Here is a 68,179-nt window from a genome sequence, read left to right as displayed (position 1 = left end):
TTGGATGGCTGTCTGGGCTCCTTGAAATGGTCTTCCTTTCAGCTGTAGCCAGGACTGCTTTTCGATGTAATCTCTCCCAGGTGTTGTTTGGTGAATGTTCTGGACATTCTTGGGAAATGGTTGCTGATCGCCCAGGAAGGACTCATTCACTCGTTAATGGTCATGATTTTATCTGGGTGAGTCCGGGAAATCTTTTGGAAATGAAAAGCCCTGCTTCTGGCCATGGGGGTCAGATGCATGGTTGGATCTTTATAATTTTTATACAATTCCAAAGCATGAATTATCTACATCATATACTACATGTAAGATAACAACCTAAGTTTTCATTACTAAAATTTTTTGGCTATGAGTATCAGGAAACATCAGAGCAAAACAATACATGTAGTGAAGAAGTAACTGACAGCAATTAAGAATTAATCAGATAATACAATCAGTAACACATGTGAAATTATAGAATTACTAAGCACTATAACACTGAACTGTCATCCCAGAGTCTGCAGCAGCTTATAAACCTCAGATCAGAAGAGAATTGGAAAATCGCGTCCAGATAACGATTCTCCAAGCTCACTTTAAAAGTAGGTTCAGCTGTCATATTGATAAGGTCAAATTCCCAAGCCAAAACTTCTTGAATCTAGTTTTGATGCAGAAAACATCTGGGTTTGTTGGCAAATTTCCCACCCAGGTAGTGCTAGGGCCTGGCCACAGCCCAAACTAATTTGTGGATGTCACTTAATACATTTTAAAACAAAGCTCTGAAGAATAGCAGTTATGAGTAAAACCCTTAGGGTTAAAGACTAATGAAACCATCTAGTAATTGCATCCCTCTGAAGTTTCCTTCAGGATAGAGATGCTTGAAACACAGCAAACCTCTTCTTCAAAGATCTGAAAGTGGTCACAGATAGGTTTGTGAGTCTGTATCTGGACACTGAAAGTGTTAAGGTGGAGGAAATAAAGCTGAATGAGAGACTGATTACCCAGTATGAAACCCAGAAAAAGAAGTTAATGTTGCAGCTGGACTCCCTGCTGGAGTGCTTCTGTATTAATAACTGAGGGAAACTACAAGACTAGCAGTCTGGAGAAGGCTTTCACCGCAGCTCAAATATCTTTTCTTAGAACTCTGAATAATACTTAAAGTTATGGGACAGCATTGGGTCAAACCATAGAGTTAGTGCAGAAACTAGACAAAGAGCTAACCTGGTCTAAGAGATACATAAGCAGCTAGAGAACAAGAAAAAAAAGTAGGATCCTGAAACGACACGTGTCTAATAGGTGATCACACAAAGAGATGGTAAAGCATCTGAAAGCCAGCTGTAAACACTATAACAATACCTTATAAATAATGCTTATTGCAAAAATCAGTGAATTCACACTACACAATCAATACATCAGCAGCGTCTGAGGAAGTTAAGACAACATTTTTTAAACACTCATGTAATATTAATAACAGTCACTATTCATTTGTGTTACCTATAGAAAACAGAAATAACAGCAGTTATAAGCTCAATATTAGTAACCCCTAGAACTGTGAATCATTGGGGAAACAGCTGATTATTTTGCTAGTGGGATCTGGTAAAGTTCCCCAAGTGTTCTGTCTTCAGAGAAATTTTGGATGGTAAATAACTTCTACCATTACTTATATCTTCACACGGTGGTTTTACTCACTGGGAAACACTTTTCCTGGTAAAAGATTTCCCTCTACGTCATATTTAGAATGGCACTGATTTGTATAGTCTCTTCCCTTTTTACATCTAGGACATCTATTAGGTTACTTAATTTTTTTTTTTTTTTTCTCTGAGCAATATTTGTTTATATGTCCAGGCTTCCCGCATCTGAAGCATGTTTTAAAGGCTTCTGCTCACATTGCGGCAATGGCTTGTGTGAGGTGGTCTATGGATTAAATGAATGGCTCAGACATCCCTTGTCTTATTTCTGTATCTGTGCCTTCTGGGCTTCCTGCTGGTTGGGTTTGCAGGACTACTTTATCTGAGTAATCACTTGATTGAAAATTCAAAAAGTCTCTGGTATCTGGAGGAAATAAATTTGTTTCTTGCTTCGGATATAGTTGAGCTGCATCCTGTAGATTTGTTTCTTCTGCCTGTGTTTCTGTATAACTATAATTCTTTTTAATCCTCCCTTTTCCTTGCAATAATAGAAGCGGCCAAACGTGGCACTGTAGTGGGAGATCGGCAGTCTTGGTGGTCACAAAATGGCATCTGCGGCACTGCGCATGCTCGGCACCGGGGGCCACCATCTTCCTATTGGGCGCCGCCATTTATTTTTGGTTTTTGTATGGAAACTCCCTGTAAGGGGCTGCCATTTTGTTCCAAGGGAGCATGCTCAGTAGTGATGTAACAGATCTTGGCAGAGCCGTCCGGTTTTGAAACCGGGACACCCGGGTTTTTACTCTGATTTTTGGTTAAAAGTTCAGGGAAGCTGTTGCCTGATTCAGGACTGTTATTCCCGACGCGATTATATTCGCACATAAGGTCGAGGGAGTTACCCGTGGGCTCCATATCACTGGTTACGAGTACACTGGAGCTAGCCTTCCCCTGCCTCCTCCGGTATAATATTACAAGGTGGTCTGAGCTTGGCAGTGGGGGTCAAAGTTGGCAGCCACTATTGCACAGGAGAAATTCCAGAGATAAAACTGCTAGGTATGCAGTTTGACATAGTCTCCTTAATTACACGACAGGTCCGATGGAAAACAGCTGCAACCCTATCTCTAGTAGCAGCAATATCAAAAAGCCGAACACCAACAGAGTCCCAGAGGTCAGAAAAGTTCTTAATTCCCAGAGTAGTTAATCTTCGAATTGAGAATTTAATTTTGTCAGAGTCTTTAGTTTAGTATAAACATCCCTTTGTTCTGACTCATCTCAGCCCGTGTTGTGTTTAGTCATCCAGTGCGGGCTGCCTCTCTCTCCAGCAGCACTCTCCTCCTCAAAGTGGCACAAGCTTTTTTTGCATCTGAATAGCCGCGCTCTGCATGGTAATACCCGTGCTGACTAGGCAGCGGCAAGTCAGGTGGCAAGACGGGTGGTAACGTGGAAATATGCGCCCCCCTTGTGAAAAATGCGTATTTTATGATTGGCTTCTCTCAAATATTGAAATGAATATTATATGTGTTGTGTTAGAAAGTAACGCTGTATTAATTCTCTTCAGTAGTGTGTTAAATATAGTTTTAGGTTATAACAATTGTTAAAATAGAAACTATGCTATGTAGGATACTTTTTTTTAAAGAAAGGATTTGCAGCGAGATAGCAGCCACAGGACACCTAAATCTTTCAGAGAAAAAGAATTTATTGCTCCCTTATCAGAAGAAACCAACTTCTTCCCGCCTTGAAGGCGCTGTTAGCATTAGGAGGAAGAAGTTGTCGATGACCAGGCCGAATCCTGTGTTTGAATGGAATTTATGCATCATGCATGAAGTGTATGAATATGCAACAGGCTGTTGTTTTTAAGGGTTAATCCTTTGTTAACGGGTGTCCTTTTTCGGGCTTGTGCTGCCCAGAAAAAGGTACCCGGACATCCGTAACTCTTTGTTTTTATTGTCTCATATTGTCTTAATTCAAATTGTCTAAATTAATATTACTCTAATTGTATTACTATTTTTATAACCATTTTATTACTATTAAATATTTAAAAATTTAAAAAACAAGTGATTGGTGTTTTTCACACCCTGATGCTATTGTTAACTCTTCTGGGGATACCACGGGGCACCCCGTGGGTAGTCCTGGTGCCGGAGGGGGGAGCAGCACATCCACCTCCATTCTCTCCGGTTCCGGTGCAGGCTGTGGAGCCAGTGCTGGCTGTAGGACCGCGTTGATACTGTCTGAGACTGCCTGTTGAGCCTACAGCTCCAGCTCCGTGGGTGCAGAAGGTAGGGGTATAACTGGGTCCACCCCCATGTAAAACTCTCACCCAAACGCCCTGAAGGCCGCTGCGGGGTCGTCTGGCTCTAGGGCAGCTGCTGCCCCTGCAGGGGCTGTTTTTTCTGCTTTTAACTGCTTCAACACTGTTATCATAAGTTTCCAAGTTGTGCTAAGCCCCTTGGTTTCTTTTAACCTGTCACTGACGGCATCCCAGAGCGCATTTCCTAGTTTTTCCCACTCAGGGGTATCGAATATGCTTTTGGGGCTGGCAAAAAATTCTCTCTCCTAACCCCGCCTTAATAACTGTTTCAGGACCTCTGGGTCATATTTAATTTCTCTATTAAAGAGAATATGCTGGAGGACTCTTAGAGTGGCCTGCTCTTCTTTTGACAGTCCCTTCCCCATCCTCCAGCCCCTGACCGCTCACCTTTTCCGGTGTTCCGCTGCAGCGTAAGTATATTTTTCCCGGAGCCGTCTTCTGACTTCCGACTCAAGTGGAGCCGTCCTCCGACCCCTCCCCCACCGCGGTTATTCCATGGGGGTCTCTTACCGGGCTTCCCACTTTTTCACTCAGTAGATGCTTCTTCAGAGTCCAAAGGGTACCGTCTACTTCACTAGCACGTTTGTTTATCACGTCGTGGTTCACCAATAATGCGGGAAACAGGACTCCTGTACAACTAACCAATATGATTAGGCAGAAGTCATTTATTGTTTACATTATGCACTTATTTATACATTCTAATACTACTGCACACGCTAGTCACGCATTTCTTGAGTGGTACCTCTATCTTGTCCATGCGTTCTGCACACACTCTTCAGGGTATGTGATTGGTTACAGCCCAGGTGGTTCACAGCCCTCTGTTATCTAGCTCTTGCAGTCTTGGTATTCTGTTTCTCAGCCTCTTTCTTAATTTAGCCCAATTTATGTCTTAGTAACCTTGATGAATTCCAGAGGGTGCTGATAATAATAACTAGAGATAGTTTGGTGGGGCACACTGTGGCCTAAGTTGTTCAGATACATTGCTACAGCTCTCTGTGTACACTCTGTTCTTATAAGGAAAAGAATTTTCCTCTATGTATAATTTTGCCAAAAAGGTTTATGTAAAGTTGTGTACAGTGATTTCCATCAAATTTAAGAGTGTTTAAGTTTCCATTAAATCTCTATAAACAGGGGTATCTACAATGGCTGTGACCCACTGCTGTTCTAGCCCACATTCCCTAGAAACTACATCCATCAAAACAGGATGCTAGGCTAAGTGCTAAATCTCTCTGTGATTGTAATACTTCATAGACCATGCAGTTCCCTTGTGTCAAACATATAAGACAGTGCTATGTACTATATCTTCAATTTAACCTCTCAGTAGAGAGGTCCCTTTCAGGTACTACTAACCACTGAATTGGCTGTGTGAACCGCAGAGTGGGAGTGGACTCATGTCAACAGAATTCAAAGCCCAGTGAAAGAACCCAAAGAATAGACTGTAACATCCAGACCGAGTGAGAGAGAACCAAAGAAGCTTGAAGATGTCCAAAATGTAGAGTTGAGCTTTCACCAGCCGTGTTGAAGATTGTTTAACTAACACTTTGGGTGGGGAGTTTGAACTGTATCGTTTATTGATGTAATTATCCTATTTTAATAGGTAAGAATTACAAGCATCTGTTAAAGGGAGGTACACAGAGATTTGTAAGAAGTATTGGGACTGTTTCCTTAAGAACCAACAAGTAAGGTAAAACAAGGAATAGAGGGCAAGACTGGGTTGGCCTCTGTGTTTGACATTGAGAATATTATAGCCCTGCTGTGGGTGGCAACCCTGTAGGCATGGTAAGGTGGGGACAAGAAAGCCATACCAGACCTCTATCATTCCTCAGTTGTCTCTTAATCCAACAGAGACTAAAAAAGCAAGACTAAATTTGCCTCTGTATCCCAATTTGTCCATTTCCAAATAAGATTTTTTTCTTGCTCCCACTGTCCTCGCCCACATCAACAGATGCTAGTAAAAATTGTTTTTATTTCTTTTTTGAGAAGTGAGGGTAGATTATCAGAATCAAAAATAAGAGTTAATTGTTCGAGCCAAATGACTTATAGAGAAGGAAAAGGGGGGGGGGTTTGTTATAGATGAGTAATGTAATAGTTGATGTATAGTAATATTATTGTAATATGTCCGTGCCCCCCCCCATAGACCCCTTTTCCTTCCCCCTTGTAATAGCCTTAGTAGTCAAGACATTTAGAGAAGGCCAGCTTGTTACCAGGAGGCGCAGCACAACAACACCTGACCTCCAATCAAGATGTAAGAAAGTAATCTCCACCAATAGATGGAAGAGAAAGAGAGAAAGAGTTGACTGACAAAACTTTAGGAGGCACTAAGGATATAAAAGGCAGAGCATCCATTTTGTAGACAAGTATGTTACTAGTAGTCATGGGAGCTCCCAGCACTGAAAACTTTTTCTGTATTTAGTCCTTTGTTGTAATTTTTTGTTAAGGTTTAATAAACCTTTGAAATTTTGAAAGTGAGCAGTTGTTTCTCACATTAGCATTATAGCATCATGCCTGAAGTAGGCCCTTGATGACAGGCATGGAAAGCAACTTTGTTGCTCTTCAGCAAGTATAAGTAAAGCTAGCAGTCAGATTTTTTCATATCCCTCCACTTCAAAATGAGGACGTTTTATCATGGTTTGTTTCTTTCTTTAAAACTCAATAGATGCAAATGGTTGGTTGAAGTGCTGTCTTACAGGAATCAGTTTGAATAGCTTAAGTTTTTTTCCCCCCTCACTAGTGCGATTTAATTTGTGTTAGCAGCGGGGTGAGTTGTGGTTCTGTTTTGTGGCTTTAAATGTTCTCAATTAAGTGTGTTCTAGTGCAGAAGATGATCAAGCTACCACCCACAGACACACATTCTTACCAGTTGACAGCCAGGTGAATTGTGCTGGCAGTGATAGGCTTGGACTTAGATATTATCTTTTGGGTTTTTATTGTCTTGGATTTTGCTATCATCTTTAAGGTTGTTTCTTTTTAAATGCTTGCAACGCAAGTGTACATAATTTAAAAGTATTTTGTTTGTGTGGTGTCGTAATTCCAATGTTTTCTCCCGTGATATCTCTAAAGTATGCTAGTGTTTAACCTAATGAGGAATTTGATTAAAGTGTCAGCTTGGTTCCTTTGTAAAATTATTTTAGAAAACCAAATGTTTCTATGCTTTTGAATAGTCATGAAATAAATGTTTAACTTTAAATATTATTTTATTTGAATATGTTAAGTATAGTGTGAAATTGATGTACTGGTGGAATAATCCAGTGGCTCAAGAGTATGCTCAGGTCACTGATTATGTATGACTTGTACAAAGTGATATAATTAGTGACAAATTCAGAGTTTTCCTGTGGGAATTTTACTGCTGTTATTTTAACAGTATAAGATGGTCTGCGTGGATTTATATTATGTGTGACAACACACCTTTGATTTTCCAGTTACTTTTAAAAACATTTTATTTAATCAGTTGTTAGGTTGTATTTTGTATATAGATGGTCCAAATCACAGCATTAAATGTAGCTTGCAAACACTTCCTTACAGATACTTTTCCCACCTATTCTTTTAATGAAAAAAAATAAAAGCAGGGGAACAAAACAGAGTTTATATTTGCTTTGAAGAAATGCGTACTCAAAATAAAAAAATTGAGGGGTGACACACTGCTGATCTAAAAAGACTTAAAACAATTTGGTGTATGTGTATATGCAAAAATATGTTGTGTTTCTTAAAATTAAATAAGTATTTGGGTGGGTGAGAAATAGTCTTGTTTTACTCCTCCAAATTAATGATAGATGTACTTTTTTCTCCACTCTCCCTCCTTTGCCACTTCCTCTTTCTGCCCCAGCACCCGATGCTTCTTTTAAGGTTTAGTGAAAGGTTTCTGATTAAACTGAATTTTCATTCCTGATTTATTTAATCCAGTGCATTCATTTGTATGCTATCTGTGTGTGGGCTAAGCTGACAATTTATAGGTGAAGCTAAAGGTTTTTTATGTGACTTTAAAAAAATCCTATTTAATTAGCCATTGTGTAATATCTTGTTAACTTCTAATTGCAGCCAGTCAGATGATGATTCTGGGTCAGCATCAGCTTCTGAATCTGGTTCAAGCTCTGGAAGCAGTAGTGCTGGAAGTAGCAGTCAATCTGGTAGCAGTGACTCTGAGTCTGGTTCAGAGTCTGACACATCTAGAGAGAAGAAACAAGTTCAAGCTAAACTACCACAAAAACTTGATGGATCTGAGGTAAAACAAAACAAATTAACCCTCTTTGGGAAAAAAATACTCTGTGCAGCATAGTTGCTAAAGTAGTTTTTATTTAAACAAACAAAACCTCCATAATTTTTACGTAGAATGTTGATTGGGTTAATGAATTTACATACTCAGCTCTCATAACAAACAAGGCTGCTAAGTTCCATTTCTGTAAATACCTACAGTTAGATAATTACTTAAATTTTATAATGCAGAAGACCTATTAACATATTGTATATTTTTGAGGACAAAGCCACAGATAATGTTCCTATTTCAAAATTTTTTAAAAACTTGTCTTTCTAATGCTGAGTTTCTTCATATCAATAAATGTGCAACAATTTCAGGGTTAGGTACATCTTGTTTTCTGTATGGGGAAAAAGTCTGCCAAATATAGAAAAAAAGAGTGGTGTCTAGAAATCTCGTCAATGCAATGGATGAGCTCTCATCTGTTTCTCTATGTAATATGGCCTTAATTTGGATGATATGATATACATGAAGGGTAGTAAAATATTTCCTACTGTAAGATTCAGAGGCTGTTAAGGATACTTTTTTGCGTTTGTGGTTTTGGGTTTTGTTGTTGTTCATATTCATGGTTTTGATACTGTTTCTCACAGTATCCTTCTGGATACAATGTTCAGCATACAGCTAGACAAGTCCATAAAATGATGGATGAATAATTGGCTGTTGGGTTGGACTCACAGTTGTAGTAAATGGAATTACATCAGGCTGGTGACTAGTCATTAGTAGGGTTATTCAGGGCTCAATATTAGGGCCCTTTCTCTTCAGTGTTTTTATAAATTATCTGGGCACAGGAATTGAATGTACATTAAGTAAGTTTGCCAACAATACTAAACCAGGAGGAGCTGTTGACTCCCTCAGGGGTAGAGAGGCTTTATAGAGAGATTTGGATTGACTAGAAAACTGGGCAATCACCAACTGTGTGAAATTTAATAAGACTAAATGCCAGATTCTGCACCCAGGACAGAGTAATCCTGGGTATACATGCAAATTGGCAAACACAGCTGGAGAGCAATGCTGTAGAAAGAGATCTGGGGATTTAGGTTGATGGCAAGTTGAATATGAGTCAACAGTATGCCCTAGGAGCCAACTGTGCCCTGTGGTGCATTGCTAGCCAGTCGAGAGAGGTGATTGTCCTGCTATGCACTGCATTGGTGCGGCCCCACCACCTGTACTGTGTGCAGTTTTGGGCACCTCAGTGTATGAAGGACATCAAACTATTAGAATCACAAAATATTCTGAGTTGGAACGGACCCGCAAGGATCGAGTCCAACTCTTAAGAGAATGGCCTGTATAGGGCTTGAACCTTGGGGTTATTAGCACCATGCTCTAACCAACTGAGTGTCCAAAGGATGATGAACAAGATGGTGAAAGGTCTCAAGGGCAAGACTTACAAGGAGTGGCTGAGGTCACTTGGCTTGTTCAGCTTGGAGAAGTGAAGGTTGAGGGGTGACTTCATGGCAGTCTGCAACATCCTCACAAGGGGTAGTGGAAGGGGAGGTGCTGATGTCCTCTCTCTGGTGACCAGGTCAAGACAATAGAATGAAGCTGCATCAGGGGAAGTTCAGATTGGACATTAGGAAAAAGTTCTTCACTGAGAGGGTGATTGGTCATGGGAACAGGCTCTCCAGGGAAGTGGTCTTGGCACCAAACCTGTCAGAGTTCAAGGAGTATCTGGATGACACTCTTATTCATATGATTTAGTTTTAGGTAGTCCTGCGAGGAGCAGGGAGTTGGACTCAATCCTTATGGTTATCGATGCAGGACGACCCCCAGCCAGGGAATGACGTGCAATGACTCCATGATTCAGAAGGCTGAACAAATGCTTTATTAAGCTATACTATATTATACTATACTATACTCTATACTAAACTATACTAAAGAAAAACCTGTGACCCTTTCCAACAGTCATGACACAGCTTTGACCTTATTGGTCAATCAATCAAAACAACCATCACCAGTGGCCAATTAAGAAATTACTTTTGGTAAACAATCTCTATAACACATTCACCATGTGCCAAGCAACAGGCACAGCAAATAGAGATAAGAATTCTTTTCTCTTTCTCTGAGCTTTCTTACTGCCTTCCCCAGGAGAAATCCTGGGAAGGTTGTGCCTGCTGCTCTCTGTGAAGAGAGCTGCAGCCACATATGGTTCCCTTCCAACTTGAGATATTCTGATTGTGTGTACTTCAGTATTGCCATAGGAAGCAAAAATAGATGAGCTAAGTGGCCTGGAAGGAGTTATCTAGATCAGTTAACAAATTTACTTTAAAAAAAAGGAGTTATCTTAATAATAGAAGCCTGTACAACTATTGTTATACTTGATGTACAAATTGTGCCAACAATTCTTGTATAACATTCCTTTCTACAGAGGTCTCACTTATTTAAAATGCTATCCAGTATTATTAATGCATGCAGTATTTTGCAGTGAGTTTTTTATTAATAATGAAATTGAGATTCATCTTAGTAGTGATGATGCTCAGCTTAAGAAAAGTATGTATGTGGTAAAGTTTAAAGTTTCAGTAGGTTTAAATTACTCTTGTATCTGAATTCCAATTCAGTTTTGGAAGTCCAGTCCAACTATACTTGCTGTGCAGAGATCAGCAGTGCTCAAGAAGCAACAGCATCAGAAGGCAGCTTCATCAGACAGTGGTTCAGAAGAGGTGAATAATATATAAGTTAGTAAATAAAATGTAGAAATGCATTTCTCATTACCCCATATGTTAGAATAAAATTATTTAGAGCCAAGTTCTGTTCTCTCTGTGTTTAACAAGTCTGGTTTTAGTCTATAAAAGTAATGTTCAAATAACTGACACGTTTATGAGGAAACATGGGGGGAATACTTAGTTGCATGTTTTCAGGTGAGTTGTGTCAAAATGATAGCAGTTTGGATTGATATCTTTAGCTAGATATTCTGTGATGTATGGACAAATTTTTCAAGTCACATTATATTAAATTTCATTGTATTTCTTCCTTCTGAGTTCCATAAACACAGTTAAAAATACTATAAAATTTTACACTATTGTTTCCATATAAAGGTAGCTGCTGAAGTTTTCAAAAACACTATGGAGTAGAAAGATAGATTTTTGCAACTTTTGTAACAGTTATAAAAGTATTCTTGTCTTTTAAGAACTATACTTCAATTTTAGAGATTTTTAAAACCTAAACCATAGGCTCAACAAAAGTTGACTTTGTGCAATATGAATATATTTTAAGGGCACTAATGACTATGAATTAGAATTTATTTGAAAGCAGACTTTCATATTTCCTTCATTATTAAAAAAAAAGCATTGTAATTGCAAGTCATCATTACTCTGTGTGTCTCTTTTTTAGTCAGATCTAGCTGCTCATCATTAAAACTGAACCCAGGAGTTAATTATATATACTTAAAATATTAGTTTATAGCTCTTGCTAAATACTCTTTTCCTGAAGACTCTTTTTCAGGGTAAAAATGATTTAAATTTAATCTCCTTGAGATTGGTTTTAGGAAAATAATTTTAAGAGGGTTCATAGATTTATAATTTTTTTGTTTAGGAGTGGCAAGAAAAGAAACATACATGCTATTCTAACAATTTTCTTAGTGGTATTTAAATGTGAGAGTATATGAAGGTGAGACAGCTCTTAAATGGCAAGAGGTTTTATTAGGCTTTTGAGAGAACCTTCATCTTGATTTATTAGCTTGCAGCAGTCTGAACTGACTGTATGTAGGCACAATGAATATATTTCAAAACAATTTTTTGCAGTGGTTTCTAGAGTTCTGCTGACATGGTATGTTTTAGATTGAGAAATATGAAATCAATAGCAATCCTGATCTTATTCAGTGTCAGTGGGTAAACTGAGGGGCGTGAAGAGGATAAGACATGAAGAATAGGATTTCAGTTTGAAAGTGGGAGCTGAATTATCTTTTTAATACTAAAAATACTTCATTCTTTTTGCGGTAATAAATTGTGTATATTCTTTTCTTCATCTGCAGGATTCATCTAACAGTGAAGATTCTGTAGATGACTCTTCCAGTGAAGCCAAGAAGAAAAAACATAGAGAGTAAGATGTTTTTCATAAATAATATAATTTTTTGTTATGGCAACGTAATGCTTATAATTAGCCTGTCTTAATTTCTCTGCACTTGAAATACAGTCTTGTACTTCTCAATTTTGATTAACATTTTGAAACATTTTGAAATACTCTGAAAGCAATATATATATATCTTAAAGGTCTTTTCCAACATAAATTATTCTATAATTCTATGATATCACTATTCATTTCTGAGCAAGAGACTGTATTACCTACAGTGTTATTGGAAAACATTCATCACCACTTTTTATTTTTAAAATAGTCTTATTTGTGGCATGTTTTTGAGCTGAAGGTCCTCTTTGAAAATTATTGAAGAAATAGGAAATTACTTCATTAGCTTGTCTCAGATAAAATTTGAATTAGAATCCTATAGTTAATGCCAAATTTTTCAATGCTTTAGAGGCAACCTTCCCCCCCCAATTATTACAGGTTTGACAGTAATAAACCATCTTGGCTAGTCAATAAATCTAAGTTGAAATTGAGCTGGTTTTAAGCTGTAAATGAAATAGTTTGTGAAAAAGATTATACCTTTTCATTGGTAGCGACCTTGTGTGTGTGGGAGGGGTGGTTTTGTTTTTGTTTTGTTTGTAATTTTGTGAGTTTTGTTTGGTTGTTGTTGTGTTGTTTTGTATTTTTTTAATGAATGGTGTATAGAAATTGAATTGTTTTCTCATTCCTCTTCTCCAGTTAAATGAATCATCTCAGTATTCAGGATTGTCAATATAATATCTTCAAGAAAGGGGGGGCAAAAAGAGGCTGTTATGCAAAATAGTATTTTCGAGTGAATTGTCATTCTGTCTTTTGTTACTTAAGAATGTGATTAAACCTAATAACATAATCTGTTACAGGAAAGATAGCTTAGAAACTAGTAACCAAATAACCCCATATATCCAATGCTTCAATTTTGATTTCTACCTATTTTGAAACAAGTATGTTTGTAGCTGTTATCTGACATGCAGAGTTGATTGCTATATATAAACTTACTACAGGCTCCAAGCCGTACAGAGTGTGGTGTTCTATATGTTGTCTATATCTCCAAATAAATACAAGTTGTGTATTTGCATAGGGTGGGGGAATTGGTTTGGGGTGGGTTTTTTCTGTTTTTATTCGAGGGAGAGGTTGTTGTTTGGGTGTTTTTTTAATTTACAGCTTACAGAAAAAAATCTTTTAAGGAGACAGATGATTCTGTAGCATTTCCAAGACACACAGAGGTATTGACCACAATGAAAATGTAATTTGAGGACCACTTCATATCTAATTGAAAGAAGTGTCAAAGCCCTGTTTCTTAGGTTTCCTCATCTGAAATGGAATGTAAAGGTCTTTGAGTAATATTTCACTTTTGAAGGACATTAGTACTATTTGATCATCTTGGTCAAAGACCCCCTAAGACTGGTAATAGATAGTAGTATAAAGATTTAGCAACCTTTCAAAAATGCATGCCAGATTTTTCTTCCACCCACACCCAAGCAATTAAGATTAAATTTCTCTGTACAAACAGAGTCTGAGTTAAGATACTGTTGATCAGTGGGTACATCTTTCCTCTTGCAAAGTAGAATATCTCAGCTAAGCAGGAGAACAGAGATACGGCCACTAGGAGTCACAAGTGGCTTACTCATAATATCTTGCATGAGTGTTAAACACTGAATTGGAAGCTCAGTTGGGGCTTTTGGGAGCCAGTGCCTCTGATTGCCATGGTTGAAGTCTTTCTGTGTGTTTCTCAGTCTGATTCTCTATTATTTTTTGTTCCTGTGCTGAAGTTGCTATTTATTCATGAGGCACAGGGGATATAGCTATTAGAGAATTTTGGATTCTGCAAAATGTAATGTTATGGTTTTTATGACGATCATAGGTAAGTTCCAGTAAATATGTATCTTTCCAACTAAATTTATTAAGGATATCGGGTTTATTCATGTCAAAATAACTCAATTATTAAAGCTGTATTTTATACAGAAATCCATATTTTTGGTTTATTTTGTTCTTTACATCTGTCTCTTGATAACAGAATTCTATTCCTTTTAAAGCCACTTCTTAATTTTACCTGATATCCATCCATTATAATTTTCTGTCATTCCAGCTGAAATAACTATTATAACATTTTTATTTCTGTAAAGAATGTTGAAATTAAAGCAGCAAGCCTGTGGTGAATGCTTGATTTTAAAAACAAAACAAACCCCCCAAAAACTAATGCGAGTTACTATTTTGTTTCTCAATATGTACAGTGAAGACTGGCAAATGTCTGGGTCAGAGTCAGTATCAGGAACTAGTTCTGATTCTGAATCAGAGGAAGATAAAGAGAAAAGCAGTTGTGAAGACAGTGAATCTGACTATGAGCCAGAAAACAAAGTCAAAAGCTGGAAACCTCCAAGCAGGTAAGAAGGTCTTGCATTTTAGCTACTCTGGTACTATTTCTAATTTGTAATCAAGTACTGTACTACTATACAGGCAAATGAAAACATAAATATTTATTACAGAACTTGAAGACTTTTTTTAATCTACAAAAGATGTTATCATACCAGTGGTTTGTGTTGAATACCTCTTTCCTGTCTGCTCCAACTGAAATTGGCGTAACTGAATAGTCATGAAAAACATGTATTCAGAAACAAATATAGATGGCTTATAGTTGTCCATGTTGAAACTCCACTGTTGTATTGTATCTTATTGCCTTCAAGAATTGAGCCAAAAAGTGGCAAAAAGATTGCAGGACAGAAAAAGAGGCAGCTTGATTCGTCAGACAATGATGACTATGACAAGAGAGGATCTCGTCGCCAGGCAACAGTCAATGTTAGCTACAAAGAAGCTGAAGAAACCAAGACAGATTCTGATGACTTGTTGGAAGTTTGTGGAGAAGATGTCCCACAGCCTGAAGAAGATGAATTTGAAACTATAGAGAAGTTTATGGATAGTCGAATTGGCCGAAAAGGAGGTAATTTTGTTATCAGTGTTCTTAAGATGCTGCTCTGCATTGTGGTGCGATGTCAACAGTAATTATTCTCAGCTGTAGGTAACCTGTGATGTTTGTAAAGAAGTTTTAAAGTACCAGAAAGTAATCTTATTTTGTTTTTCATACTCATAAGGATGTTTCTTTTGTAAGCCTTATAAAATCAAACATAGCAGAACTTAAGTAACTAGAGAAGTGGTCACAGAGCTAAGCCTGACAGCGCTCAAGAAGTGTTTGGACAATACTCTCAGGCACATGGTGTGACTCTTGGGGATGGGCCAGGAGTTGGACTCGATGATTCTTGTGGGTCCCTTCCAACTCAGCATCTTCTGTGGTTCTGTGAAAGAGAAAAAATGAAGTGGAATATTGCTTAAATTCATAGCATACTGTTACATCACTATTTGTACAGTTTATTGATATTTGATAGATATAAACTCTATACAGGAGGGTGAAGAGAAAATGGAACGAATACGAGAGCTAACCAGTAGCCTGAATGATGAAGGATGATGTTAGGAAGGCTGAACCATTGAGATTGTGATTTCAGTTATTTATTTTCAAATAGTCCCAATACAGTGCAATGGATGGTGGAATATAAAATTTCAGTGGTATGATTGCATGTGCATTTCTAGAACTAATTTTATGGATGATGGTAGGGGTTTCATATTTCCAGCATTTGATGAGGTGCAGTGTCCTGCTTGTGTGTTGCTTCTTTTTATTCCAGTGTATTCTTACTCTAGCCCCTTACTCTAATGCACAGTGTCATCGCTGTTTAAAAGCCTTTTGGACTAAACTTCTTATATTTTACATGCCTTTTACTATTGCAGTGTTCTGTTTCTATATCTGTCCCCTGCATCTGGTTGGGTCCACTTCCTTATTTGGCTCTTCTCACAGAAATGAGCCTGTTTCTTTCTGTTAGTGTGCTTCAGCTGTAATACCAACTGTATTGAATTAAAAATTACCTCACATAAGATTCTGAAGGTTGAGGGGAGGGAAGTAGTAAAACGAGTTTAGGGAGAAATAGTTCAAGAGCAGCCCATCCCAAAGACCATGAAGACAGGCAAAATTGCCAGTAGGCTTGCAGAGATAAACAATGAGCTCTTGGCAAAACTCAAAAACAAAGAGGAGGTATAGGGAAGGTGGAACACAGAGACACAATCCAAGCATGCAGAGACACAGTTAGGAAAGCTAAAGTCCACTTGGAATTGAATCTAGCAAGGGTTGTCAAGGACAGCAACAAAGGCCTCTCTATAGGTGACAAAAGGAAGACTAAGGAAAATATAGGCATACTACTCAATGACAAGATAACACAGGACATGGAAAAGGCTGAGGTGCTGAATGCTTTATTCATCTCAGTCTTTACTATCAAGACCAGTCTTCAGGAATCCCTGGTCCCCGATATCAGGCAGGGAAATCTGGAGCGAAGAATATGTACCCTTGGTGGAAGATGATCAGGCCAGGGAATACTTAGGCAAACTGGACATACATAAGTCAATGGGCCCTGATGGAATGTACCCATGAGTACTGGGGGAGCTGGCAGATGTCACTGCAAGGCCACTCTCAATAATTTTTGATCATGGCAACTGGGAGAAGTGCCTGAGGACTGGAGGAAAGCAAATGTCATAGAATCATAGAATGGTTTGGGTTGGAAAAGGCCTTCAAAGTTCATCTACTCCCATCCCCCTGCAATGAGTAGGAACATCTTCAACTAGATCAGATTGCTCAGAGCTCTGTTCAACCTGACCTTAAATGTTTCCAGGGATGGGGCATCTACCACCTCTTTCGGCAACCCGTGCCAGTGTTTCACCACCCTTGTCATAAAAAATGTCTTCCTTATATCTAGTCTAAATCTTCCTTCTTTTAGTTTAAAACCATTACCCCTTGTCCTATGGCAACAGGCCCTATGCAACTAAGCCCCACACAGCTGCTCACTCATTTTCCCCTGTGGGATGGGAAAAATAAAAAGGTGAGAAAATTCATGGGTTGAGATAAAGGCAGATAAATAGGGAAAGCAAAAACTGCACACATCAGCAAAGCAAAACAAGCAATTCACTCACTACTTTCCATTGTCAGGCAGGTGTTCAGCCATAGCCAGGAAAGCAGGGGCCCATCATGCATAATGATTACTTGGGAAAACAAACCATCTCTCCCAACTTCTTGTGCACCCACAGCCTACTCCCTGGTGAGGTGGTATGAGAAGCAGCAAAGGCTTTGGCTCTGTGTAAGCCCTGCTCAGCAATAACGAAAACATCCCTGATATATCAACACTGTTTTTATCACAAATTCAAAACATAGCCCCATACTGGCTACTATAAAGAAAATTAATTCTATCCCAGTCAAAAGCAGAATGCCCTACTAAAAAGGTTGTCCCTATCTTCATTTTTATGTCCCCTTTAAGTATTGAAAGACCACAATAAGGTGGAGTCTTATCCATGCTGAACAACCCCAACTCTCTCAGCCTGTTGTCATAGGAGAGGTGCTCCAGCCCTCTGATCGTTTTCATGACTCTCTTCTGGACATGCTCCAACAGGTCCATGTATTTCTTGTTCTGAGGACTCCAGAACTGGATGCAGTACTCCAGGTGGGGTATCACCAGTGAGGAGTAGAGGGGCAGAATCACCTCCCTTGACCTGTTAGCCACTCTTCTTTTGATGCAGCCCAGAATATGGTTGGGTTTTTGGGTTCTGATAGCACATTGCTGTCTCATGTCCAGCCTTTTATCTACCAGTACTCTCAAGTCCTTCTCCACAGGGCTGTTCTCAATCCCTTAATCCCCCAGCCTGTATTGATACCAGGGATTGCCTCAACCCAGGTGTCAGACCTTGCACTTGGCTTTATTGAACCTCATGAGGTTCCCATGGGCCCACTTCTTGAGCTTGTCCAGGTCCCTCTGGATGGCATCCCATCCTTCAGGTGTGTCAACAGCACCACTCAGCTTAGTGTTGTCTGCAAACTTGCTGAGGGTGCACTCAATCACTTCATCTATGTAATTGATGAAGATATTAAATAACATTGGTCCCAATATGGACCCCTGAGGGACACCACTCATCACTGATCTCCATCCGGACATGGAGCCAATTCTTTATCCATGAAATAGTCCACCAATTTAGAGAAGGATGTTGTGGGAGACCGTGTCTAAGGCTTTACAGAAGTCCAGATAAATGACATCTGTAGCCCTTCCCTTGTCCACTGATGGAGTCACTTCATCATCTAAGGCCACTAGGTTGGTCAGGCAGGACTTGCCCTTTGTGAAGCTGCGCTGGTTGTCCCAAATCATGTCCCTGTCCTCCATGTGCCTTAGCACAGCTTCTAGGAGAATCTGTTCCATGATCTTCTAGGGCACAGAGGTGAGGCTGATGGTTAGTAGTTTCCAGGGTCCTCCTTTCTACCCTTTTTAAAGATGGGTGCAATGTTTCGCTTTTTCCAGTTACCTGGGACTTCACCTGGCTGCCGTGATTTTTTGAATATCATGGAGAGTGGCTTGGCAACTACATCAGCCAATTCCCTCAGGACTCTGGGGTACATCTCATCAGGTCCCAAAAACTTATTTATGTTCAGATTCCTCAGGTGGTCTCAAACCTGATCTTCACTTGCAGCAGGACAGACTTTGCCTCCTCAGTTCCTGCCTTGACCGAGGAAAAAATGTTGTTGAGTACCTTATCCTTCTACTCATCTGTTGTTACCAGTTTGCATGTTGGAGTTGTCCAGAGAGGTGGTGGAGTTTCCCTCCTTGGAGATATTCAGAAGCTATCTGGACATGGTCTTGGGCAACTGGTTCTAGGTGACCTTGTTTGAGCATAGAGGTTGGACCAATGACCTCCAGAAGTCCCATCCAATCTCAACCACTCTTTGATTCTGTAAATTTTATTTATGGCATCCATAGTAATAATTGAATAGTAGGCTATTGAAGTCTCAAGGCTGATTAAGCACAATTCTCAATATCTGTTATATTCTTAGAGATGAGAAGCACATAGCAAAGATGACAGCAAGCATTTATTGGAGCATTCTCTCAGGATCATTAGAAAGACTAGGAATGCTAAGAAAATTCTCATGAGACTATAGGTTAGGTGCAGTGTTTTTTGGTTGCTTTTTTTGAATCTTGTTGGTATACTTCTGCATGGGTTAATATAGCTACATCATAATTCTTCAAATAAGAAGACTGACATAAGCATTGTAGATATAATTAATCAAGTTGCATCTTCATATAAGAGCATCACAAATTGCTTTCTGCAGTGTGTTTTTTTTGCTGGTTAATTTATGGCAGTGCATCAAGCCTTATGGTGTGGTTTCTTTATTAGCCACTGGTGCTGCAACCACCATCTATGCAGTTGAGGCAGATGGTGACCCAAATACTGGGTTTGAAAAATCAAAGGAGCCAGGAGAAATACAGTATCTTATTAAATGGAAAGGCTGGTCACACATCCATAATACATGGGAAACTGAGGAAACACTGAAGCAACAAAATGTTAAAGGAATGAAGAAACTGGACAACTACAAAAAAAAGGATCAGGAAACAAAACGCTGGTGAGTATTTTTATAACAATTTCCATGTTGCATATTTTTGTAACAATATAGATGTTTTTAAGTGCCTGTACAGCAGGAAGACAAAAGCTCTAAATTTGAAGCTTTCCTAACCCCTTATGTTCTTGTAAGATTCTGAGCACACCAGCTTTACTTGAGCATGTGACAATACTCACACATCTTGTAAAATCAGGGCTTTAAGGAAGCAGCTTCTGCACCTTGATTTTAATATGTGTGTTATAAATGACGTTTTAACAAGATGAGTGGTGGGTTTTCTGGCTTTGTTTTAAATCTTAACTTTTACTAATTTTGTCATTGATTGTATTTTGATCAGAGTTCTTTGGGAATTGCTGCAGAGATTCAAAAAAATCAGAAATGGCTAAAGCACTCAAAACATTACAGCATTTAGTTTTCTTGGCTCAAACTTCTGTTAAAGCCTCACAACCAAGGAATTAAAAAAATTCCTTGCATTTTAGTGCTATGTTATGGTATTCCAGTTTATTAGTATGTTTAATATACTCTATGAACAGTGGTGGAATTTTTAGTGACTCATAAGATAGATTTTTATAGTGAGCCATCTGTGCTCTTCTGTGAAAATGCTGTGTAAAGTATATTAACTCTATTGAGAACAGAAATTATAAATTATCTGCATGACTAGTATAAGATGTAGCTGATAGTAATTTCTCTTTATAAGCTTCCTCAGTCATCAGTAATAACGTACCTAGGCCAGATGCAACACTTTTATAACAGGAATTCCAGAGTTGTAGCTTTTCCAAAGAAGTTCTCGAAGCAGCATTCCTGTGGTGCTTACATTCAGAGCTTTAAAATTGCCAGATTTTCTTAATTTTAGAACTGCACAATATAGTAAGTGCTGCAAATGAATTCCCGTTTCAGGCTGAAAAATGCATCTCCAGAAGATGTGGAATATTATAACTGCCAGCAGGAACTTACAGATGATCTACATAAACAGTATCAAATAGTGGAGAGGATAATTGGTACGTGACAAACTTCCAGATAGAGAACAGTCTTGAGAATATTACAAGTTTATTGCTTGCATGTTGAATTTATAGTTAAGAAATTTAGGTTATTAATATCCCTAGCAGCTTAAGGCAAAACCAAATTTTTGATGAAAAGTTTTGTCTTTTCGCCTAAAATGAGTGCTTTCTTAAAATACAGAAAGAAAATACTGATCTAGTATCTCTAATGCGTTTCTGCAGCTCATTCAAATCAGAAATCAGCAGCTGGTTATCCAGATTACTATTGCAAATGGCAAGGTCTGCCTTACTCAGAATGTAGCTGGGAAGACGGTGCTCTCATTGCCAAAAAATTTCAGACACGTATTGATGAGTATTTTAGCAGAAACCAATCCAAGACTACTCCATTTAAGGACTGCAAGGTGAGTGTGTAATTTCAATGGATTTATACATTTGCAATAATTTTTTTAAAACCTGATCTATTTTATGCATTCAGTAATGCATATTATAAAATATTTTTGAATGCTGTCTATAACAGTGATAGCTATATTTATAAATGTAGGAAGTATTACTATTAAGAATACACTTTGGTGTCCATGCCCATGGCAGGGGGGTTGGAACTAGATGTTCTTTAAGGTCCCTTCCAACCCAACCCATTCCGTGTTTCTATATTTGCTCCTACTTATTTTATTGTCATTCAAAGATGAAATTGTTTGTTACTTTAATTTGTTTTAAAAGTAACCTTTATGAATGAGTTCTTGTCATTTCTGTTGTGGAATTCAGATCAGCAAACTAATTTTAGCTTGCAAATGGGTGGATACTGTTATATGGCTTAGATGTTTGTCATGAATAAAGACTAGACTTGGTGACCAAACAGAATCGTACAGTCTCTTTGTTTCTATAAGAAGATATATTGGTAACTTCACTTAGTAGTAGGACTGATGCTTAATTTGCTTTTGACAGATTCTAAAACAGAGGCCGAGGTTTGTTGCACTGAAGAAGCAACCATCTTATATTGGAGGACATGACAGTTTAGAGTTAAGAGATTATCAGTTAAATGGACTGAACTGGCTTGCCCACTCATGGTGCAAGTAAGTAGTCTTAAATTAGTCTTGCTGGTTTTAACTTGAAAGCATTTATAAATTTTGTTTGTTTGTTTGTTTGTTTTTAGAGGAAATAGTTGTATTCTTGCAGATGAAATGGGTCTGGGTAAAACAATACAAACAATTTCTTTTCTGAACTACCTGTTTCACGAACATCAACTGTATGGGCCTTTCTTGCTAGTCGTGCCACTTTCTACCTTGACATCTTGGCAAAGAGAGATTCAAACTTGGGCTCCTCAGATGAATGCTGTGGTTTACTTAGGAGATATAACTAGCAGAAATATGGTGAGTATTTTCTTTGTATCATTGGAAAGATTAGTGGTAATAAGACTCACTTCATGTTCCTTTCTTATACTAATATCCAATATTTTGATTCGGAATGAGCAAATAATTATTTGAAACATTGCATGTGGTTAAAATGCAAATTAAAAGTATAAATTTTGATCTGATATGAATATTTAAAAATTCATTCTTGCTTAATAATCAAAAGGATTAAAAATGCAACCTTGGATTTGAAAATAAATTGTCTTTTGTCATGCAATTATTTAGGTGCATAAAATAAATATTTAAGCCAAACAGACATAATCTTAATTTGTTTCCTGAAAGGAAGACTATAAGGAACCTTATCCATTAAAGTTTGCAAACAAAAAGAAACCCAAACAAAAAACCCAAAACACACAAAGAAATCCACAAAAAACCCCAACCAAACAAAAGCTAACAAACACCCCACCACCACTGTTTAAGAACTTTAGGAAAAAAAGCTTCTTCGCTTGTTATGTTCCTTGATCGTGATCAGATTCTTGTATGTCACTTAACATCTATATTGCTATAGTACCTGAAGTCATCCTGATCAACAAGACCATTTTTCTCTAGCTTATAGTTTGCTTGATTCTTCTTCTAGATAAGAACTCATGAATGGATGCATCCACAGACCAAGCGATTAAAATTTAATATACTTCTAACAACTTATGAAATTTTGTTGAAGGATAAGGTAATGACCCTTACTTCTTCAGGGAGATACAAATAATTTTTACAATGTAAAATTCCCGTAGAGTTGGCACATATTTAGGTTCTGGGCTGTTAAATGGATTGGGGAGTATGACAGCTTTACTCTTGGAAGTATGAACGTTGTTTTCTTTAAGCACTTTTAGATTTTATGTATGTGCGGTTAGACTTTCTGCCCCCTCCGTTAGCCCACATATCAAGTGGGTAAAACTTTTTTTTTTCAATTTGCTTGTGCTTCACATTGTTACCAAAATCTGTAAAAATAAAACTACATAACAGCAATGTAGCATGAAGAAGCAGACATTCTTTATTTGGCTGAATGCATGAGGGGATATCTCCTCTGAAATACATGCTTAGTACAGGAAATTTCCTGTTTATATGCTATATTTTACATACATATTCATAGGTTTTCCCAGAAGAAACATACATATGATAATCATTTCCCTGAAGTCATTAACATATGTTCCCTCCCCTTTATGCATGTGTTCTGTTTTGGGGCTCTCTGTCCTACCTGACCGCCTGGTGAACTAGTAAAAGTTGGCACAACTGGGCTGGTTGCTTTCCAGCTCTTCTTCCTACAGAATAAGCATTGTGTGGTTCCATAGGCCAAGTTTTTTGAAGAATTAGGATTGTATTAACCCACCAGCTGCAAGCAATTCTTCATCTGGCAACAACATTGCTGTAGTAATTTCTTTGCATCTCAAAATCTCTACTTTCCTGTTAGTCATCCAGGAATTGAAAAAACAAACCAAGCCATAGCTCCAAACACCTGTGATTCACAACTCTGAAATTTCATGGGTTTTTTTTTTTGTATTTGTGTGTGCAGTATTACATATATTTATATTACTACTCTCTTCCTGATGGTAGCATATAAAATTATTGTTAATCCTAACAGCATATGATAATTATAATAAAAAATTCTGCTTGCTGACTTTCTATTTAATTTGTACATGCTGAAAAGAAGAGAGTCAGTAGTGGATTTATGCTGGGATTTTTTGTCAGTTGAAAATGTTAAGATCAGCTTTTTGTCTTCTTCCTCATCCTAAGTATAAACTTGGTTTATACTTTCTTTTTAATGTTGGGATGCCTGCATAGCCTTTTGTTGATCTAGCAAACATAAAACCCCTAAATAATATCAAAAACATATAGGTGTCCTTTCTATTAAAAGGAATGATGGTGTATATATAACCTCATGTAAAATGTCAGACATTGCATAATATATTAACTTGTATAATGTCTTTCCCTCTCCCCAATTTCTTGAAGTCATTCCTTGGTGGTCTGAATTGGGTATTTATAGGAGTTGATGAAGCTCATCGTTTAAAAAATGATGATTCCCTTCTGTACAAGACTTTAATAGACTTTAAGTCTAATCATCGTCTTCTTATTACTGGAACCCCTCTGCAAAACTCCCTTAAAGAGCTTTGGTCTTTGCTGCACTTCATCATGCCAGAAAAGTAAGAAATGTGATGGGGGGGTTTTGTTGGTCTTGGGGGGTATTGTAGTGATTGGAGAATCAATAAAGAATTGCATTGTGAAATAGTTTTAATATTTTTTATAAAATAGATGCACATATTTTTCTTGCTGCTCTGGATAAATTGTTTGGTAGCAGCTGTCACTTTTTCTGTTTTGGCAGTTCAGAAAAAGGATGGATTGATGTATGGCTCAAAACCTTGAAAACCTGCTTCATCTTAATTTAAAAGGAAAATCATATGGATTTGCTGTAGGGAAATAGAATGGAGCTGAGGATGTCATCTTTTCTGTGTTAGTACCATGAATGTAAACCTCAATGGCCAATATCCAGTAATTTATTCAGGCACATAGTGTGATTCTTGGGGTAGTCCTGTGCAAGGCCAGGAGTTGGACTTTGATTATCTTTGTGGGTCTCTTCCAACTCAGGACATTCCATGATTCTATGATTCAGGCAGCCAATTTCCCCTTACAATTTGCATAGAATAGGTTGACATTATTCTATACTGACCTCTGTTTATATTTGGAATAAATAAGAGCACATCTTCCATTCAAATATCTTGTAAATACAAAGCATTGTAGCTCCAATTAATTTTGGTGCTATGCATTGCATTGACTTCTTCAGAACCTTACAAACAAAGCCACTAAGTTTGTTGTCTGGCACCTATTCTTCATTTGATCACAAAGTGCATTCTCTTAGTCTGTTAGCACATACCAGAGGATAATCACATTTCAGCTAGTCCATACAAGCTGCATAAGGTATGTGGTCTACTCTCTTGCACTTCCTCCAGCTATACAACTAATTTTCATGCTGCTCGTGAGAAATAAAATTGAATTTCTATATCCTTTTACCTGTGTTTCCATGCAGAAAAGTAAAATGTTGTGTTTTCACTGAAGAAATTAAAATTCAGGACTTTGTTTTGAATTTTCATTCTGCAAAAGTTTGTTAATTTCCATTCTCCTATTTGCTGACAAAATATTTGGAATTTCTTGTGAGATGCAAATTCAGAAACTTATTAAATAAAACAGAGGGCAGTAGTGAAGAAGTCTATTTGTGTTTGTGCACATGGTATATTTATGGTCTTTGTGTGTCTGTGTTCATGGTATGTCATCATTTTACCTTTATTCTTTCTATGTTGAAGGTTTTCTTCCTGGGAAGATTTTGAAGAGGAGCATGGCAAAGGGAGAGAGTTCGGTTATGCAAGTCTTCACAAAGAACTTGAACCATTTTTACTCAGAAGAGTTAAAAAAGATGTAGAAAAGTCTTTACCTGCTAAGGTTGAACAAATTTTGAGGATGGAAATGAGTGCATTGCAGAAGCAATATTACAAGTAAGTAATGACACTTTTTAATTCCTGCTATTTTAATGATATCTCTATATAAAAATTACTGAAGTGTAATAGTTTTCATAATGCAGTTTTGACTGATATTTTGAGACCTTACATCCTTCATATTTCCACAAATTTTTTGAAATTACTTCCATTGTGCACATTCTGTATCATAGGTGGATTTTAACCAGGAATTATAAAGCCCTCAGTAAAGGTTCAAAAGGCAGTACCTCGGGCTTTTTGAACATTATGATGGAACTCAAGAAGTGCTGTAACCATTGCTACCTCATTAAACCACCAGATGATAATGAATTCTATAATAAACAGGAAGCCTTACAGGTAATACCTTTAAAAAAAAAAAGTTAAGTAATTTTATATCTCTAATATGCATGCAATGATTGTATAATGTTCTGTCAATTTATTTGTTCCTATTAAATTATGTTAAGAAAGACCGAGTTCTCTATCAAATGTGCATCCTGGGTTTTACAGGTAAGTGAATTGATTACCTTTCTGTTTGTTTCTTAACTGGAACTGAATAATTGAGAGATCAATACTAAATAGAATATCCTTGGCTTGAATTATGATCAAAATAAAAAGGAAATAATTTGAAATAGTCTGCATTTTCAGACTAAATAAACTGAAGACCTATTTTAAACCCAGAATAAAATAAAACAGTTAAATAAACAGGTAAATTGAATATAAATGCAAATGTATATGACTGGCATTGGTACACCAACAATCCATGTGAAAGCAGAAAGTAATCTGCTGAATCTCTTTAAGCTTAGTCTACTTGTTTGTTGTTAGAAATGAAAGCAGTTGTAGCATCACTACCAAAGATGGTCTGTGATTACGTTGTGGGTTTATAGTTTGGGTTTTTTGTTAAGGTTAACTAATCTGTGTACTAAAACTGTTGAGAACCACAGCAACAAATAAAAGGACTGTTATAATTGATGCAGTTTATAACACCATAAATGTTTCGAAAGATCAAGGTTTTTTTTCTGTAAACTTTGAAGTTTGTAATGTAAAAACTTTCCCAAAACTACTTGATTGAAATCACAAGTTGTCACTGCACAAGCTATTTTATATTATAAAATGCTTTTCAAAGCTAAAGGATGTTTGCAACTTGGCATACTCTAACTACTCAAATTTATAATTAATCTCATCAGAAATGTTCAGCCATTATTGCTAGTAATTGCCTACTTGCAACAATGATTTCCTTGGCTCATCTGATTAAACTTTGTTAGCTCTAATTATGAATGATACATCCTTCTCATTTCTGGCATAAAGAATAAAAGCACCTAACTCCCAATTTTTTATTTCCCAAAATTCTATCCTGAGCCTCTTCAGCTAGAGGCCTAATGATTTCAACATTAAATTCAGCATGCCACCTGAGTTTCTGTTCTAATTGTTTCAACTGCAGCTGAGAAGGTTGAACATCATAACCCAGCTGAAGCATGTTGACTTCTATTAACAGGATTCCTCTCACTTTTATCTAGTCAGAAAAGCTTGACTGATTAGGCATTGTTTAAAAATACTTAGAGGATCAAGTAGCAATGCTTAGGTCTATTCAAAAGACAGAAGGTGAGGAGCAAGTAGTGCTAAGGTAGTCAGGTAATCTTGTTGTTTATTTGGTGGAAGAGAATTTGAGTCTGCAGGGTAACTGCTCTAACTCATAGCACAGTATATTTGCCTAACATTTTAATGAAATGTTAAGATGCTGTTTTATGAGCCAGAGCTGAGAAATACATTTATTTGAAAAACATGCTAGTCAGTAGCCCTGTTGATTTCAGTTAGAGCACTTAAAGCTTTTATAATGAGTTTTTACAAGATCAGGACTGACTAAATGCTTATACAACTTTCATGTTCAGTTAATGAGTGTCTAACCATCTGCAGTGTATGTTACCGTTGAGGTGAACTTACTTTGCGATACATGCTTTCTTGTCTTGTAGCATTTGATACGTAGCAGTGGAAAACTAATCCTTCTTGACAAGCTACTGATTCGCCTACGAGAACGTGGCAACAGAGTACTGATTTTCTCTCAGATGGTGAGGATGCTAGACATCCTAGCAGAGTATTTGAAGTATCGTCAGTTTCCCTTTCAGGTAAGAATTTTGCTGGTAGTAGTCAAGAAGCCTTGATTTTTACCATTTTATATTTTTTAAAGTGTCCTTTTTTGTAAAAAGATTTATGAAAGTTTAATTTTTCTGTACAGTAAAAGACTAGCAATTCCTATATGCCTAATAGTATTTTGAAATTAAACTGATTATTGGAAGTGTTACATTATTCTTATATCCCCCCACTCAATTGGTTTGGCAATTGAGAATTCAAGTTGCTCCGGATAGACTATACTAGGAATTCCTTTTTAACTGTATCATTCAATCTCTTTAGAGACTTGATGGATCAATAAAAGGGGAATTGAGGAAACAAGCCTTGGATCATTTTAATGCAGAAGGCTCAGAGGTATGGTATAAGTGGGTGGTTGTTGTTTTTTTTAATCTACTCAGTTTTTTTTTTCTTCTAGGAAATATAACAATTGTCGCACAAAAACTGAAGATACTATAAAGTGAGGGATGTATTAGGTTGAAATTCCATTGCTGTTGCAGAGACTATAAGGTTTACAACCCATGCAACAAGAAAAAAAATAAAAACAAACCCCAAATTCAACCACCTAAAAAACAAACAAACAAAAAAACTTTAAAAAGCTAAGAGGAGGTTCAATAGGAAACACAGAATTTATGAAAATGGTGTTTATAACTAATATAACTACATAGTTATATTTTTAGGTTTTTGTCAGTGCTCTTTAGCAAAGTAATTTTAAGTGCTATTTAGAAACTGAAGAATTTAATTTGTTGTGTAGGACTTAATCCTTCAATTTTTATCGAAGCACTGAACTTTACCACAGGTTTTTGACATCGAATACCTACTTAAGCAATGGGCAGAATTAAGTTGTGTATATCCTTGCATAAAGAAAAAAATATTTTGAATAGCTTTAAATCTGGCTTCTGTTATCTTCATTTGTTGCCTCTTATATTCTTGCCGTGGAAGAAACTGAAGAACTGATTTCTAACCATTGTTTGTGTACCACTTAAGATTCCTGGTTCATTTAGGTTTCCTATTATGGAAGCTATTCCATACCTTTGATAATCTTAGGTCTTTTGTCCTATACTGACAGGGTTTTTCAGTAAGAGAAGCATAGCATTTGTCAGTTGCTGCTGAACTTATGTTTCTGTTATGGTTGAGGAGGAAGGACTTCATTTCATGACATAAACTTCAGATATTTTTTAAATACAGAAGTTAGTTCTGTTTTAAATTTCTAGTACAGACATATTTGCCTTTTTCTGGAATCCTTGTAGTTGTACTGTACAGTTTTTAAGATGAAGGGGGATCCAAATTTCTCATGGTATTCAAGAATGAAGACAAACTATGGAGTTGTGCAGCAATAAAATTGTTACCTGTTTTATTCTCTATTTCTTTCCTAATAATAAATTTCATGCTTTTTCTCTTTTTTTCTTTTTTTTTTTTTTTTTTTTTTTGCTAATACTGAGTTAAAGTATTCATGGAAATATTTACAACTCCAAGGACTCATTCCTTAGCAGAAATGGCTTCTATTAGCTTTGACTGTACTTAAAACTCAAATTCATTTCCTATTTATCTTTAGTTTCATATGGTTTTTATTGCCTTTCTCATAAGATCCTTCTGTAGTCCCTTGTAGTTGACCCTGAATAACTCCATATCATCTGCAAACTTTGTCACCTCATTACTCATCTTATTTTCATATTCTTTATGAATATGTTGAAGAGCATTGACCCCAGCAGAACACTTCAGTGTTCTTTACAAAAAAACAGATTAACTTGGGCACACATGAGGCTTTAACAATAAGGGGTGGTGGTGTATTTTTTGGCAGTGTTTTGCTTGGGTTTTTTCTCCCCAAGTGGCTTTTGTTCATCTTCTAGAGTGCTGCTTCCTTTAAACCATGGAGAAGCCGATACCTGTTTACAAGAGAAGTTGATATCAGTTTGCTTTCTACTTATACAAGTTCTGGCTGGACTGGAGTTAATTGTCTTCATAGCAGCTCATATGGTGCTGTGTTTTAGATTTGTGATGTAAACAATGCTAATAACACACCAGTGTGTTAGCTGTTGCTGAACATTGCTTACATAGTATCAAGGCCTTCTCTGTTTCTCGCTCTGCTCTTCCAGTGAATAGATTGGGTGGTGCACAAGAGGTTGGGAGGGGACATAACCAGGCATATGGCCTGAACTAACTAGAGAGATTCCATGCCTTATAACATCATGCTCAGCAATAAAAAAAGGTAGAGGAAGGGGTTTAAGGAGATTAGCCATCTTTTGCTTGGGAATTGGCCAGGCATCAGTCCTGCCTAAGGGAAGGTGGCGAGAGATTACATTTGCATCACTTGTTCTGTTTTGTTTTCTTTCTCTCTTTTTCCACTTCTCCTTTGATTATTAAACAATTTTTATCTTGACCCCCAAGTTTCCCTGCTTTCAGTCTTCCTTTCTTCTTCCCCGTCCCACTGGGGGTGTGGGCAAGAAGTGATTGTGTGGCTGCGTGGTGCTTAACTGCCTATAAAAAATATTAGTTGGTCTAAAGAAAACAGTGGACTGATACTTGTTGAAGATGAAGGCCATTGATACTGTCCCTCACAGCATCCTTCTGGACAAGTTGTCCAACTGTGGGATGAGCAGGTTCATGGTGTGCTGGGTGAAGAACTGATGGAAGGGCAGCGCTCAAAGGTTTGTAGTGAATGGAGCTACATCTGCCTGGTGACTATTCACTAGTGGTATCCCTCAGGGTTCAATTTTAAAGCCAGTCAGTCCTGTTCAATATTTTTATCAATGATCTGGATGCAGGAGTTGAATGCACCATTAGCAAGTTTGCTGATGATACCAAACTGAGAGGGGCTGTTGGCTCTCTTGAGGGACAATAGGCCTTGCAGAGGGATCTAGATAGGTTGGAGCATTGGGCAACCATCAGTGGCATGAAATTTAACAAGTCCAAGTGCCAGATCCTGTACCTGGGATAGAGTCATGCTGGGCACAAGTATTGATTGGGAGAGGAGTGTGTGAAAAGCAGCCCTGCAGAAAGGGATCTGGGGGTGCTGGTCAGCAGCAGGCTCAGTATAAGTCAACAGTGAACCCTGGCAGCCAAGAGAGCAAACCCCATCCTGAGGGGCATCAAACACAGTAGAACCAGTTCATCAAAAGAGGCGATGATCCTGCTGTATTCACTGCTGATGTGGCCTCACCTTGAGTACTGTGTGCAGTTGTGGGCCCCACAACTTAAGAAGGATGAGAAAGTCCTTGAATGTATCCAGAGAAGGGCAACCAAGCTGGTGAAAGGGCTGGAAGGAATGTCCTGTGAGGAGCAGCTAAGGACACTGGGTTTGTCTAGTTTGGAGAAAAAGAAGCTGAGGGGTGACCTCATGGCTCTCTAGAGCTTCCTGGGGAGGGGAAGTGGAGAGGGAGGTGCTGAGCTCTTCTCCCTAAAATCCAGTGACAGGATGCATGGGAGTGGTTCAAAGCTGGGGCAGGGGAGGTTCAGAGTTGACAATAGGAAGCATTTCTTTACTGAGGGGGTGGTCAGACACTGGAACAGGCTTCCTAGAGAGGTGGTTGATGCCCCAAGCCTGTCAGTCTTCAAGAGGCATTTGGACACTGCCCTTAATAACATGCTTTAACTTTTGGTCAGCCCTGAAGTGGTCAGGCAGTTGGACTGGATCGTGGTTGTCAGTCTCTTCCAACCAAAATAGTCCAGTCTATTCTATTCAAATAGCAATCCACTGGCTAGACATGACAAACAACTTCTTGTATTACAAGTCTAACAAATGTTTATGATAAAGAAATATATGAGTTCATAGTCTGCTCCACAGAGCATATAAAGAAGTGTCATATTGGTTCTTTAAAGGAATATAATAGCTAATATATATAAAGGTATTTTTTCTTTTATAATTTCAGGACTTCTGCTTTTTGCTGTCTACCAGAGCTGGAGGATTAGGTATAAACTTAGCATCTGCTGACACTGTAGTTATATTTGATTCTGATTGGAATCCACAGAATGATCTGCAGGCACAGGCTAGAGCTCATAGGATTGGACAGAAGAAACAGGTACATGCGCTTCTCTTTTAGGTACCAAACCTGAAGGAAGAATGCAGTATGTTAGCCATAAGCTGTCTGTCTGGCCCATCACAGTCCTCATGTATTTTGAGAATAACTAATACTTGCTGAAAATATCTAAAAATGTTAATATTAATGATTTACCTTTTAAATATTTTTTTTAATCTCCCTATACAGAGAGATAGCACAGCAGCTGTAGTATATGAATGGGTAGGAGAAGTTGCGGACTTGTCTCATGTTCATTGGCATTCTATCATTCTAGAAAGTAACTGCTGTACTTAAGGCACATCCATTTTGCTTTGTTTAATACTTTATACTTCTCTTTGGGTTTCTTGCAGAATACTTCAAGTAGTAATCAGACATAACACATTTCCTTGTGGCCATGCTTGTGCTTAATCATAGAAACTTAGAGGAGAGGTCTAAGATTTTTTTAAAAATATAATTTCTATAGAGACTGTGATAACATGATTGACTGGTTTCATATATGCAATACTAGTTTAATAAGATTTAGATTTGTAATCATGGCTTCTATTTCTCCCTGTTGTTGCTCAAGGGTTTTTTGTTAACTTCATCTGTGTATTTTTTCATGGGTAATTTGTGAGTGGGCAAATAAAACCTTTTTTGTAATATACATAGGTTAATATTTATCGGCTAGTCACAAAAGCATCAGTAGAAGAAGACATTCTTGAAAGAGCTAAGAAAAAGATGGTGTTAGATCACTTAGTAATTCAGAGAATGGACACTACAGGGAAAACTGTACTACATACAGGCTCTACTCCCTCCAGGTATATTTGTTTATTCTTTCATATTACCTTATGCTTAAGTATACTTGACTTTTTGAGTAAAAATTCAAGTCATTTCACTTGGTTAATAAAAGGCAAAAATTATGTGGTAAGGAGTTATGTAAGTAAAGACTGAAAAGTATATTGTCCATGTATTTTTTTTTTTTTTTTGCATATTAAAACTAGTTTTTATTAAGGACAAAAGGAAATTTGACTCGTGGTTATAGTAAATTGAAACTGTTCACTAAGATAAAGTGTTTATGTGAAACTTTCTGTATTTCAGCTCAACACCTTTTAATAAGGAAGAGTTATCAGCAATTTTGAAGTTCGGTGCTGAGGAACTTTTTAAAGAACCTGAAGGGGAAGAAGAGGAGCCTCAGGTAAATGGAACAGTGCATCTACACTTGGTAGACAGAGAAACATATGAATTGTTTTGTTGTAAAGAGAAACTTCTGTTTCAGGAAATGGATATAGATGAAATCCTGAAGAGGGCTGAAACTCGAGAAAATGAACCAGGTCCACTGACTGTAGGAGATGAGTTGCTTTCACAGTTCAAGGTATTGCTCTGTTCCCTCCCTCTTTCCTTAATTATACTTTCCTTTATTAATGCTATGTTTTGTTCTTCTTTACCTATTTATCATTCCTTCATGCTTACATCATTCACACATCATGTGATGGGTGAGCAACTGGCTCATGGGTTGGGCAAAAAGGGTTATAGTGAATGGGGTGACATCAGATTGGCAACCTGCCACTAGTGGGGTTCCACAGGGCTCCATCTTAGGCCCTGTGCTGTTCAACATCTTCATAAATTACTTGAATACAGGACTTGAAGGGATACAAAGTAAATTTGCAGATGATACAAAATTGGGAGGAGATGTTGACCCCCTCAAAGGCAGAGAGGCCCTGCAGAGAGACCTCAAGAAATTAGAGAAATGGGCAATCATCAACCATATGAAGTTTAACAAGGGCAAGTGCCAGATTCTGCACTTGGGATGGAGCAACCCTGGATGTATGGACAGACTGAGGAATGAGAGGCTGGAAAGCAGCACCATGGAAAGGGACCTGGCTGTCCTGGTTGACAGCAAGTTGAATATGAGTCAACAGTGCCCTGGCAGCCAGGAGGGCCAACTGTGTCCTGGGGGGAATCAGGCCCAGCATCGCCAGCCTGGCAAAGGAGGTGATTTTCCCTCTCTGCTCTGCACTGCTGCGGCCTCACCTTGAGTATTGTGTGCAATTTTGGGTGCCACAATATAAAAAAGACATTAAGCTGTTAGAGAGCATCCAAAGGAGGGCCACAAGGATGGTGAAGGGCCTTGAGGGGAAACCTTATGAGGAGCGGCTGAGGTCACTTGGCTTGTTCAGCCTGGAAAAGAGGACACTGATGGGAGACCCCATTGAAGTCTACAACATCCTCATGAAGGGACGTGGAGGGGCAGGCACTGATCTCTTCTCCCTGGTGACCAGTGACAGGACTTGAGGAAACAGCATGGAGCTAAGTCAGAGGAGGTTTAGGTTGGGTATAAGAAAAAGGTTTTTTGCCCAGAGGGTGGTTGGGCACTGGAACAGGCTCCCCAGGGAAGTGGTCACAGCACCATGCCTGTCTGAGTTCAAATGTTTGGACAATGCTCTCAGGCACATGGTATGACTCTTGGGGGTGTCCTGTGCAGAGCCAGGAGTTGGACTTTGGTCCCTGTGGGTCCCTTCTAACTCAGCATATTCTGTGATTCTGTGAAATATGTGAAACACTAAGTTAGCTCTTTGGCATGCAATGTCTATTCACCTATACAGGTGTTGTGGTTTGACACTGGCCCAGTGCCAGGCACCCACAAGGGTTGCTTGCTCACCCTTCCCTGCTACAGCTGGGTAGAGGAGAGAAAAAAAAATTAACGAAGGGTTCATGAGTTGCGCTAAGGACCGGGAGAAAACACTTCAAGGGCAAAACAGGCTCAAGGTTGCAAAGTAAATTTATTACTAACAGAATCAGAGGAGGATAATGAGAAGTAAAATAAGCCCTTAAAACACCTTTTTCCCCTCAGCCCCTTCTTCCTTCCCACTGACAGCGCAGAGAGACAGGGCATGGGGGATTTGGTCAGTTCATCACCTGAAATTTTCTTCCACTACTCTGGGAGAGGAGTCCTTCCCTGTGAGACTATGGGGTCCCTCCACAGGAGACAGTTCTCTGTTAACTTCTCTGGCATGGGTCCACTCTCACAAGCAGCAGTCCTACCACACTTGCTGCAATGTGAATTCCCCCCCACGGGCACACAGTCCTCCCAAAACTGCCATGACGTGGGTCACTCTTCCACAGGGTGCAGTCCTCCAAGGACAGGCTGCTCCAGCCTGGAAGCAGGGGCCCTCTCTCTCTCCACTGGGTCTTCCACTGGATCACAGCCACCTCCATGCATCTACCCATTCCAGCGTGAGCACCTCCCCCACAGGCTGTGGGTGGATCTCTGCATTCCCCCGTGGACCCATGGGCTGCAGGGGGACAGCCTGCTTCACCATGGTAATCACCACAGGCTGCTGAGGGATCTTGGCTTTGGCGCCTGGAGCACCTCCTCCCCCTCCATCTCCACTGACTTTGGTGTCACCATGTTGTTTTCCCTCACACGTTCTCACCTCCTCCTCTTCTCTGACTGGATGGAAAAACTGTGTGCCCTTTGTTTTGATCTTTGTCTTAAATATGTTATCCCAGAGGTGTTACCAACCTTTCTAATTGCCCCAGCTTTGGCCAGCAGCATGTCCATATTCAGAGCCATCAGGGATTGACTCTGCCAGACATGATGGAAGCTTCCAGCAGCTTCTCACAGAAGCCACCTCTGTGGCCCCCTCCCCCCCCCAAAAAAAACCCCAGGCTGTGCAAAACCAATACAACAGGGTAATTACTTCCAGTGCAAGCATGTAAAATACATAATATAGTTTGCTAACAAAATAAGGAAGATATTTACAAAAACATTAGTCCTTGATTTAATTGTTAGCATACTGGGGAGAGCGGTTTTTAATTTAATGCTTTATGCTGTTAAGCACCTGTAGTACTTCTGAAAACAAACAATGAAATTTGGATTTCTTAGCTAATGACTTTTAGAGACTTCTTTCAGCCCCCATGTAAATATAAATGCCAGATATGCTTAACTGGATAATACTTATAATATTGAGTGAGTCCAATTGTGGATGGTGATGTATTTTTGTTGGTTGGGGCATTTTTTCCTTTGTTTTTGTGGGTCTTTTTGTTGTTTAAGTTTGGTGGGATTTTGTTTGGTTTTTTTTTTAATCAAGGCTGGACTTCTTTAGATCAGTAGAGTAGTAAATAAATTTTATGCTCATCATTCATTTGCAATATACTGTGATTTCTACAGTTTATTAATGTTTAGTTAGTTCTACATTATTAAACTTTCATATTAACTGACATATAGTTAGATTTGCTCTCTGTTTTGAAGGAATTTAAACAACAATCACAGCTATCGGGTATGCATTTTATAGTGGTTTTATAGTTCTCAACTTGTAAAAGGAGAAAAATATTCTTATTAGAGACAGTCCTTCATGAAGCATTTTATATGTGTACATTTTGTGTATATACAAATAAATAAAATGTGTCATTCTGAACTAAGTTTTCCTAATATATTAATTACTGGCTCTTTGTATAAGTAAAGGATGTATTGATTTGGTGAAAATACTTATTTTTCAATATCTAAGGTGGCTAACTTTTCGAATATGGATGAAGATGACATTGAGTTGAAACCAGAACAAAATTTAAGAAACTGGGAAGAAATCATTCCAGAAGTCCAGCGGCGACGAATAGAAGAGGAAGAAAGACAAAAAGAACTTGAAGAAATATATATGCTGCCAAGGATGAGAAACTGTGCAAAACAGGTATCTCTGGGTTTTGACTGACTAACTGATCTTGTTGTTGTTATTATTTGGGTTTTCTGTTGCAGTTGTTTTGGCTTGTACTTTTGGGTTGGGTGGTTTTCATTTGTGGCACCCACACCCCCCCCCCCTCATTTTTGACAGGCTAGATAACATATTAATAAAATGTTTAGTCATGTAGCTTTGAACTACTTAATCTGAAATTCCAGATCAGCTTTAATGGAAGTGAAGGGAAACACAGTAGGAGGAGAAGATATTCTGGATCTGATAGTGACTCAGTCTCAGAAAGAAAACGACCAAAAAAACGTGGAAGACCGCGAACTATTCCTCGAGAAAATATTAAAGGATTTAATGATGCAGAGATTAGGCGGTAAGATGTGGAGGGACATGCATGTTTAAAGGGACAAAACTTTTTTTTTTTTGTCATTTTAGAGTTTGAAAATATGCAAACGAGTCTATTTTGCATTTATTTAGTTTAAATTTTTTATTCTAGGCATTTAAATATTTACTCTTGAGTAGTTTGGGGTGCTGATGTAAGGAACTGTTATGTGCAGAATTTGAACCTATTTTGGTGAGGAATAACTTGAGTTCAAAAAATGTTCTACAAAAAGGTTCAGCAAGTTTTGTTTTTTTAAATTTCTTGCCATTGTATTTGTGTTAACGTTATATGATGCATTTTAAAACTAAAAAAAAAAAAATATTTTGATATGTTGTTGTGGTTTAACCTCGGTAGGCAGCTAAGCACCACACAGCTGCTTGCTTAGTCTCCTCCAGAGGGACTGGGGAGAGAATCAGAAGGGTAAAAATGAGAAAACTTGTAGGTTGAGATAAAGACAGTTTAATGGGGAAAGCAAAAGCCACATGCACAAGAAAAGCAAAACAAGGAATTCATTCACCACTTCCCACTAGCAAGCATTTACCCATTTCTTGGAAAGCAGGGCTTCACCATGTGTAACAATTACTTGGGAAGACAGATACCATAACACCAAATATTTCGTCTCCCTCTTCTACACAATTTTTATTGCCAAACATGGCACCATATGGTCTGGAATAACCCTTTTGTCAGTTGGGGTCAGCTGTCCCAGCTGTGTCCCCTCTCAACTTCTTGTGCACCCCCAACCTACTCACTGGTGGGGTGGTATGAGAAACAGCAAAGGCCTTGATGCTGTGAAAACGCTGTTAAGCAAGAGCTGAAACATTAGCATGTTATCAACAATGCTTTGGTCACAAATCCAAAACATACTAGCAGATATGGTGCTCTGAACAAAATTAACTTTATCTCAGCAAACCCAGTACATAAGTGAATCTGTGCAGCTGGTCCCACAATATTTGATGCTAAAAATACTTCTTTGGGAGAAGGAGTAGAAATTGTTTTGCTTTACTTTGGTTTGTGAAATGCTACTTTACTTCTATAATTTAAGTATTCATTTTTCTCTTAAATACTGTACAGCTTATAAAATATTTTTGATTATATAAATAACCTTTAGAGCCTTGTTTCCTTTTCATTTATCTAATATATAATGGTTTGCTGCTTTTGTCAGGGGTATTCTTGTGCTTGCATTCCTTTATCTTTCATGTTATGTTTTCCTAAGTCTTAAAATTGCCGCTAGCTTCTCTTTATTATGAAACACCTAACATAGTATCTGAATTCTCAATTACTATAAATCCACATTTGACTTTTATGATTAGACACATCACATTGCTGAATTCTTTATCATGTGAAACTAATTAGTAAAGTAACTTTTGAAAGAAATTGTATCTTCTGTTGTTCTATTATATAATTTATTAAACAAATAGAACTCTAGTTTTAAATGTGGGTTGTCTTCATATAGTAAGCCATCTTAGTCTCTCTAGTTCTTATTTTCTTTGCATTGTCCACATAGCCTTGTACTAAGACTTTACACGTACATTTTTAAAACCAATGTAGTTAAGCATACATTTTTTAAACTGCAAAATTATTTTCTGTTATTAGGTTTATAAAGAGTTACAAGAAATTTGGTGGCCCACTTGAAAGGTAAACTAATTTGCTTATATTTGTATAGCAATTTGGTACCTTGTTTCCATTAAAATTAAATACTACACCAAGAAACCTTAGGTTAAAGAGGAAATAGTGTGCCTAATATTTTGCCTGTACTATGACATGAATTTAATTTATTTTTTTTTCCTTTCATCATATATGGGATGTATGTAGACAGCCAGTTGACAAATCTTTACATTTTGCAAGACTGCTTGCTTTTTCTTTATACTTAACCTACTATTCTGTTAATTCTGCATTAGTGACAGTCATTCAGGTTTTTTTGTTTGATAAGTGAATAAAACCATTGACTTAATAATAGTTCCTTTTCTATTTAAAAGAATGTGTTGAAATGTAACTCAAAACTGCATCAATAGAATCCTTTATATTTCCTGTTGTATAGTCCTTTATGTGAAATACCCTTTTTATAGTTTCTGTATTCTTTTCTTTAGCTGCTTTTAACTGCATGCATTAAAATTTTATATAGCAAGTGTGGATGAATGATAACTTACAGGATCACTTTTCTAATTTCAAAATCTGAAGGAGTCATTCATAATACGAAAGTTTTAGAGCTGTAAAAACATATTTGTTTTCTTCCAGGTTAGATGCTATAGCTAGAGATGCTGAACTAGTTGATAAATCTGAGATAGACCTTAGGCGTCTGGGAGAACTTGTACATAATGGATGCATTAAGGCTTTAAAGGACAATTCCTTTGGCCAAGAAAGAGCAGGTAAAGTGTGTTTTGGGGTGGGGGAGAGGAATAAAAAGTGTCAAAGAGATATGAACGATTCTTGCACTCTGATTATAACAAAACAATTGTGTTAGCGGAAAACATTAACAAAATGTTAGCATGCTAGGTGATTTAGAAAAAAGGATTTTAGTAAGAAGACTTTTTGGTTTTGTTTTTCTTCCCCCTTTCCCTGAGTGAATTGTCATAGTAGAATGCAATATGGTTTTGCTTTACTGTGAAATTTAAAATTAATCTGCTAGTATTAACTGGAAGACCTTGAGGTTCTGGAGTTTAATTAAAGCATTTGGTTAAGAAAAATTCATTTCCTATAATTGAATGTCTGCTGCTATAGCATCAAGCTTTCTTTTTTCTCTATGTTTGTCTATAAGATACACATAAAAGCTAAATATTTTAATAATTTGTTCCTTTATTTTAAGGAGGTAGATTTGGGAAAGTTAAAGGCCCAACATTCCGAATATCAGGAGTGCAGGTGAATGCAAAGTTAGTTTTTTCTCATGAAGAAGAGTTGGCACCATTGCACAAATCCATTCCTGCAGATCCAGAAGAAAGGAAAAGGTATTGTTTTTTTCTTCCTAAAGGAACCTATAATGTAGAAAGTTATTCAAGGCTTTTATGAATATATTTAAGCAATCCAGACTGAGTACACTGGGACACCCATGCCACTCCATTACCTCTAAGAACTTGCAGCAGAAATCTGCTCCACATTCTTTCTTTATTCTTTCTTCCCTCTCCTTAGAAGCCAGTATTTGCTTTGGCTTCTGAACTGTATTCATTGGGAACTGGGTTCAGTTATTCTTAATTATTCCAGGCTAGAAATCAGACTTGTTGAGGAACTGCTTTGTGTCACCTCTGCCTGAGAGAATGCAATATTTGTCAAAATGGAGCAGATGGTAATTGTTAGTAGTTGTTTAGACCTATGAACTTTTTAGCTTACTACCTTGTGTATCATAGTCCCTAGACTATCTGCTTATTCAATTAGCAGTTACACTTGAGTAATATCCTAAGCTTATCTTCATGGTTAGCCAGTTCTGATTCAGTCCATGGCCACAGATAGATGACTGTTTTTCATATCTTAATCTTGATCTCCTTTAAAACATGTTTTGGTACTGATTTGAATAAATATTTTATAGAAATTGTAAGAAAGCCTGATAGTTATGTGGATTACTTACTAAATATACCAGGATCTCAGTGATATGTGGCATGTTCTTCTATCCCTTACTATGTTTGAGAAGTTTGCTTATTTATATTTCTAATTTATTTCTACCAGATATGTGGCATGTTCTTCTATCCCTTACTATGTTTGAGAAGTTTGCTTATTTATATTTCTAATTTATTTCTACTAGATATGTCATCCCATGCCACACCAAGGCAGCTCATTTTGATATAGATTGGAGTAAGGAAGATGATTCCAATCTGTTAATAGGTATCTACGAATATGGCTATGGCAGCTGGGAAATGATAAAAATGGATCCTGATCTCAGTTTGACACAAAAGGTATGTCATCTGCAAAATTTCTTCAAGGAGTTTTTTTGTTTAGGTAATAATGTTAATAAGAATAGTTACTGAAAGAGTTTATTTTATGATAATTTAAATTGCCCAGAAGTTAGGTCAGTTGTACTTCTTTGTATCCTTTTGCTAAATTATTAGATTTTAAGATTTTGTGTATTCAGTTGAAGTATACCTTCTTAGAGTCTGCTATGTTTCTGTATTTCTTTGTGTCTTTATCACTTGAATTCTCTCTTCCATCTTTTGCTTCCCTAGTTTAAATACTCTAGTTGTGTTAATTTGAATTAATTCCAGATTTTGGAAGAAGGAGCAGGCAAATCAGGAAGAGTACAAGGATGTTGTTAGATCATGTAGAGAGAAAATTAGAAAGGTGAAAGCTCAACTAGAACTCAACCTGGCCACTGCCATGAAAGATAATAAAAAATATTTTTACAAATACATTAACAACAAAAGGAGGGCCAGGGAGAATCTCCATTCCTTATTGGATGCAGGGGAAAACATTGTCACCAAAGATGAGGAAAAGGCAAAGGTGCCTTCTTTGCCTCAGTCTTACAGTAAGACCAGTTATCCTCAGAACAACTGACCCCCTGAGCTGATAGACAAGGATAAGGAGCAGAATAGCCCCCCTGTAATCCAGGAGGAGGTAGTTAGTGAGCTGCTGAGCCACTTAGACACTCGCAAGTCTATGGGGCCAGATGGGATTCATCCAAGGGTACTGAGGGAGCTGGCAGAAGAGCTCAGCAAGATGCTCTTCATTATTTGTCATCAGTTCTGGCTAACTAGGGAGGTTCCAGACGACTGGAGGTTAACCTATGTGATGCCCATCTACAAAAAAGGCTGAAAGGAGCATCCGGGTAAGTACAGGCCTGTCAGCCTGACCTCAGTATCCAACAAGGTTATGGAGCAGATCATCTTGAGTGTGATCACGTGGTACATACTGGACAACCAAGGAATCAGGCCCAGCCACCATGGGTTTAGGAAATGTAGGTCCTGCCTAACCTGCCTGATCTACTTTTATGACAAAGCGAACTGTGTAGTGGATGAGGAAAAGGCTGTGGATGTGTCTGCTTGGACTTCAGCAAAGCCTTTGATACTGTCTCCCACATCATTCTCCTGGAAAAGCTGTCAACCCACAGCTTGGACAGGTGCAGTCCTTGATGGCTTAAGAACTGGCTGGATGGCCGGGCCCAAGGATCAGTATTGGGCCCAGTCCTGTTTAATATCTTTATTGATGATCTGGATTGAGGGCACCCTCAGTAAGTTTGCAGATGACACTAAGTTGGGTGGAAGTGTTAATCTGCTGGAGGGTAGGAAGGCTCTGCAGAGGGATTTGAACTGGCTGGATTGATGGGCCAAGACCAATGGTATTCAGTTCAACAAAGCCAAGTGCTTGGTCCTGCACTTTGATCACAACAACCCCCCGCAGCACTATAGGCTTGAGGAAGAGTGGCTGGAAAGCTGTTTGGCTGAAAAGGCCCTGGGGCTGCTGGTTGGCAGCCAGCTGAACGTGAGCCAGCGTGTGCCCAGGTGGCCAAGAAGGCCAATGGCATCCTGGTTGTATCAGAAATAGTGCAGGAAGCAGGACCAGGGCAGTAATTGTCCCCCTGTACTCAGCACTGGTGAGGCCATACCTTGAATCCTGTGTTCAGTTTTGGGCCACTCACTTCAATACAGACATTGAAGTGCTGGAGCGAGTCCAGAGAAGGGCAATGGAGCTGCTGAAGGGTCTAGAGAGTAAGTCATATGAGGAGTGACTGAGGGAACTGGGGTTTTTTAACCTGGAGGAAAGGAGGCTCAGGGCAGACCTTATTGCTCTCTACAACTACCTGAAAGGAGGTTGTAACACGGTGAGGGTTGGCCTCTTTTCCCAGGCAACTTGTGCCAGGACAAGAGGATGTGGCCTCAAGCTGTGCCAGGGGAGATTATAGTTGGACATCAGGAGAAATTTCTTCATGAAAAGGGTTGTTAAACATTTGAATGGACTGCCCAGGGAGGTATTGGAGTCACCATCCCCGGAGGTGTTCAAGAAACGACTGGATGTGACACTTATTGCCATGGTCTGGTTGACAAGGTGATGATTGGTCAAAGGTTAGACTTGATGATCTCAGAGGTCTTTTCCAACCTAACTAATTTTATGAATTCTGTAATTTTTTATTGATCTTTTGGAGGGAAGGTTGTTTGGGTATTTTGGTTTGGTTTCCCTATCACTTTTCTTTGCTTGAAGGTGACTTTCATTTGCAACATGAGAATTGCTGTATTTGTCAGATTAGAAGTAGTGCAATGGCTGCTTAGAAGTAGTGAGAAACACTTAGGGAAATACTGGAGTGAAGCAAACACAATGATACTGCCAACCTGTAGCTTTGGGATTTGAGGAGCCAGGGTTGTATAGAAATCTGTTTAATGATATCCTGCCCCTGCCTTCCATTAATTGCTTGTTTTATGAAACCACTCTTTCTTTTTTTTTTTTTTTTTTGGTTTCTGCATATCCTGTAGTAATGAGTTAATGCGTTTAGAAGCACATGGCAGAACTAGGAGATCTGTGGATGACAGTGGTACAGGAACTCTGAATTTTTTAGATGAACTATGAGAGGGGAAACAGAAATCTGAGGCTAGTTTCTTGAGCTGACTGTAAATTTTGTGAGAATACTTTCAAGACTACATTAGTTGTGTGTTTGAGGAACAATAAAATGTTTAAGTTGTCCATTCCTTGAGGCTGCCTGCATATTGGTCGGGTATAGTTGGAGTTGATTGGTTTTTTTGCTTATTTTTTTAATTCAGCTTTTTCTGTTCCCAGTGCTTCACACTAGCAGCTTCCTAATCTGATGTGTACTTGTAGTTGATGCTACCATTGCTCTCCTCAGATTTTACCTGATGACCCAGATAAGAAACCACAGGCAAAGCAGTTGCAGACCCGTGCAGATTACCTCATTAAATTACTGAATAAAGACCTTGCAAGAAAAGAAGTGCAAAGACTTACTGGTGCAGTAAGTTAAGCTTAATATTCAGTAGCGAGATAACATAATATACATATGGGAATGTCAGCAGATACTTGTTTTATTCTTAGTTCCACTCTTCTTTGCATCATTTTTCTCTGTATTGGTAATTGAATTATATGAGACTAACTCAAGGAATGTATTGCAAGTTTAATATTGTTTTTTTCTCCCTTATTTGTAAATATTCTTTACTGTTGCATTAGGCTTGGTCTCCAATCCTGAGAAAAGTGGTGGTCATTAGTGGCAATAAATAAATTGAATGCTTTCTTTAACATAAAAACCAAAATCTTTTTCTGCAACTGTGATGCAGACACTTGTCAGTTGACATAATAAAGGTGCTAATTTACATTCAGGGCAATTCAAAGAGGAAAAAAGCAAGAAGTAAGAAGAATAGAGCAACAAAGACTGCAAAAATTAAAGAAGAAATAAAAAGTGACTCATCACCACCCTCAGAAAAATCTGATGATGATGAGTATAATGAGGTAAATATCATTCATATAAAGACTTGAGCATTTTATCTTCTCGAAATGCAATTTTATTTAAAAATCTAAATATAAAACTAATGTTTCTGACTAATCCATTTTTACTACTGATTATGATTCTTCAGGTAGCAACTTTTGTTCAGGCTCAGGAAAAAAAATCAAGATTGTTTAGAAAGTACAGCATAAAGTGTTTTGAGACATGCAAGTGAATGCTTCTGTGTATGTCAGGGCTTTCATTATCACAGAATGGGTCAGGTTGGAAGGTACCACTGGAGGTCATCTAGTCCAACCTCCATGCTCAAGCCAAGTCCCCTAGAGTATGTTACTCAGGATTGTGTTCAGATAGTTCTTGACTATCTCCAGAGAAGGAGACTCCACACCCTCTCTGGATAATCTGTTCCATTGCTCAGTCACCAGCACAGTAAAGTTCTTCCTCATGTTCAGGTGGATCTTCCTGTGTTCCAGTTTCTGCCCATTGCCTCTTATCCTATTGCTTGGCACCACCGAGAAGAGCCTGGCTCCATCCTCTGACACCCTCTCTTCAGATAAGGGGATACTGATAAGGTCCTCTCTCAGATATTTCCCCCTCCAGGCTGAAGAGACCCAGCTCCCACAGTTTTTTTTCATAAGTGCAATGCTCCAGTCCTCTAATAATCTTTGTAGCCCTCTGCTGGATTCCCTTCAGGAGTTCCATGTTTCTCTCATACTGAGGAGCCCAAAACTGGACACAGCACTCCAGATGCACCTCGCTAGGGCTCAATAGAGGGGCAGGATCACCTCCCTTGACCTGCTGGCAATGCTCTTCCTAATGCACCCCAGGATACCATTTGCCTTCTTGGCCACAAGGGCATTGCTGGTTCATGGACAGCTTGTTGTCCACCAGGTCCCTGAGGTCCTTCTCCGCAGAGCTGCTTTCCAGCAGGTCACCTCCAGCCTGTACCGGTGCCTTAGGTTATTCTTCCCCCAGGCACAGGCCCCTGCATTTGCCTTGTTGGATTTCAGAAGGTTCCCCCCTGCCCATCTCTCCAACCTGTCGAGGTCCTTCTGAAGGGCTGCACAGCCCTCTGAGGTATCAGCCACTCCTCCGAGCTTTGTATCATCAGTAAACTTGCTAAGGAGGCATCTACCCCTTCATCTAAGTTATTGATGAACAAGTTAAACAATACTGAGCCCAGCATTGAATCTTAGGGGACACCAATAGTGACAGGCCTCCAACTAGACTGCAATTGATCACAACACTGAGACCTGCCTTTAAGCCATGTTCTCAATCTGCCTCACTGTCCACTATATGAGGATGTCACAGGAGACTGTTGAAAGCCTTGATAAAGTCCAGGTGGGCAATATCCACTCCTCTCATTTATCCAACCAGTTGTCCCATTGTAGAAGGCAATCAGGTTGGGCAAGCATGATTTCCCTTTGGTGAATCCATGCTGACTACTCCTGATCACCTTCTTGTCATCCATGGGGATAGACAGGGCCTTCAGAGTGAGGTGCTCCATCACTTTTCCAGGGATTCAGGTGAAGCTGAGTGGCCTTTAGTTCCCTGGGTCCTCCTTCAAAGATGATTGCAAGTGACCTAGCAGTGATGTTTTCCAGTTCCTTTAGCACATGTGGATGCATCCCATCAGAGCCCATGGACTTATTGATGTTAAGTTTGACTAATATTCAATAGATATTGTTCTAATAGGCTACTCAACTTTATGTTTTTATTACTTCTGATGTGTTCCTTTAGGACTGTTTTTGTTGGTTCATTTATTTATCACACAGCAGAAACCACTACAAAGAAGAAAAAAAACCCCCAGCAGTTGGGTTTAGGGTCCACGTTTCACCTAATTTTGTGACTTTCAAGGTAGCTGAAAAAACACTAGATTCTTCAAAACATCTCTGAAAAAGCAAAAGTTGGAACTCTGTTCCCTTCTCCTGTGACTGTTTAATTCGGGGTCACACAAAAGTTACTGGAACAAAATTACCAGAACAGAAGTCTTTTATCATCACCATGCCCCGAAAAATCAGCTCAGTCTTGTGAGGTCTACTTCCTTATTCCTTTTAGGTCTTTGCAGCTTAACTACTTTTTACAGGATGAGATTTCTTTGGTAATACAAAAGTTAAATTAATTTAATCTCTCACATGCCCATTACCCCTGCCCAATCAATACTTGTTTTGTGTCACATTAAAGAAATGAGTGAGTAGTCCTCATCTTGTTTTGAAACTGCATCCAGCTCCATTTGATAGGTGTTAAACCTAAGTCTAAAGAAATCACACACAGAAAAAAGTACATTATAATCTTATGGCTGCAAAACTTGTATAGTTAGAAACTCTATTTGATGTGACATATATGCTGGTGTTTTTCAGGATGAGATTGTTTCAGTGAAATGTCCACATAAAAAAATAAAAGCAGAAGAAAATGAAAAAAAGCCTGAGCCAGATATTGGTATAAAGATGGAAGCTGTGGAAAAAAGAGAGACAAGAGAAAAAGAAAATAAGAGGCATTTAAAAGAGAGAAAAAAGAGGATAAGAAAGAGTTAAAAAATATTAAAGAAAAGAGAGAAAGCAAACTAAAAGAATCCACACAGAAAGAAAAAGAAGTAAAGGAAGAAAAGGTAACTAGGTTTATTTTTTCTTAAATAGCACTAGAAAAGGCCACCAGGTTTTTGTGAATGATTTTGAGTTGAAAAGATATTTTGGATCAGTCATTTCATTGAAATTTTTTGCATCATGTGAAGTTTTATTTTTGCCACAAGGACAGGCAAATGAAATGGGAAATTACCTTTTTAAAGATCTATAGCTTAGTGGGACTGAGAGTACAAATGGTGCAAGAAACTTGTCTATTCTCCTTCTCCATCCCTCCGAGAGAGAAAATAAAAGGTACTATCACTGCATGACAAATTATTTTTCTTTCTTTTTGTTATTATTGAAGAAAATGCAGTGATTGCCTAATTACAATATGATTTCAGCCCAAAAATAAGGTTTGCTTATCAGATAAATTTTCATGTTTTGTTCTTAGGCAAATGAACTCAAATCTGAAAATAAAGAAAAAAATAAAAAAGTTTCATTGTTGGATATTCCAGTTCATATTACTGCAACTAGTGAAACAGTTCCAATATCAGAAGAATCTGAAGAACTGGATCAGAGGACATTTGGTGTGGTAAGTCCCTTGTTGATAACTCAGTGTTTACACTTGATACACTAAATGAGCACAATTTCTGATGTTTTTGATTCTGCTATTAGGTATTATAATACACATATCTATTGCCAGTAAAATCTTAGATCAGTGAAGGCTTATCGACACTATACTAAATTCAGTTTTGTTTTCAGGTTAGCAGTTTTATTTTATTGCATTTATGCAGTATAGTGAAGAGCATTTGTCTAGTTGCGTGTGCTGTATAGTTTTAAAATACAGACTGTGAAGATACATCCTCAAGAATAATTCATGGATACTGCTTCTTAAAGGACAGAAATTAATGAATTTTAATGCAGCTGCTGTAGTCTCTGACTTGGCCTTATCAAATACCCCCTTGTTCTTTGTAAGCTAACAAGAGAAAGTTGCTCTTAAAGTATTACAGACTTCCTGCATTAGACAGAGGAAGGAACAAATCCTAAAATCCTTAGAAATATCTTGCTGGAGTAATATCTCTGATACCAAAAGAATTTCAGTTATATCACTACTTATGTCCACAACAGAAACAATATTGGAAGAACAAAAGGGAGGTATGTAACATTTTATAGGTTGATTGGGGACTTTGGAAGGATGCTAAGAATTTACTTTGAGCAGCTACTTTTCTGCTGTAAAAGTTCTATCATTCTGCTTTCAACAGTTGTCTGTTACTGCTAGACAGGTTTACTGGGTCTATTGTGGTGCTGGCTGTAAGAAGCAAATGATCTTGTTTTCTCATCAGTATGGTACTGACTAGTTTACCTATGTGGGGGTTGTTGTTTTGCATTTTTTTTGTTGTTTTTTTCTTTATTCTAAATGATGTTATAAGTGATTCGTCTATAATTTCCAGGATATCTTGTGAGTGGCTAGGTGACTGAAAATCACACAATTCCCATGTACAATTGCACTTCTCTGTTCACCTCTACACTTAAACAGTGTACTTTGTAAACTGTCTTTTTAAAAGTTGCTTAAGCTGTGGTTAGTGCAATAGGTAATGTAGCTGCTTAATTACGTAATGGCATGATCTGGTAATGAAACAGCTTCACTGATTTTTGAGTTGTCCCTAGATGTTGACACAGTGATTGTGATGTTCTCCAAAATCCCTCATATTTTTGATTCTGGCTATATAGACTTGTCTTCCTTCCTTTGTGGGAGCAATTAGAGCTTGGGTTTACATATAGAACATTGTTTTGTCCAGACCCTCTGTTCAGGAAGGTATATTTATCATTATGCCATGATCAGATGCAATCTAATTAGCATGTTTATGTTTTCAAATGGAAATTACTGCTGTGGATTGTTGAGGCTAACTCATTTGACTTCTTGTCTATCTTGTGACAGGTAAAAATATGCATTTCTTCTACCTTGCCATTGTGATTGAATGGTATTTCCAAGCAAAGGTCTATAATTTAAAACATGCTAACTGATTTATCTGTATTTACTATTAACATGTTTAAATTAGTGTGAAAATTCAAGCATACACATGTGAAATATATCTATGAGCACATGTGTTGTCATCACTGTTACTAATTTAGGCACACCTAAACTAGCTTTATCCTAATATCTCCATAGAACTCAGGCTTAAAAGCTGTGCTGTACCAGCACAGGCCCTGCTAAAGCTCCGTGGAGGGCTGAGGCCTAGAGAGAGGAAATGCCAAGTCATGGTGAAAAAGCCAGAAGCCCCTCTCTTCCGCCTTTCGGACCCCAGTTTATCTCTCTGTAACCCCATAGGTCACTTCTCCTTAACCCCTGCTATTGGACAATTTCTGATCCCCTTTTGCCCTATATAATGGGCTGCTTTAGCCCATTCTGGGCAGAAGAGCCATTGCTGGAACCCTTCACAGACCCCCCCAATAAAACCATCGCTGTGGAACTCCAGGACAAGTCTTCTCTCTCGCGCCTGGGCGCCTTAGCAAGCAAAGAGCTGAAATCATAAAAGAGCTGATAAATCACTAAAGAGCTGATATCCTTTAGGCTTGCTAAGGTTGCCTGTGGCTAAGAGCGACTTGGGTACTCGGACAGTCTGTCCCCAAAGGACTGAGCTATCCGGCCCCGTGCTGCCTCCTCGGGGGCAAACCAGCCCATCAGGAAGCTGGAATACTGCACAGAGAAGGAATGCTGATCCTCTGTTGAATGCCAAGTTTAATTGTTGCAGAAAGTATCTACTTAAAATATATTAAACATTCTCATAACTTATTTTGGCACTGAGTTTGTATAGCTTTCAGGGCTCTAAAAAGTAAAATAACTCTTGTCCTATATACTTGTGCTGAAAGTTGAACCCTTGATTGTAAAACCTAGGAATTCCTTTCCCTCAGAAATCCTTTTATATTAACTTAGTGCTTTCTTAAATCTTTAATATGTGTTACATACAGTTTAATACTTTCATACATAAGTAAATTTTCAACTGGATTTAAAAAGCTACTTTTCCAAACGAAATTTTATAGTAAAACGAAAAGAGCTGCCAGCAAAGACTTGTTTTTCATTTGGCTTACAACAGTACTGTCTTTGCCTGTGTAAGGGTGAGTCATGTTTTATGATTTTTATCTTTTTATTTTTAAATTAATGTATTCCTTTTTTAAAAATTTTACAGTGCAAAGAAAGAATGAGGCCTGTTAAAGCAGCATTGAAACAATTGGATAGACCAGAGAAAGGCCTTTCTGAAAGGGAACAGCTGGAGCATACTAGACAGTGCCTAATCAAAATTGGGGACCACATTACTGAATGTCTAAAGGAGTACACAAATCCTGAACAAATTAAACGGTGGAGAAAGTAAGTTATTCTGCATGATTTTTCTTGAAAAAGGGAAATCCATAATAGCTTATATTAAGTAGAATAATTTTTAATTATTTCTCATCTCTTATTCTCCATTTATTTAATTTTTCTTCTGTATTAAATAAGGGCTTATGAAAAGATGATTAAAAGTGCTTACAGCTTTTATTGGTTTCACTTTTTTATACTTGCATAACAATGCATTTTGTCCAGTAGGTGAAGTCCTCTTACTTTTTAAAACCAAATGCAAAGAGAAAATAACTGTATTTAGAGTATATTTCATGTTTAGTGGAAAAGAGTTCTTATCATTAAAAAATCTGCCTTTTTCAACATTGATGTTTGGTTTTGGTTTTTATTCATGCTAAAACCAGGCCATTATAAATGTGTGTTGAACTTTTAATGATTTTGAGTTGCAGAATCCTTTATTCTTTTTAAAAATATACTCTAAAATTAAATCATATTAACTGACTTGATGAAAAACATTTATCCTAACATACTCAGAAATGTATTTCAAAATGAAATAAGAGTTTTAAGTGTTCTTATGCATCTGTGAGGTGATAACTTTGGAAAAATTGAGGGAAATGTTGGTTTATAAACTTGCTATATATTGTTGTTAAGTTATTAATGCAGTTAGATTTGGTTTTATCATAATGTGCACTTCAATCCTTTATAGCTGCAAATATGGTTGCACTTCCATATACGAAGCTCAGTCAAGTGTTTCATTTTCTTGCAGACTGTTGACAGAATATTTCTGCTGTTTGTACTTGCTTTATTTTAAAATATTGGGGTGAACTGAAATACATAAACAATATCCATGTCTTAAAGACACTTTGGTAAATGTTATGTTTCTTTAAATGGAAATTCATAGTAGGATCATAGACTCATATAATTGTTAAGGTTGGAAAAGACCTCTAAGATCATTGAGTCCAACTGTTAACCCAGCACTATCACTGTGTTCACCACTAAACCATGTATCCAAGTGACACATCCATACATTTTTTGAACAGTTCCAGGCATGGTGATTCCACCACTTTCCTGAGCAGCCTGTTTCAATGCCTGACTACCCTTTCAGTGAAGAATGAGTATGGTAGAGCTACTATAATATTAATTCATAGTAATGCTACAGTACCATGCATAGATTATTAAAATATGTGTTTTATCTATCTTTTATAAGACATAGAATTTAGTAAAGGTATTCATGCTATATTTCTTATACAGATGTCATTGGGCACACCATTTGCTGGTTTTGTCTAGTTTTGCAAACCTCTAGGCCAAAACTATAGTATTTAAATCATCATAGTAAAAGAGCAGATAGATGCTTCTTGAGCCTACACAGTTGAGATGTTTCTGAACTAAAAACTAGTTAGAACAGTACTATTCTGTAGTCTTTTAAGCATTCCACCTGTAAACTTTGCTAAAAGAATTCTAGACTTTAGATCTGATGTCTGCAATCATAGAAGCAAATCTTGTCTTTAAGGTTTTGGCTTCTTGACACCAAAAGTGTTGTTTTGTTTTGCTTTCTTCTTTCATATAATAGATTAGGATCAAAGATTTTGGCATGCTGCTTCTATCCTCTTTCAGATTTCTCATTTGATTTCAAAAGCTTTGATCAGGCTTTGGAATTTCATGGGAAAATCCCATCCCTGATATCTGTAGGAAATTACGCATCTAGATCAAATTTTTTATACTGCAAGAGATTTAAAGTTCAGAAGAATCTTTACTGAGTAGTAAATACTCCAGTTTTCTGACATATTTCAAATAATCTTTCAGAAGAATTGCACAATAAATTGAAAACTACATTTTTATGCAATTTCCAAATCATTCTATTGACAAAACTGCCATTAATACTATTTTTCATGCAGTTTGCATTCTTCAGTCATTGTGATAAATATTAAAAAATGGCAAATTATTAAAGTAATTAATTTCTGAAAAGTTTGAAATACAGCTGAGTAATGTTTGCTGTGCAGCTAGACAATATTCTGTGTAACAAACTTTACAATTAATTCAGTTTACTGAAATACTGTTGAAATAATTTCATTTAAATCCATGTTCTGTTGTACGACACAATAAAAACTAATATATGGAAGAATTATAACCTCTCTTTCTTTTTCCTCAGAAACTTGTGGATTTTTGTCTCTAAGTTTACAGAATTTGATGCCAGAAAGCTGCACAAGCTGTATAAACATGCAATCAAAAAACGCCAAGAATCTCAGGTAATACTTTCAGACTCTCTAAATATACAGAAATATATTCTAAGTTTTATAATTGTTATTATAAAGTATCAATTGTTTTCACTCAATGCACTTTAAATGTATTTTACTGTTCATAGTAAACTAGTTTGTTTTCTTAGAATATTTTCTGAAGAATTCGGATGCAACTTTGGGATTTATCAATGACAGTTTTTGTACTTGTCTCTTTTAGCAGCACAGTGACCAGAATATTAGCAACAACATGAATACACATGTAATTAGAAATCCAGGTAAGAAATCTGGAACATATTATTGTGCTGGATATCTTAAATGATGGTATATAAAATGAAATAAGCTTAAAACTGTCTCCTAGAACTCCCATACTGATGGATATCATAGGGATAGGCTGACAGCATAGCTTCACTAGTTTGGTGATGAAATTCAACTGAGCATGCACTGAATTTGGCACTTAGAGATTTTAGTAGCAAGTTATTTGGCCATTCTCTTAAAGTAGGTAAGTTAATTTTTAAAAACCCACACTTTTTTGTATTTAATTTTGAGAAGAGAGAGAGACCAACTCAGCACTTGTAAAGTTCTTGGAAGCTCTATACCTGTTTGTAGCACTTGTAATGTCACCATATCATAATAAAGATAGCCCCTGAAGTTATGGTTAGCAATCAGTTATTTGGGATGTCTTTTACTATTGACAATAATACTGTTTTTCTATGCTCCCACTGTTGCCTTCTTGTAATACTTTTTTTAATATCATGTTATATAAAATCTAGAGTATGTTATCATGGGCTTAAAATTTATATATAATAATAATAGTATGGTAATAATGAGTATAATGTATTTTAGGAATACCACTAAAAATCTTTCATTAAGAAGGTGTACCTCTAAAACTAGTGTTCTCATTGGGGCTGTCTCCTTAGAGAGGAACTTCCTACCATTCTGTTTCAAATTGCTCTACTAAAGGCACCTGGTTTCTACTCCCTGCTCAATTAGACCACACTGATCTTCTCCATTCAGTCTGTAAGGTTGAAAAATTTAGTTTCTCGGTCCTACATATCTACATTTCTAGCTTGCTTGCCTTCTATTTCCTTCTGAGGTCTCTCTCAGTTTGCTCACATTTCTGCATTTATCTTTCAATCATTTAGATATTGTTTTTGTCAAACTATAATGCCATTTTCACATTGCTTTAAATCTGACAGATAGAAGTGCTGTTTGAATGGGTAAAGAAAATAATTTTTACTGTATGAGGCTTCCTTATAACCTCTCCTTTATTAAACAGGTGTTGAAAGACTGAAGGAGAATTCAAACCATGATGACAGTAGCAGGGATAGTTCTGATAGACATTTGTCACAGTACTATGATCATCATAAGGACAAGCATCAGGAAGATGCTTATAATAAAAATGACTCAAGGAAAAGGTCCTGTTCAGCCTTCAGCAATGGAAAAGACCACAGAGACTGGGATCACTATAAACAAGACAGCAGGTAAACTGTTCTGTTAAAAATTCCTTTCCTTGTTTTTCAGTATGCTTGTAGTAAACACCAGTGAATCTTTTCTAAGTAATGCAAAATTGCAAAGACATTTCTCTAATGCAGTTCTGTTGAATTGACATAATTGTCGTCCTTACTATGTGTTCAGTAATAAGTAAATTTTTTCAGATACTATAGTGATGGCAAACGTAGAAAGCTGGATGACCACAGGAGCAGAGATCAGAGGTCAAACCTGGAAGGAAGTTTAAAAGACAGTCGACCTCATTCAAATCACCGTTCCCATTCAGACCACAGGATACATTCAGATCACCGTTCCACTTCAGAGTATATCCATCATAAATCTTCCAGAGATTATAGGTACCACTCAGACTGGCAAATAGACCACAGAGCTTCTGGTAGTGGCCCAAGGTCACCATTAGATCAGAGGTCTCCTTATGGGTCAAGATCTCCTATAGGACACAGATCTCCATTTGAACATTCATCAGATCACAAAAGTACACCTGAACATACATGGAGTAGCCGGAAAACATAACAAAGACTGACATTTTCTGGATCATCTTTTAGCCATATACAGTAAACTAACACAGTAATTGCCTTATGTGACTTGAAAGATATGGACTGGATATTGTTAGTCACAGTATTGTTACTTCTTTCCAGGATGCAAGGTCTATTATCCCAACAATAGAAAAATATTTTTGTATTTAAAATTTCTGCTGCACTGTGCTGCAAATGTTGGTGGCAGGTGTTTTCTGGGGGTTTTTTTTCCCTCTTTAAGAAATGGAAAATGTTTACTTTTACAGGGACCTCAACACTGCCCCATTCAGACTGAATCTCATAAAACTAGTTTTAGGGTGAACATAGTTTAAATTATGTTTGCAAATGAGATTTTAAACACAGACCTGTGATCATGTTTCAGGGAGAAATGAGGAGGAGTTTTTTTGTTTTCTTATTAAAGAATTATCAAGGACATTTGTTCACGTTTCAAAGCTATTTATTTACATTGTATACTGCAGTCACCTTGCCACTTTGCATCACAAGCTTGAATATTTAAGTTCTGTACCCATAACTGTAAAATAGCCAGGATTTCTCCTGTTTGTGGTCAGCTGTAATAATGCCTTTTTTTTAAATAAAAGAAATCACTGAAAAATATTGCAAACTAATTAAATGAGATTTGGTTTTTGCTTGTTCCTTTCCCAACCTACTCAGTCTTTCTTGTCACAGAATCAATATACTAACACTTTTTAATAAAAATATTTTTATGAAATCACTGTTCAGAATGCAAAAATGGGGATGGGAACCTTTTTATTCCATTTAGTGCCCCTTTTTCATTGGATGCTTCAGATACATGTTTTGGTTTTGTTTTTCTATTAAAATGACAATATTGTGATTTGTTGTAATGAAATGGCAAATATTCAGCTAAACTGTGGTCTGAAAAGTTTTTTAGTCCAAAGGTTTTAAAGAAGGCATGTTCAATATCTGAACACTTTTGAATCCAAATCAGACAAAATTTATTGGAAATTTATTGTTTTCCCTCTTGAAATGGGCAATAATGTCAAATGTGCTATGCAGCCAGTTAATATTTTAGATTTGAATGACTTTCTATTACAGGAATTATTACAATACACCCTGTATATAGATAACTTCTGTTTGACAAATTAAATTTTAAATGAAATGTGAGCTCTTGTTTCCTGCTGGTGTTTTTCTACAGCATACATTTTTCTTATGTAACCATAAAAATATTCAACTCTTAAGTACTAAATACACAACATAATTAGGGAAGATAAATGTCTACCTTGGCATCATGTGGTTGGTGCTAATACATTGTTCCAATTTTTCTTCATCTTGCAATGTGTTGATGTCTTGGTTTAAGACAATTTAAGGGGTGGACACTCCAAAATTAGTTACCTCTCCTTTTAGTTTTAACCACTTCCCTTTCACCAATAAGGTGAGATGAATGCAAGAAGATATAAGTGAAAAAATGGCAGTTTACTAAAAAACAAAACAGCAGCAGGCAAAAATAACAATAATAATCACTAGATACAAAGGTGCTGAATCTCATGGACTCCCCAGGAACAAAGAAAACAAAATGGTGGAGAAACCCCTCCCCCAAGATGATGCCCTCTGTAGACAATGTCGTGGTTTGAGAGTTAAAGGCAGAAATGGTGGACAACAACCTCTCCCAACCACGTGTGAAGAGAGAGAACAAATAGAGAAAAACAGCACAGCAACTGAACCTCTGCAATAGCAAAAACTCCCTTCTCCCCCAAACAACAACTAACAGGGAACAAGGGCAAAATTTTAAAAAACTCTAGACTCCAAAAAACAGCCAAATGCTCCTCTTATCTCTCTGTTGACTTAGGTGGCCAAAAACTGGCAGCTGGAACTGGATTTCCAGCTGGAATTTATGGAGGGACTATGCCTTCTCCTCAGCAAAAGCAGCAGGCAGCCATCTAGGATAACTAGGACTCCGTATCCTCCTGATTCAACCAGGCACTGCTGGTGGGCTGGGGCAACCATATGGAGCAGAGGCTGTTCTGTTTTTCTTGGCATGGCACCACGACTGGTTGTCCTGGGTGGTGGCAGCAAAAAAGAAAGGGAAAAAAATGGTCCTAAGACCTGCCTCAGCTTTCCTGGTGAGGACAAAAGAGAAAGGGCAAGAGAACCTCTGCCTGAGTGTCCCTGACCTGACCTTAAAAGGACCCCAGCATCTGCCAACCTCCATGGTTCTGTTTCTAGCCACCAGGTCTTGAAGAGAGAGTAACAATATTGGCATATGACATCACACAGATAGATATGGAATACAATAACATTTTGGGTTACCCAGGACAGTTGAGCATTTTTTTCCAATTAAGCAGGGTTACACAAAAGTATTAAAATTGAACCAAAACCTGTTCAGAGTACCTGTTTGTTATAATCTCACTATAGGCACAGCTGCTGCACATTCTAAGTTAATATCATTTAGCCAAGTACATTTAAGCTAATTTAATGTAGGCTGCAACTCAGATAATGCTTCTTCATTTATTAGCTGTCATTTTCCTAGGGTTTGGAGGGTTTTGAACTCTGCTTTTGAGCTTAATTACTGAAGCAGTATTAAGCTAGTGGTGACTATTAAAGTTGTGCATGTGTGCTATGCATCTTCTAGTGGTGAAAATATAGAAGTTGGAGCATCCACATCTACTCTCTAGTTCTTCCAGTTTGGGTAGTGAGCTGGAATCTTGGATCCACTCTAACGCATCAATAGAACAGTCCCACTAAGTCTACTTCACTATCAGTATAGCTAGACAGAACATAGTTGGTGTCTTTGGTTAGAATCTTTGCTAATTAGGGTATTTAGGCTGTATAAGACTTAATTGAATGCAGTGGGGAATGAAGTTTGATGGCAGAGGTGTTCTCCATGGCTTGTGAAACTGACTGTTATGGGATTCTCCTAATTAGTAATATATGCACCATATCCTCTGCAAATAAACCATTTAGCATTCATTTTCTATGCATGCAAATGTGGTGGCCAGACCTCAGCTGGATACCAGGTGCCCACCAAAGCCGCTCTATCACTCCCCGCCTCAAGTGGACAGGGGAGAGAAAATATAACAAAAGGCTCATGGGCTGAGATTAAGACAGGGAGAGATCACTCACCGATTACTGTTATGGGCAAAACAGACTTGACTTGGGGAAATTATTTGATTTATTACCAAACCTTAAAAACACTGTCCCCCCACTCCTCCATTCTTCTTGGGCTTAGCTTTAGTCCTGATTCTCTACCACTTTCCCCTACAGGCTGGGAAATGGGTGTTGTGGTCAGTTCATTACATGTTGCCTCTGTTGCTTCTTCCTCCACAGAGGACAGACTCCTCACATTCTTCCTTTGCTCTGGCATGGCATCCCTCCCACGGGAGACAGTTCTCCATGGACTTCTCTAATGTGAGTCCTTCCCACAGGCTACAGTTCTTTATGAACTGCTCCAGCATGGATCCCTTCCATGGGGTACAGTCCTTCAGGCACAAACTGCTCCAGCATGGGTCTGCCATGGGGTCACAACTCCTGCCAGCAAACTTGCTCCAGCATGGGCATGGTGGCCTAGGTTGGTAAGCAAAAGGTTCAGGGTGATGTGGACAAAACACACCTTGACACCAGGGTAGAAGGGGGCTGACTTTAAGTATACATGGACAAATAAGGACATGCTGAGAGGACAGCATGATGGGGGAAGCTCACACCCTTTCTGCAAAACTCAGCATTGCTGCGCTGCTGCGTCGAAAGCACTTCTCCCCCGTACGAGCGGGGGGGAAGGCGGCCGTGGCTAGCTCGGAGCACAGCAGCAGCTAGCAGCAGGGGGCACTACCCGGATCTGTCAGGGACGTCCAGGCTGCACCTTCCTTCGGCAGGAAGCAGCAACAGTATCGAAAGGAGCGGCAAGGCGGAGAAGCCGGAGAGAAAAGAGGGTCTTAACACGCCCGGTGTAGTCCAGTGGTTTTAATGTATCATTGCCTCCACTGCGTCCAGGCGGGAAAAGACAAGACAAAAGGGGGAGAAGCAGTATATAAAGGGGTGTACAAGAACCAATCGGGAGAAACTGAGGAGGGGAATTCAACATGACTGACAGGGGTGGCAACAAGTGATACACGAACGAAGGAGGGGCTCAGGGCACCTGCCCAATCACCCCCTGTGGAAGGGAGAAGTTTCTGGAAGGATGGGGGGGTTTCAGGAGATGAACGGGGCTCTGGAGGAGGGGAAAGGGGCAGTTGCCAGGGGAACGGGGGTGGAGACAAGGGCTTGGCAGCGAGCCCAGACAGGGAGGACACCATTCGAGGGAAAGGGGGAACCAGGACTGAACCATCAAACTGGGTATAGGGGTGTAACTGGGGGAAGCATCACAAAACAATACAAAACAGGGAAGATAACTCAATTGGGAACTGAACACACACCACAACACAGCATGATGGTGGGCCTCTCTTAAGTGTCTGTATGCTAATGTACAAGGCATAGGAAACAAGCAGGAAGAATTTGAGGCCTGTATGCACTTGGGGGTGTATAATCTCATTGGGATTGCAGCGAGCTGGTGTGATGCCTCACAGGACTGTAGTGCTGCAATGGCTGGATACTAGCTCTTCAGGAAGGACAGGCTGGAAAGGCAAAGAGAGAGCTCTGAGGAAGGAGCAAGGTTGCCTGGAGCTCTGCCTAGGGATAGATGATAAGAGCTTTTGGATCAGGATTAGTGGACAGACCAACATGTGTAACACTGGGATGAGTATTGGCTACAGACTGCCCAATTAGGAAGGAATAGTAGATGAGGTCTTCTTCAGACAAAGGGAAGAAGCCTAATGGTTGCAAGCCTTTGATATCTTGTAGAAGGGCAACTGTCCTGTTTAAAAGACAGGTGTCTCCAAGGAAGGCAGGAGTAATTTCTTATCATGTCTTGAAAGAATTTGTCAGCCTTCATTGGGAACAAAAGATTAGTTAGCAATAAGGGCAAAAGCTAAATGGTAATTTTCTAACACCTGAAAACAGTTTTCTACCTGGACCTCCTGACAGCTGCCAAACAGTCCAGTTCAATTGCTTTGCTGACTATGCTGACTACAATGTACTGCTGAAAGACAGGGCAGGGAGCACAATGAGGCTAAAGAGAACAACCGTTCCTTTAGAAGTTATTTTTCCTTTTTTTTTGAAAGTGCCTGATAATTACATTATTGGTCCACAATCCTGAAAACGGTTAAGCAAGTGAAGAAACATGCTTCGATAATGATTTAGGAGTGGTTTGTTGTGGGAGAGTTAGGGATTGCGGCCGGAAGATCTCGGGCTGTTACGCGTAGACAGGAAGACCCCTCCTCACCTTCAGTCTGACCTTGGCTACCTGGCTGCACCCAGGACAAGGGCAGAGGAAGTGACATAAACTACCTAGGCCATAAATACCCCTGAAACCTTTGAATAAACGCCATTTGCTATCCACCACACTGGTGTCAGCAGCACATGGACCGAGTGACTCTGTATTTGAGTCACCGTGCCGCACTCCAGAACCAGGTCACCTCGTAGCCAGCGGCTACATATTGGTGCCGAAACTCCGGGTACCAGCACCCGGGGTGCGGGAGTCACCTGGACAGGGGTCGGCGGCCGCACAGCTGGACTAGTTGCGGCGGGGAGGACGCTCCCGGACCAGCGAGGGACATGGAAGCCGTCGCGCAGGTCGTAACCCAAATGCATGTTCAGTAGGGAATAGAATGCAAACTTAAGGATTTATGCCTTGCTATTTCGAGGCTTATTAAATTACAGGCGATAGATAGCCCTGTGGATATTCTCCATCCGGAGAAATGGGACCATTGTACTAAGGTCTTAGCTGAAGAAACGATGTCCTGTGGCTCGGGAAAAGCTCTTAAGTCATGGGGCAGGGTTGTGCAAGCCTTGCAAAAGGCAAGAAATGAGCAGGACACCTGGCAAGCTGCAAAAGCGTGGTTGCTGGCCACGCCGCAGTTGGGGGTGGGCGCGGCGACACAAACCGCGGAGGGCTTAGAACAAACCGGCGGCGAAAAGCCGCGAACGCCGGACCCCTCCGAGCAGATCGGATTACCATCGGCGGGGGGGGAAAACGCGCGGTCGTTTTGGCAGGAACTCACGGAGGAGGCGAGGGCGGCGGCGAAACTGCCGAGCCCCGAAGGGGAGGACAGGAATGCACCCCCTCCGTATGCGTTTGAAAATGGCGGGGAGGCGTGTACTCAGGGCAGAAAGGAGCCCGCGCCGGGCGGAAAAGGAGTCAGCCCGCTTAACAACGCATGCGTGGGCGAGCGGGGGGACGGGGCGGCCCCCGCGGAGGAGCGTATGACCAATCAGAGCGCTCAGCTCACCTTCGGTCCTTATAGGGCAAGGACCTCCCCCAGCAGGAGGCGGGGGGACCCCAGGGGGAGGGAACGGTCCGACCCCCGCAAGAAGGGCCGGGGTTGGAGCCCGAGAAAAAGGCGGAGCAGTCCGGAAGTGTCCGAGCAGTCGACTTCCGACTGGGACTCGGAGTCGAGCTCCGATTCGGAGAACTCGGAGCGGGGGTCGGGGAGCTCCGACTCAGACTCGAGTTCTAACAAAAGAACATCAGTGGCACGCAAGGCAATTAGCCGCAGCGCTCCCACATGGGTAAAGGGGACATCAGAGAAAGATCGAACCCCACTTACAGACTGGCGGAAAATAAAAATTGCGTGCGCCGAGTGGGCCCCGTCATCGAAACTGGTGTTTCCGGTCCGGATGGGGGGACCCGGCGGGAACCAAAGATTCTATTCTCCGGTAAACCCGAAAGACGTGCAGGCGATTACAAAAGCGATCGCGGATAAGGGGATTAATTCTGCAATGGTTTCAACTCTCACTGATGGCGTTTTTGGGGGGGACGACCTGCTACCTTTTGATATTAAGCAGACCTGCCGAATGATTTTTGATGGGGCAGGGATGATTTTATTTAAGCAGGAGTGGGAAGATAACTGTGCTAAACAGTGCCCTGGTAACAGGGGCAGACCACCCACTGCATGACTCCAGCATACAGAGGCTAATGGGCACAGACCCTGCAATGATTACCCCCCTGGCACAGGCTGAAGGCCTGAGGGCTCCAGAGATTATGACAACAACTCGGGCAGCCCGAGAAGCCATCCGTGTTGCCTCTAAAATAGTAGCCAAGCCTTCACCTTGGACTACAATAAAACAGAGTGAGAGTGAAAGCTTCACTCAGTTTGTGGACCGTCTGCAGTCAGCCTTAGACACCTCTACATTACCCTCAGAGGCAAAAGGTCCAGTGCTAGCAGAGTGCCTAGGCCAACAATGTAACTCAGCCACAAAGGACATTTTAAGATCACTGCCACAGGGATCTAACACAGCTGCCATGATCAGGCATGTAGCTAAAGAGGAGCACCTTGCTCCCATCCAAGCAGCAGTTCACACTGCAATAACGAGTGTCATGGCATGCATTAAGTGTGGCCAGGGTGGGCACGTGGCGATAAACTGTCCCCAGTTAGGACACCCATCAGCAGCTGCTCCCCCACATCAGGGGAAACTTCGGGGACCGTGCTGGGCTTGCGGTAGGAAAGGGCATGTAGCTAAGGAATGCAGATCCAAGCATCAGGGAAACGGCAGAGGGAGGAGGCAGCCGGGCCGTATCCAGCCTCCTCCCACTGGAAACATGCAACGGCCCAGCTACAGCAACCCTCAATGGGACACAGGATTCCTGTGCCCACCACTGCCAACCCCTCCGGGAATGTCCAACTTTGCTGCCCAGCCAATGGTCCAACCGAACCCACCTGCGCCTCAGGAATACCACAAACAGCCCCTTGGGGAAGAGGTCCCTGGGTGGCTCTGGCCATGAAAGCACGGGAACGGGACCCGTGGGTGGCCGTTGCCGCGAACGTGGGCAAGCACCCACTGATCGTGTGGGCAGTGTGTCGTCTCCACAACAGCTCGGACGACTCGGCCATCTGCCTTCCCTTTTGGGTGGACACGGGGTCAGACGTCACCGTCATCCCAGGAATCCAGCCTATGGGACCTGTCCAAACATCGCTACCCATGAACTCGATGATACCGAGAGGACAACCCTGTGCAGTGCTCGACATCAAAGACTGCTTCTTTTCTATCCCCCTGCATGAAGACGACAAAGAGCGTTTCGCCTTTTCCATCGTCTTCCCAAACAGCCAGCGGCCTAACCTACGCTTCCAATGGAGGATGCTTCCACAGGGAATGCTCAACTCCCCTACCATCTGCCAGATCACCGTGGACCGAGCGCTAGCACCTGTCCGGCAAAGCAATCCAACGGTAACCATCTTCACGGACGCATCATCGCAGACCTCCACCGCGGCAGCAGTGTGGCAGTCAGAAGAACAGTGGCAATGTGTCAAGGCAACCGACCCTACGCTTTCAGTCCAACAGCTTGAAGCAGCAGCTGTGGCACTAGCGTGCGGACTGTTCCCAGAGGAACACCTTAACATTGTGACTGACTCCATATTTGTGGCAAAACTCTGCCTAGCCATGTCCGGACCAGGCGTGTCAGTGTCCCCAGTGGCAACGATGCTGGAGGAAGCACTCTATTCACGGAAAGGCACTATATCAGTCATCCACGTCAACAGCCACGACCCGATCAAAGGGTTCTACCAGATAGGCAATGACAAAGCCGACGCCGCAGCAAAGGGCGTATGGACGCTGAAAGAAGCTCGTCAGTTGCACGAAACCCTTCACATCGGAGCAAAAGCGCTTGCGAAAAAGTGCGGAATCTCTACTGCAGACGCAAAGCACGTTGTCGCAACGTGCCCTCACTGCCAGAAGTTGCCACTGTGGTCGAGTGGTGTCAACCCCAGAGGTCTCAAAGCCTCAGAAGTGTGGCAAACAGACTTTACCTTATGCCAGCTGTTGAAACCTCGAGCGTGGCTCGCAGTTACTGTAGATACGTACAGCGGCATGATTGTGGCCACACAGCATCTCAAGACGGACTCCAAAGCGACCATTCAACATTGGCTGACAGCCATGGCATGGCTTGGGGTTCCAAAGCAAATCAAAACAGACAACGGCCCAAACTTCATCTCAAAGGCAGTCCAGACATTCGCCTCGAAATGGAACATCGCCTTGGTGCAGGGCATCCCATACAACAGCACCGGACAAGCCATCGTCGAAAGAGCAAACCAGACTCTGAAAGCTAAGCTAGAAGTGCTAGCAAAGGCAGAAGGCTTCTCCAATGCCATTCCCCCGAGTGACCAAGCGCGCATCCTGGCAACTGCGCTGCTAGCGTTAAATCAATACCCTAGGAGGGATGAAACAAACAGTCCAGCTCAGAAACACTGGGCACCTCGGGCATTAGAGGAGGGCCCGCGGGTGGTGATCAAAAACGAACTGGGGCAGTGGGAACAGGGTTGGAGATTGGTGCTCACGGGGCGGGGATATGCGGCTGTCAAAAAGGACGGGCACATTAAATGGTGTCTGCTTAAGTCAATCAAGCCTGATCTTAACCATGAACAGAATGAGACTGATGAGAGCTGTGAGTTTCTGTTTACAGGACATGCTCGTGGGGCGTCCTCGTGACGCGTACATCCCCGTTCCAGAGGACGGACCACCAAGCCGTCCAGCAGCGCCCAAGAAAACCACGCGGGTGAGACTCAAACGTCAACGGTATTTCTGTGTGCTGTTGCTGTTGGGGCTTGTCGCCAGAGGGCAAGCCAACCCAGACCACTACCCTCATCAGCCATTCAGGTGGGTCATGCGACACCTTAGCAGTGGTAAGGTGCTCAAAGGAGTCACCACACCAAACACACCATCCTTCATACTCCGCTTTACCGACTTGTTTCCGGGACGACCAAAGGTAGACCCCCATTCCTCACACGCCACACAAACGTACCTAACCTACTGGTGTCCAGCCTCAAACCCAGGAAAAAGCTACTGCAATCACCCAGGGTGGGGATACTGTGGGCATTGGGGCTGCGAAACCATTGTTACAGATGCCAGACCGTCAGGGCCAGGGTGGGATCCACAAGAGCCCGACAGGTTCTTGCAGTTCACCTGGGCACCCACTGGCTGCAAAACACCCTTCTTTTTCCATGGAAATTTCCATCGAAACAGTCATAAAATCCCCAAATTTCGGAAATGCACTAACTACAACATGACAGTTTTACAGCCAAATCACCCCAGTTGGACCACAGGCAGAACATGGACAGTAGCCGTTCAAGGGTCAAAAGAGTGGGTGAATGTGCAAATTATCAGACTCCCAGCCTCTATGTCCCAATCAGTCGGACCCAATCCGGTTCTAGTAGCAAGCAAACCCAGGGAAGAGATCACAGTTAACAGTAGTGCTATCCCCGATACGCAGAAGTCAGAACTAGTCTCCCCATCCAGTCTCCTAGCCGAACCGAACCTTTCCAATTCATTCATAAACGTGCTAAATGCTACCTTCATATCGTTAAATCAGTCCAACCCAAACTTCACAGAATCATGCTGGTTATGCTATGATGCACAACCCCCTTTTTACGAAGGCGTTGCCTTCGATCTCCCATTCATCTTCTCAAAATCAAACAATCCACGCCAATGCAGATGGGACACCCCCCGGAGAGGCATTACCCTGAGTCAGGTTACGGGCCAAGGCAAATGCTTTGGCAATGCAACCTTGGCGAGGCAGACGGGCAGTGTCTGCAAAGAATTTGGCAAACTTAAGGGAGGGAAGTTCCAGTGGGTGATCCCAGCTGCATCAGGGATGTGGGTCTGTCACCGATCCGGAGTAAGCCCATGTGTACTCCTTGACAAATTGGATCACTCTAACGACTTTTGTGTCCAAGTTCTAATTGTTCCTAGAGTCCTGTACCACTCAGACGAAGAAGTGTACCACCTCTTCGAACAAACCAGCCGTCTCCACAAAAGAGAAATATTGACAGGTTTAACCATAGCCGTGCTGCTCGGCCTGGGAGCAGCCGGAACAGCCACAGGCGTCTCAGCCCTAGCGACCCAACACCAAGGACTGTCCCAACTGCAAATGACCATCGATGAGGACCTGCAAAGGATCGAGAAGTCCATCTCTTCGCTGGAAAAATCCCTTTCCTCACTCTCAGAAGTTGTCCTCCAAAATAGGAGAGGACTGGACCTCTTGTTCATGCAGCAGGGGGGCCTGTGTGCTGCCTTGAAAGAGGAATGCTGCTTTTATGCAGACCACACCGGAGTCGTCAGGGACTCCATGGCCGAACTGAGAAACCGGCTGAACCAGAGAAAAATGGACAGAGAAGCTCAACAGGGCTGGTTCGAGTCATGGTTCAATCAGTCTCCATGGCTCACCACGCTGATTTCTACCCTAATAGGCCCAATCACTATAATCTTACTAACCCTAATCTTCGGGCCTTGCATATTAAACAAACTAGTGTTATTTGTTAAAAGGCGTTTGGAAACGGCAAACATTTTGTTTCTCGAGCGCCGACAATTACTTTAAAGCATGCTAAAGTTACTAACACACGATTTTACATTAATCCTACTAACCCATGAAATTTTGTAACCTTTACATTTTATAACTTTATGAGATTTTTACTAATCATGGTGGGGGGGGAAATGTGGGAGAGTTAGGGATTGCGGCCGGAAGATCTCGGGCTGTTACGCGTAGACAGGAAGACCCCTCCTCACCTTCAGTCTGACCTTGGCTACCTGGCTGCACCCAGGACAAGGGCAGAGGAAGTGACATAAACTACCTAGGCCATAAATACCCCTGAAACCTTTGAATAAACGCCATTTGCTATCCACCACACTGGTGTCAGCAGCACATGGACCGAGTGACTCTGTATTTGAGTCACCGTGCCGCACTCCAGAACCAGGTCACCTCGTAGCCAGCGGCTACAGTTTGTTTACAATTATAGTGAAATAACTTTCATGGGAAAAATTATTTTGCTTCTCTCAGATTTCATGTACAGCATTTTGCTTCATGTTTGACAAAAACAGCTTAAGAAAGCTATAGCTATATTGATTTTGATTTAAAAGTGTCAAGCACACACTGTACAGATCTAACAGACTGTCAAAAGCAAAGACCATGATCTAAAAAAGAGCCATATCCTAGTCAAATTGTACCATTTATACAAAGTATACAAGCCTAGGTGCCAGAGCCCCATGATTAAACTGGGCAGCATGGTGACGAGTGAGTTTTGTACCAAATATAAAATGTCCCAGACAAAATTGTTATTTTTTCTCTTTCTCTCTGTCAGGAAAATTAATCCATGAACACCAGAGGTTTATGTCCAAAAAGGAAACAGAGGAGTCCTGTAACTATTCAAATAAAGGGAGAGGCCATGGGGCATTTTCCCTGGGGTCCCTCGAATTTTATGGGGATGCACCCTCCTTTTTATCCTTATTTCCCAGCCACATTTCCCTCTGTCTTTCCCCATTGGCCAAGGTACTTGAGAGGTACAGACTTCCCAAAATGCCTAATACCTAAGATCCCTTCTAATGTATCCCCCCCCTCCATTTTTATTTTTCCTTGTATCTCTGTTCTTTTTCTCTAAATCCAGAGATTTAGCACAGCCTTGGGTGAGCAACAATCTGTGTCAATTAGTGGAATTCCTATGGAATTTATGGTTCCCCCCATTGCTTCTTTCACCTCTTCTTATCTGGCCTTACCTACCATCAGGCCCACAGTTTGTAAAGATACCTTCTTCTCATTCCTTTCAATCCCTCCTCATCATATTTTCTCAATAATTGTCTTTACAAACCTTAGTTATCATTGACTTAACTTTCTGTTCTTGGGTTCTTTTTGGTTTTGCAATTATTTGCAGTGACATAATTTTCTGTCTTTTTGTAGTAATTTCTGGATTAGTAGTCCTGGCTGCTACCTGTGTCTCCTTGATCACATATTGAATAAGTTGCACTAAGCAAGGGATCATATATGGTAAAAAGATAAGAGTTGCTACAGTACATAAGAGGGAAAAAACCCTCTTACCCAAAGTACACCAGGTAACCATGAAAACATGTCCCATTCCCATCCCTTCCATGTTTGGACCAGTACATGAGCTAAATTTCTTATTCTCTTTGTTATTTGTTTCACCACTTTTCCATTGTCATCTATTTGCAAACAGCAGTTAGAGTCATTTAATTTTTCACACACTCCCCCTTTCTTCTGGTAATAGATAATCTAGCACCATCTGATGTTGAAATATTGCATTCTTCATCTAAGTGGATTGGTAAGCAAGAAGGTCAAGAGCTGTAGCTGTCTGCTTGATTATTATTTCAAAGACAGCTTGTAACCTAATTATCCAGTTTAAATTATAAATGGGTTCTCTGGCAACTGATATTAATTCATCAGGATTCCAAGTGGCTGGTCCATAGTGTTGTGTGATTCGCTCAGGTGGCCATTCATCTTTTCCTCATTTTGGGTGCTCCTTCCAGCCAGGGCTGTTGCATCTCTAATAGATCATCATATTCCTTGATTCCTGACTGATTTTCCTGAAGTTGTGGTAGCAGAAAGAACAAGGGTCTAATATACCCTACATAAGATATTCCTGACCAGTTTGGAGGTAACTTGAGATAGGCATGTTGGCCACCCATGGCCAGCTGTCAGATCTTCCTGGCCCTCTGCAGATCCAACAATTGCTAAGGTTAGAAGTGTTTGCTACTTCTTCTCCTAGGACTAAAAAACTTATTTGCCTACCTTTGGCCCAAATCTAACTGACAATATAAAGGTAAGATTATTAAGAAAAACATTCTAAAGGTATAATCTAATTTTCTAAACTAATTTTCACACTGTCTTCCACACCACCTGTGATGAGTGAAGGCACAGAAACCACTTAACATAAAGAAAATAATGACAGTGAGGATTAGCCCCAGTGACTGGAGATTCTAAAGGAGGGATGCCCATACAGATTATTTTAGCAGGCAGTCTGTGGGTAAGCACACGAGGCTTCCCCCAGTGCCGGCAGCCTGGCTGCTGCTCTGGTCCACTCCTAAGGAGTGTCACTTGCAGCCTCCTGTCCTTCTCCTCCAGATGAGATGTCCAAACCTTTGGGGCTTCAGAGACCTTGCCCCAAGT

At 39.7% G+C, this 68,179-nt stretch overlaps 1 protein-coding gene across 1 annotated transcript; it reads left to right on the top strand.

The window, feature by feature from the left end:
* Positions 1-7,948: 7,948 nt before the first annotated feature.
* On the top strand, positions 7,949-55,327 carry LOC103823411 (chromodomain-helicase-DNA-binding protein 1). The gene is given in 37 exon segments (XM_050986317.1): positions 7,949-8,128; positions 10,714-10,815; positions 12,126-12,193; positions 14,443-14,592; positions 14,893-15,146; positions 19,457-19,682; positions 20,574-20,674; positions 20,897-21,075; positions 21,617-21,744; positions 21,825-22,041; positions 22,658-22,747; positions 24,025-24,215; positions 25,371-25,559; positions 25,733-25,895; positions 26,007-26,045; positions 27,506-27,658; positions 27,945-28,016; positions 31,529-31,678; positions 32,324-32,472; positions 32,753-32,849; positions 32,931-33,026; positions 36,163-36,339; positions 36,546-36,706; positions 38,309-38,350; positions 38,951-39,081; positions 39,519-39,657; positions 40,446-40,596; positions 43,470-43,592; positions 43,955-44,083; positions 46,436-46,577; positions 46,580-46,683; positions 47,088-47,228; positions 49,825-50,003; positions 52,120-52,216; positions 52,425-52,482; positions 53,484-53,688; positions 53,863-55,327. Coding segments are annotated over 34 exon segments (4,974 nt in total). The 5' UTR covers positions 7,949-8,128; positions 10,714-10,815; positions 12,126-12,193; positions 14,443-14,455; the 3' UTR covers positions 54,227-55,327.
* The last annotated feature ends 12,852 nt before the right edge of the window (positions 55,328-68,179 follow it).

The sequence above is a fragment of the Serinus canaria genome, chromosome W (assembly GCF_022539315.1).
Source record: "Serinus canaria isolate serCan28SL12 chromosome W, serCan2020, whole genome shotgun sequence".
In the NCBI taxonomy this organism is placed as follows: domain Eukaryota; kingdom Metazoa; phylum Chordata; class Aves; order Passeriformes; family Fringillidae; genus Serinus; species Serinus canaria.
The sequence above is the reverse complement of the archived record's forward strand: the minus strand, read 5'-3'. Positions and strand labels throughout refer to the sequence as shown.